We start from the raw sequence: 72,089 nt of genomic DNA, 5'->3' as shown, positions 1-72,089 counted from the left end.
TTCGGGTGGCTGGAACGGAAGTCCAGGAACTGGCTCTTTAAACCTGGGCAAGTACTTCCAGCAATCATGATCAGGCTCAAAATATAAGTCCAAAGACTGAGAAATAAAGTTCCTTTCCTCCTCCTCCTCCTTCGAAAACTGAATACTTGATTTTCATGGTCATCGATGTTTGAGCACTCCGTGGAAGTACTCAGATTCGCGTGCTGAGGCAGAAGCTACCTCGCCTCCCCCCCCGCCCTTCTTGTGTAGCCACATTCATTCATTTTAGCAAAGCTTGTACATGCTTAGAGGCCGTGGTATCACAGACTATGTTTTTGTTGTTGTTTCTGTTCGTATTGTTCGTGTTGTCTTTACTATTGCATTCGTTCATTCACCCACAATTTTATATACTTTTTGTCAACATTAGATAGAGAGAGAGAGAGAGATAAATTATTTGAAGGAAGGCAGAGAGGTCTGCCTGAGCTAACGCGTGCTCTGGCCTGCTGCTCTGCACAGGGGGAAAGACAACGGGGACGTAAAAGCTCAGTCAGGAATTATGATGATATAGAAGACGGATGCATGCACAACGATGAAGGCAAGTTCAACATTGTGGTGGTTATCAATGAAGTCCTAAAAGGTCATTCAGAAATGTCATCCGCCATCCAGAGCTTTTGTCAACATTAAGTTTACGTACGCGTATATTGTAATAGGCCTAATGTGTTGTGTCTTGATCAGGTCATCAACTATTCTATCGCTGTTGCACATCGACGCCATGCACACCAGATGAACTACAGGAGCTACCTTGAAGGTATTCAAAACAGCACAGGATGTCACTTACGTGTCCGCAGGGTATAATGATATAATATAAATAGAGAATGTTAACTGTGGAATAAACCCTATCCAAAATATAGAACAATTTCTAGGCATTCACATTATTTGCAGCATTCACATTATTCGAAGTGAATTTCCTTCGAGCGACTAAATGAGAGCTTAGCAGACATGAAAAAAATAATAAGGGATGACGTGTGTTTCATGCACTACGTATGTCTCACCCCTTTTCTTTTTTATTTTCCTTGTCCACGTTTGTGAAGCGCATTTACACGCTCGCAATGCTCAAACAACTCGCCCAACTAGCTGTGTTGACCAATTGAATTTGTTCTGTACCCGTCAGAGGCTGGAGGGCGATGGTTGCGTGCACTTAGTACGCTTTGACCGCAGAAGCCTAATCGTCCACATGATTGCTAGAAAAGCATTTAGCGAGGCGAAGATGTGCTGAATGCCATCATACGATCCAAGAATGTCCTTAAAGTAGCCTGCACGATAAAAAACAGATATAACAGAGGTAAGTTAGTGCACTGAATAAAGCTAACATAATAATAAAAAAGACCAGTAACCTGTCTACCCTGTATAACGAATCAACTATAGTAAGTAGAAGCGAAAACAACACATCAGAAGCGCCGCGTTGCCTCCCTTGTTATCGTTATTCATCTTGCAGCACTATCTTGTACTTCAGAACCATGCAAAGCCAACTAGCCTAATGTCGAACAATGTTGCAGGTCACTCTCTTAGTTTATGTCGTGCTAGTTGCACTCCTCGTTCAAACTGCCGAACGCGCACCTTGATCATTAGTTCATGCAGTCAGCCAGAAGTGCATCCAGGGGAGAAGAGGGGAGGCTCGCCGCGCATGTCGCTCCCCCCCCCCCCAAAAAAAAAGAAAAAGAAATGTCTGGCAGCGCCGTTGGTAGTCAGCGTCAGAAACAAGCACTCGGATATTCGTATTAATAGTGCGGTGCCTCCGAGAGGGTAGCGCACAAGGACACTGAACTTGACCGTAACTCTGTAAACAAAACAAACTGACATTTGCTTCGCTCTTACCTACGAGTGGCGGTCTGGCGAGTAGTGCGACTCCCATCACCGTGTGACATCCGCCGATCACGAGCGAAAGGCTCTCGCTGCCGAAGTCCCGGATGAGAACGGGACACGTCATCGGAGCCATCACGCCACAGCTCAGGCCCTGAACGACGGCGCACGCTAAAAGGTGACCGCCAGACAGGGACCACACGAGGCCTTCGCTGGCTGCCGCGTTGCCAGAGAGACCCAGTATCACCGTGGCGTTCAAAGACAACAGGCGTCGATCTACCACCATGCCAATGACCAGGCATCCCAGCACGACGCTAACATTGAATGCGAGGAGAAGGTACCCCGCGAAGCTTGCGTCTATGCCGCAGTCCATCGTCACGTCCAAGGAAAAAAGAACAAAATTCGCCAGGGAGTAGTTCTGAATTGAAAAGGCCAAAGTGTCGAAGAGGAACAGCGGTGTCGCAATCACCTTCCAGTTTATTTTAACGAAAAACCTGACCAAATTCCTCAAGAACGCGATGATTTTGCACCATGGCGCTGGGGATTTTGAGGTGCTGATCGCCGGGCGTCCCTCAACAATGTGCTGCACCATTACACACGAGATGGAGACGTTACGCGGGTCTTCGACCAGTAGACCCTGTCCTTGAGAGTTCTCAAGGTCATCGAGAGTGCGGCAAGTCCCACTCGCTTGTTGATGTTCCGGAATATCCCGCTCCCGCAGTAAGGATTCGGTAGTACTCGCAACATCAACTGTCACTGAGTTGTCTATTCCTGCCGGTGTGACGTCCGCCCTGTCACCTTGAACGCTTCTTAAGGAGTCTTCGTTGGCCTCCCCAGCGTTGGAGCTCGTGGGCACAACGTCTTTTCGCCTGAGTTGCCACGGCGGCATCCTCACGAGGAGAGCAGCCACGAATCCGTTGAGTGACAGGGCACCCAGCAGCAGAAATATCTCGGGCGTGCCGTAGTACATGCGGATGTGGTTGGCCACAAATGGAGTAAAAAAGTGAGAGCTCTTGGCTGCAGAGGACATGGCGTACGCTGTGGCTCGCCACCGAACGAAGTACTCGCCCACCACCACGGATGTGACTATGAACACGCCGTTGACTGCCAGCCCTGCAGATATGAATGAAGCTTGATTAAAAGGCTTGAAAGAGTAGCCGGTGGACACTTGACCTCAATCTCTCAATAGCAAGCTATGTACAACAGCACAGAACATTCACTGACTCGTGTATAGTCACAGAAGCACGTGTTCGGCCAGACGATGAGCAATAGCAGGAGAAACGCGCATCCTTTTTTCAATAGTATACTTTTTTATGGATCTTTTCTGTGAAAAGTTTATTCGTTGTCATCGTTCCTTCACTTCACCTGATCTTTCTACCTATCCTTTTTTTTTGTGCTTCTGGGCACTTGATCCGCAGTACCGCGTATGAAAATGGCATCACGTTTCGCAATATTCGTGTTTTTAATGCACTCAAATCTAAGTTACTGCAATCGTTTCTCCAGATTGTGTGCACACTATCTAATAGGTGTTTTGCTGTAAAAGCGACCTAGAACACAATGTGTTGCGCTGCTCCGCAAGCAAGGCTAATGGGAGCTGTCGGTGTCACACGATGCCCCAAACAGACCACCCCCACAGGCAATCACTCTGGCAAGATCCAGCAAATAAATAACTGGTTGTATACGAGGATCAGCAAAGAAATTTCACTGAAAGGCGCCTCACCATGTACTGCCCCGAAGAAGAACGAAATGAAGGACACGGTGACGCCGAAGTAGCACACCATGAGGGCCAGAGACGAGACCAACGAGCAGCCCAGAGTCATGTGCCGTAGAGAAACCACCTCACACAGGAAGCCGGTGAAAATTCCTAGAGAAACAAAGACCGATTCCCTAAATCAGGTATTTGCCGGTACCTACCATTCAGTGCCGCGAAAGAAACATCGAGATACACAAGACAATTTATGAATCCGACAGCTTTAATGTTAAGCTGGTCGAAGGACCAATCTGAGCTCGAAGGAGAGCGAGAACCCCGTTCGCTGAGCTCCCTACGGGTGTTCTTTATTCCTCGCCTCCCATTTCTCTAGAACAGATTTTGCAGGAGAGACAAAGGTACTTAGTTTGTCAGTATACTATACGTCACGTTGGCGCTCTTGTGTGAAAGCGCCATCTACTTGCGACTGCCACGTTTCTGCGCTTTTCGGCTACACCCCGTTGCCGCCGCACTCACAGCGCAGACGTGCTACGCAAAAAAAAAAAGCGCAGATCACTCGCACTGTGGCAATCAATGTTACGCGAAGCACTTTGCAGATATCTGGCTATCCAGCATTCTTTAGCGTTCTGCAAAGCATTACCAGGTAAACCAACGTGTTTGCGTAAATCAAGTAGTTGTGTGTGTGACGTGAGCGTAGGTGAGAGTGAGTGCATAACGACAGCAGTAAGGTTTCGACGATGGAGACGACGATCGTATGACGGTCAGCTACACTATTCCTACTACATCTGTGCGCAGAAATATTTACGATGTGCCAATTGTTGGGTTCTGCATAGGTAGTGAACTGGCACAAGCAAGAGATGCAGTTATTGTGACATGATCTGCGACTAAGTGTTATACCATCATACGTGTACCTATGTCTATGTCAGGTGGTCTATGTTAAAACGACGATGGCGTTTGTATTCCGGCGAATAAATGTTAAAACGTGATCAACGTGAGCCAATCGTGAAAGTGGCACAACGTCGCAGTTTCTGCGTAGCGTTAGCTGCTATGAGGAATGTCCTGGGGAGCGTGGGCTCATCTCGTATGCAGGCAGTCTAACAGGCGGCGTCTTAAAGCCCGAGTTCTACTGGGAAACTACCAAGTGACGCACTCACCAAACATCTCAAAGAGCTAGTCTGATTTGACAAGAGAGAAATATGTGTGCGATCATGGCCTAATGGCCCAGTATCCTAACAGTATGTGCACTGAGACGCTAATGTTACTTGAGCTTCGTGCAGTTTGGAGAGACGGTTTGGAATTGAAAGGATCACAGGTCAGCAAAATAAGTGGAAATTACTCACGCACTAAATATATTTTTTGTGTCTTCCGTTTTCATAAGAACGCGGCCGCAACGGTCAGGAATCAAATCCACGACCTCATGCTAAGCAGCAGAACGCGACAGCCAATGAGTCATTGCGGGCAGATAGGACGAAAGTGCCAAACTCCCCGAGATAGTGCAGAAGGAGCAGACAAACCGAAGATACCCGCTGTCAGCGGGCATAAGAACGTACCTCCGAGTAGACAGAGTGAAGACTGCAGTGATGGCGGGAATGAGGCCTCGCTGTGGCTGGCACCGAAGTGTTCCCGTATTCCGACGTACAGGGCGCCCTGTGAACGGTTTCCTATAGTCGCAGTGTGAAGCATGATCATGCACATTGCCAGCGTGAACCAGCTGCTGCGGCTGTCTTGCAGGCGAAGGCGTAGAGACTTGCTGGTCCTGGCATCCATAGCGACCGCTTCGGATACTACCAAGGTTACTTGGTGGCACGTCCCTGTGCGCTTGTCAGGTGAATAGACTGCAAGAGAAATGGGTGATTGTGCTCAGACGATGATGACCAGAGATATCAATATGAAACGGGGACAGCAAAAACGCGATATCTCTGAGATGGTTCAGACGAATCGGAGCGGAAAATTGTTAAATGTAGGACGGTATTTGTTTCTTTTTTGCAATTCATGAAATATTACCATACGCCATCTTTCTAAACAACACAAGCGCGAACTTTGCTATCTTTGATGCAGATCGCCTCTATTTCTTTATTTCTTTTTTTCTCTCTCTATTTCTTTCTTTCTTGTACATCAAATGTCCCTGTATTGCGGTATTACATAAGGAGTGGGCTTTTCCAAACAGCGGATGATTTCTTCGATGTATACCTTGAAGTGATCAAGTCTGAAGTGGTGCACAGCATTTATGGGCAGGTTGCTCTAGTCGGTTGCTGTTCTGATGAATAACGAGTTTGCTTGTGCAGCTGCGCACGCAGGTGGGGAATAGATGTCTTTGGTGTGGCTTGCACGTAGCGCAATCGATGAGCAGGACTAATTACGGAGCAAGCAAGAGGTGAGTCGTAAAACTTGCTCGAGAGACACAGACGCGAAATTTGTCTGCGCACTTGAAGATTAAGAAGATTAGCTTTGGCTTTAGAAAATGAGACACTGGAATGCAATCAATAATTTCAATACATAAAGCTGGCTGTAGGATTCTGAATATATTCCAGGGTTTCTTATCAAAATATTTGTGATCGGGGTCCCGGACTACAGACGCATATACTAATTTAGGTCGTACGAATGTTTCATAGGTGTCACGTATAGTAGTGACAGGTTTTCATAAAAAAGCGCTAAAAATGAAGACAAAGTCGAAGGAACACATACGACAGGACTGGAGCTACTTCCAACTGGCGTTTATTACGAACGGTCATCTATTTATGCTCTGTGCATCAACGTACATCACGCACTCATTATCATACACGCAAAGATTGAAATGAGTCATATCATACATACGATTGTATGGTCAAACAGTGCAAGTCTCTAGATATCTCCACAGAAACGTCACTTCTTTATCTTGCAAATTCAAAGATATACAGCTGACGCACTTGTCGCCTGCTTTCCTTATAAAATATGCCTCAACTATTTCTCTTTCTGTTTTTGTGTTTCCTTTCCTCATGAAAGTTGTGCCATCAAACATGGGTGTGCATGCGCACTTTTTGCAGTGCTCAGCCAAGTGACTACCGTATCCTTTTCTGACATCCTTGTGGTGCTGTCTAGCCCTGTCATTGAAGCACTGGCCGCTTTGTTTGTCTGAAATAAACGCGTCCACAATCTAGGGATAAACGCTTGCGGACGCGTTTACCCCGAGATTGTGCCCTCGGTAGGAGTGCCTTCAGCGAAACGGCGATGTGGTGATGCGGTGAAGCAGTGATGCGAGGTTATTTTAACATTTAATGACATTATCCATCTTTGTAAGCAAATATTTACGGTTTGCAAGTCCGTATTCAGGTTATGCAATTACCATTAAGGCTAAGAATAGGACAAAACAATCGTCAGAACACAATCGTCAGCGAAATGTTTAATACCTGAAGAAATGTTGGTACCTGAAATACCTGAAGAAATCAATATAACGTATAGATTAAGAAATATAGGGGCCCGAGGACTGTTCCTTGTGGAACGCCGAAAACAACGGGTGTTGACGAGGAGCAATGGCCGTTAACGTACGAAAACTGCTGCCTGTTGGTAAAAAGTTGCGCGACCAATCGAAAACAAAGGTATTAATATTCACACGGGAGACTTTGAGAATGAGCCGATTATGTGGAACTTTATCGAAAGCTTTCTCAAAATCTAAAAGAAGCGTCTACTGGGGTGTTGAGGTCAACACGGTAACTATTGTCATCAATAAATAGAGCTATCTGGTTTTCGCAGGAGCGGCCCTTTAGGAAGCCATGCCCCCGTGGGTAAAAAAATTAATGCATACTATAGTAATATAGTAATATTACAGTAATAGTAATGTTATAATAAATTATATATGCCATTAATTTTGATCATGCACTGCTCAATGAAATGGAATGGTGGTAAGAGGGCGATGACGAACCTTTCTTCACCTTTTATTGAGTTCTGCCACAATGTGTTCTACATACGGTGATATATACCGTCTTGCAGCGAGGTTTTCATAACAGAGAAAGAAAGACAGAGATTACATTACCCGCGGAAAGTACCCTGGCAGACACAAGATAAGCAAATTCAGCAAGGGTTACGAGGTGAAGTCGCACATTCTTGTAGATACACGTAGTATTGCACTTGCGCACTAACGGGCTGATATGCTCCAGCTGTTTGTTTTTTCTGAGGGAATAACCTTGCATTAAAGGCGGACGAAAATGCCACCAAAGGCTAAACTTAAAGTAATACTGAAAGGTCACTCTTCTAAAATATTTGTCTCAGTTACGGGTGGCCATTGTCGGTCAATCGCAGACCTCATCCCTAACGGGAACTCAAACAGGCAGTGACCTCAATGGACAACGTCAGATATTTAGAGATGTGGTTGCGCCCGGTTAGCTCCCCTACCTCAATGCATTCATATTTGCTAGCGTTTGTTACGAAAGCGCTTACTTGCATAAAGACTAATTTCTTGAAATAGTTCAAGTGCTTGAAGGTAATAACGATATAGGGTGCGACCAAGACTCGAAGGCAAAACAATGGAAGCTGAATTGTCCATCTACATGGGTCGATTTCACGCGAACTGATGTAAATTCTCCAGCCATATGTGTCCAACCAAGAGTGCATTTATTTGACCTAGCATTTCGGAGACAACCCCTTTCCTTCATCAAAGGCTGGCGGCGGATCAGAAGCAGCGCAGGTTTAACCTTAAATGAAAGTGAACAGCGTATTGGGAACAAAGTACTTACCTCGAGAAACTAGGCTCCTTTCTGGTCTCCAACTCGCCTGCTAGATAGCTCCGGTCAAGTTCCACAGACAACATATGATCACACCCACCTATTCGCCCAGCACCTATCAATAATAACGGAATATACAGCCCGGCGTTTGCAATAAGTCGGGCATGGATCGCAGCACAGGCAACACATTTCGCTGTTTCCATCCGGGGGCGAGGGCGCGTTATGCTCCGTATCAGGGTTTCCTGCTTCAACAGCTGTTCTATAGAAGCAGCTGCCTTAAATTGTGTATGTGACCCTCCAACCATGAAAATATGCGCTTGCAGGCCGGCTTGGGGGAAGAGTATCCAATAATAGCCAAAAGAGTAACCGAAATTACCGTATTAGTGTAGGCCCTTGGGTGAACTTGTAATGACGTGGTGACACAGTCGACGTCTTACACAGGAAAATCAGCATCTTGTGTAAAAGTGTGGCAGCAGCATCTCATTATCTTTTTTGTGCATGAGTTACCAGGCAATTTATCGCGTGAAACAGAAAAGACACAGTTTCCCCCAAAAAGGGAAGCATCGATTGCGATAGCAAATTAGTAGGCAGCTATAAGAAGTAAGGATTGTATTTCTAAAGGCCGTATAAACCTGTACACCATACGCGTTTACTAACTAAATTAACGAGCGTGGTGTCACGCGCGCACACGCAAATATGAACGCATCTCACTCGATGACCGCGTCCACTCGCTCTGAAAACACTGGTCAGGTCAGGTCAGGTCAGTTTATTTCCTTACAGGCCCCTTTATCAGGGGTATTACATAAGGGGCGAGGTACATCTTGCAACAACAATTCAACGTGATAACAAACGAAACATTTGAAAAGTGGTAGATACCCTGTATAAACAAATACATACTCGTGACGAATTGTCAATTAGAAGAAAAAAAAAGAACCAGTTATTCTGGCCGAAGAGAAGAAACAGCGGCAATGGACAATTCACTTCAGTAACTAGTGGACCATTTTAAAAAAGGTAGATACATTGCATACAATCGAAAACACACGTTAGATTATAAATTTGCACTAGAAAAGATATCGAAGACCTGTATTATTCCTTGCCGCATGACGGGTTGCTAAATTCCGTAAATGAGTGCATTAAAGAACAAGTGCAAGAGTCGGCTTTTATTGACAGATGCGGTGTTTCCACGGGAGCTTTTCTAGAAATTCTTTCAATGTACTTGAAGTCGACGCTGATTGGGTGGAGAGATGGCGTTTTTCTGCAGAAATCATGAATTTGTATTGGCTCAAAGGTTGCCCCTATTCTTAACAATATTTACCTGAGTAAGGTTGACAACTGCTTAGAGAAAGCCTTAGGTGATAGTGTTATCAAGATATTTCGTTACGTTGATGATTACCTGATTTTCTGTAATAATGGAGAATTCGATTCCGCTGCTACCTCTGTAAGTGAGCAATTGAAACTTTATGGGGGAGGATTAAAGTTTACAAAGGAATTTCCTCAGCGACGCCTAATTCAGTTTCTTGACATTTCCTTGATCTTCGAACAAAATCATGTTTGTTGGCAGTACTCCCCAAGATCTTCGAAGCCGTTGCTAAACTTTCAATCCAAGCATTCTAAATTAGTAAAAAACGGAATTGCCATGTCGTGCCTTAAGTCTTCCCTCACCAGATCCTCCATGCACAAAATGAGCGCCAGTTTTAATGCGCAGGTCCGGCGCCTATTAGAAGCAGGGTATCCTAGTGTAGCGGTGGCCACTGTGGTTGAGCGCCTAAAGAAGTCGGTTTCGAGAGGGACGGACGTGATTACAGAAAGCAGTAATAGCAAAAAAAGAGTAGTGGCTATTCCGTATATTCATTCAGTGTCGCACAGGCTTAAAAAAGTTGCTAGTAGATATGATGTTAATGTTGCTTTCACTGCTCCCAATAAGCTAGGTAAGATATGCGCTGCCGTACAGAATAAAAAGGAGCGGGTAAAAGGCAAAAAACGAGCAGATATTTGTCCAGTGAAGCACAATAAGAACAACTGTTTTACTGACTGTCGTATGGGTGTGGTTTATAAAATTCCCCTTAGCTGTGGCCAGTTCTACGTAGGGCAAACGGGACGGTGTATCAATCAGAGGCTAATGGAACATAAAAGGTCGTTAACCGGTGGATCGCCTTCTAATCTTGCGCTTCATTGCCGAGATTGTAACTGCACGCCAGAGTTAGATGAATGCGCGATATTGTACAGGCATAAGAATGAAGATACGCGTCTTATGGTAGAGGCATGGCATATCTATAATGGTGGAAGTGCGTGCGTGAGTCAGCCTTCGATTACTTTACATAAGGAAGAGATTAAGTACCTTAACAGTTATCTCTCACGTAGGCCGGCACGTGTACCCGATTGACACGTGGTGTTACCATTCCTGAGCATGCGCAGATGAGTTTTGTGCCTTCTTTCTTTTTTCGCCTCAGCGCCCCCTTCAGTTGATAGCCGGTGTTCGTGTTGTCCACTTCTCGACTCTTGTGTCCTGTCTGCACGCCTCACTTCTATTTTGCATAATGAATCCTTACCAACTAGCTCAGCTTTCTGTCGTTCTAAGAAAAGGTAATTAATTTGACAAAATTCAAGGAACCTCAGCAATGAACACATGGTGATTATCTGTATATACGACAAGGTGGGAAAGGGCATTCCAATCAGTTGCAGTTCGAGAAAAAATAAAGAAGCAGAGAAGGTAGTTGTATGTTAGCGTGGTTTTAAAACTTGGAGCGGATGACGAGCGCGTTGTGATATTCTTGCGGGTGGAATGATGTATGGCACAGGATTAAGTGAATTGTAGAAACACTTATGAAAAAGACTAACGCTGGCTATCTTACGGTGGTGCGAGAGCGACTCTAACTCAGATTTCTCTTTTGAGGATGATATGCTGACGTCATATGAGTAGGATGAATGAATGTATCTTACCGCACGACTTCAGAAGCACTCAAGTGCGTTAACGAGATATTTTTGACATGGGCTCCAAATTGGTGAGGCATATTCGACTTTAGGCTTGATAAGTGATTTGTACACCACAAGACTGACATCCTGAGGCGCATGACGCAAGTGGCGCCTCATAAAGCCGAGTGTTTTGTTCGTCGATGATACTATGCTGTGTTGCGTACTCCAGGGTAGCGTATCGTACTGCTGCCGAGTTGTAGCGACGCCTGCCTATCGAAGCTCAACCGACGTTACTATGGGGTAGCGTGGCGTTGTCGGCGGGCTGCAGGCATCCGGTAGACCATAGCGACCAGGCAAGGACGAGATGATTTCTAGTGCGAAACTTGCGCGGTTTATTCAAAGGTTGATGAAAGATGATGAGAAGAGAATGAAGTGTTCTAAAAAAAGTACATTTCGGGGCCCCATAAATAGGCTCTCTACAATCGTTTAAGGGATCTTGCATCCGTCGACGTCACGTGACCGGCACAGTCTGATTCGCGGAAAGAGGACCCCTCCTTCTCCGGTCATACCGAGCCTGCTGCAAGGAGGAGGGCGTCCCGCCTCCGGTTATACCAAGCCTCTGGTCCGGGAATCGCAGACGCTTGACCTTCTCTTTTGGGCGTTGCTGGTTCACACACACACACACACACACACACACACACACACACACACACACACACACACACACACACACACACACACACACACACACACACACACACACACACACACACACACACACACACACACACACACACACACACACACACACTCCTTCTCCGGTCATACCGAGCCTGCTGCAAGGAGGAGGCCGTCCCGCCTCCGGTTATACCAAGCCTCTGGTCCGGGAATCGCAGACGCTTGACCTTCTCTTTTGGGCGTTGCTGGTTCACACACACACACACACACACACACACACACACACACACACACACACACACACACACACACACACACACACAAACACACACACACACACACACGCACACGCACACGCACACGCGCACACGCGCACACACACACGCGCACACACACGCGCACGCACACACACACACACACACACGCACACGCACACGCACACACACGCACACACACACGCACACGCACACGCACACGCACGCGCACACGCACACGCACGCACTGTTTTAATCGCACCGCTGGCGCGAGTCGTTGGGAACTCGGCGCTGACGCCCGTTGTTGCACCTGGGTCGCAAGCCCCAAGGGTAGCGTTGGCCTGGCGGCCTGGGGTACAACTGGAAGCATCCGAAGGTCCCGGCAAAGCATGAGTCGACTGGTAACAACAAAACAACTTGTTTATTCTAACATCGCAAAGAGTTGGCGGTCAGGTTGACCGAAGTAGAGAGACGGGAGTGCACGTTACTCAACAGAAGAAATCGGAGCCTTCTTTGGTGTCCGGGGGCAGCTGCTTTTATACTCTCGCAGTTGAGGGCAAGAAGGAACCCCTCTATAGACGAGCACGTGACTGTGCCGCTCGGGCACAATGGGATAAGGTGGCGCAGCGTCGTGTCGGCGCCACTCGGGCACAATGGGAAGAGAAGGTGGAGCAGCCGTCGTGTCGGCGCCTGTCAGACCCCCTCGCTTCACAGTTGTTGGGAGCTCCTATCCCCGGCTGCCGCGCTTCGACAAGCGTGGGCACCAATATGCACATACACTCACACACGCACATGAAGACACGTGGCATTGGAACATGCCTGGACGCGCTTGGCAGGGAGGCGTAGCGGCGGCGCCGAACGGGCCAAAATGTCTGCCGCTTTGAACGAAGCCCCGGCGTCCGTTGCATCCGCGCCGGCTTTACCGCGCGTCGTAGGCGAAACGTAACAGACCGCCCCGCCGGGGGAAGGAGATCCCGATGGTCAGGGGACTGCATCCGCTGTCCGGAGGGATGTCGCTCGATGATGCTCATAACCGAAGTCGGGCGTCCCTCGACGTTTCTTGAGCGCAGCGCACAGAGAAGGCCTCGTTCTCTCGTTCAGGTTCGCACGGGACACTGCAAAGTGACTTCGGGAGAGTTCACATTTTTGTGCTCGTTCCCGGCAAGCGTTAGAACTACGCTGAAACTCAACCGCTTAGTCAGCAAGCATGGCACAACCCTCACTAAGCCCTGCCAGGCTCTTTCCCCTTCTATACCACTGTCTAGTTCCTTACAGTAGTCTAGCAGCACTCAGAACGCGTCCACAAATTGGAAAATTGCACTAGAAAGCATGTCATCACTTTGAAACACTAAACAAAAGCAATATGTTAAAAATCCTGCCTCAGGAAGAAAAACATCAGTAACAAACAATTTTGAGGCTGATTCCTACGTTAGGGGCTTCGACTTAAGCCATCGGCGTTACCGTTGAGACTCCCCTTTTTGTAACGCACCTCAAAGGAATATTGTTGCAAAGCGAGGCTCCAGCGCAGGAGGCGGCCATTTTTGGGAGAGATGGTCTGCAGCCATTGGAGAGGGCAGTGATCCGTCTCAATGATAAACCTCGAGCCGGCTAGATAGCATGACAATTTCTGAACGGCCCACACGAGACACGCACACTCTTTCTCGGTGGCGCTATACGCCTGCTCACGACTGGTCAGCTTACGACTAGCATACAGGACGGGGTGTTCTACTTCTCCATTTTCCCGTTGGCACAGTACAACGCCCATGCCTCGCTCACTAGCATCGCACTGAACAACGAACCCTTTTGTATAGTCTGGCGATCGTAGCACAGGCTGGCTTGTTAGGGCACTCTTTAGGGCGCTAAAAGCTCTTTCCTTTGTCTCATCCCATACGACTGTTTGGGGCTCTGTCTTTCTTAGAGCATCCGTCAGGGGAGCCGCGATATCAGAGTACCTGGGGATGTACCTCTGATAGTAGCCGGCGACACCTAAGAACGACCGAATATCGGTCTTCGTGCGCGGTTGCGGGAAGTCTCGCACAGCGGCCACCTTTATTTCAGAGGGGCGGCGACGACCCTGACCAATCACGTGACCGAGGTAGACAACCTCGGCCTGTGCTAACTGGCACTTAGGAGCCTTGACTGTCAAGCCCGCTTCGCGCAGGCGGGTTAGCACTGCCCGCAAGTGTGCCATATGCTCAGACCAGGATGCGGAGAATATCGCTACGTCGTCTAGATACGGTAAAGCGAATTCTTGCTGTCCCCGCAACACTTTATCCATGAGGCTTGAAAAGCAGTATGGCGCGTTCTTCAAACCAAAACTCAACACTTTAGGACGGAATGTTCCCATTGGTGAAATGAACGCCGCATACCTACTAGCCTCTTCTGTAAGTGGAACCTGCCAATAACCCCTGACAAGATCTAGGGTGGAAATAAACTGAGCGCTACTAACTTTCTGAAGGCGCTCCTCGATGTTAGGGATCGGATAAATTTGATCCTTAGTGATGGAATTAAGCCTGCGGTAGTCGACGCAAGGACGAGGTTCCTTGCCCGGTACCTCAACTAAAATCAAAGGGGAGGTATAATCACTCTCACCTGCCTCAATAACACCGAGCTGTAGCATTTTCTTTACCTCAGCCTCCATAATATCGCTCTGGCGGGGTGACACCCGATACGCCTTGGATCGTACTGGCTCTGGGGAGGTAAGTTCTATATCATGAGTAAGGACAGAAGTCCTACCAGGCCTCTCAGAGAACAGACCTTGAAACTCTTGTAAGAGCTGGTATAGTTCGGTTTTCTGCTCAGGCGACAGCGGTGCTTTACTGATAAGGTCACTAATGACTTGACCGGTGTCTTCCCTGTTCGTCACTGAGCCTAGTCCCGGAAGCTCGACCGGAAGCTCTTCAGGAACGTTTACCATCATGCACACCACTGCTTCCCTTTGTCTATAAGGTTTGAGCAGATTACAGTGGTAAACTTGCTGTGCTTTCCGCTTTCCTGGCAGACTCACCACGTAGTTAACGTCCGACAGTTTCTGAACAATTCGTGCTGGGCCCTCCCACTGCACGTCTAGTTTGTTGTTTAGCGATGTGCGCAATATCATGACCTCATCGCCCACCTCAAAACGACGGGCCCTGGCGGTCCGATCATAATAAACCTTGGCCCTCTGCTGGGCCTTTGCCATTGCTTCACCTGACAACTCTTGTGCCCTTCTTAAGCGTTCGAGGAGCTTAAGCACGTACTCCACCACGACTGGGTCGTCGCCCCTTCCTTCCCACGATTCTCGTAGCATGCGAAGCGGAGACCGAAGCGAGCGACCGTACACCAGCTCAGCTGGCGAAAACCCCGTAGCCGCATGCGGCGCGGTCCGTAATGCAAACATCACCCCAGGCAGACACAGCTCCCAGTCAGTTTCATGTTCAAAACACAAGGCTCTCAACACGCGCTTCATGACGGAGTGGAGCTTCTCAACGGAATTCGACTGTGGGTGGTACACTGAGCTGTGTAACAGCTTTACCCCACACCTTTCGAGAAAAGTTGTCGTCAAAGCGCTAGTAAACACTGTGCCCTGATCTGATTGGATTTCCGCAGGAAAACCAACTCGCGCAAATATGGACAGTAGTGCATTGACTATCTCAACTGAGCTGAGTTCTTTAAGCGGCACTGCTTCAGGGAACTTTGTCGCTGGGCAGATCACAGTCAAAATGTGTCTGTACCCCGTGGCTGTTACCGGCAGAGGTCCCACTGTATCAATAACGAGCCGTCTAAAAGGCTCCGTAATGATAGGTACCAATCTCAACGGCGCCCTTGATTTGACCCCTGGTTTGCCCACCCGCTGACAGGTGTCACATGTCCTCACGAAATGGTCTGCGTCCCGAAAACACCCTGGCCAATAGTACTCTTGCAAGAGACGGTCCTTAGTTTTCTTAACTCCTAGGTGTCCGGACCACGAACCCCCGTGCGACAAGCGCAACAGATCCTGACGATAGCATTGAGGCACGATCAGCTGATCGAACTCCACTCCTCTGCGGTCTAGATACTTCCGGTACAGGACTCCACCTCTTTCCACAAAACGCGCATTTTTCCTGGCGATACCTTCCTTGACATTGCAGCGCACGTTTTCTAGGCTGCCATCCTTCTTTTGCTCGGCTATCAAAGCCGACCGGCTGACTTTTAGCAACCTATCAAGTCCGTCTGACGTAGGCGCGATGAGCAAATCTGCAGATAGCTCTTCTAACTTTCCCGCATCGGTAATTTCCTCTCCAGTATCTGGTGCCTTTAACGTTACAGACTCAATTTTATTCAGTTCGGGCGTGCTCTGAATATCAGCTTGCTGCGCCTCTGACCCTTTTTCATTGTTTGATAACGTCGGCCCCGCAACTACCGCCTTTGCAGCGAGCTCCCGAACCTTCGATCTGGTTAAGGCCTGAACGCTAGCCTCACCAAACAAAAGCCCCTTCTCGCGCAGGAGGTGATCGGACCTGTTCGAAAATAGGTACGGGTACTGGGGGGGCTCATAGATGACACTGCCGCCTCCGTCTCAAGCGCTCCGAATGGTCCTTCAATAAGCACTTTTGCTACGGGCAGACACACGCTATGAGCTTCCACGGCTTGCTTGATCCATGCGCACTCGCCCGTGAACATATGGGGTTCTATGTAAGACGGGTGAACTACATCCATCGTAGCTGCGGAATCGCGAAGCACTCGGCACTCTTTCCCGTTCACGAGGAGGTCTCGCATGTAAGGCGCGAGAAGCTTCATGTTCTCGTCAGTGCTGCATATTGACAAAAACACAACTTTTGGTTTTGTTTCCGGACACTGCGCCGAAAAGTGACCCGGCTTCTGGCACGTATAACACACGCGCGCTTGCCTCATTTCGAACCACTTTCTGTCCGGACACTGCGCCGAAAAGTGACCCGGCTTCTGGCACGTGTAACACACGCGCGCTTGCCTCATCTCGAACCGCTTTCTGCGTTCGGCTTCGGCTGCCGCCGTCTCCTTAGGTTCGGTCGCACTGTTTTCACTCGTATCCGCACTACGTGTGTTCCCCTTTGCTCTCATGGGTGTGAACTTTGGCCTCTCAAACTTCGAGCCAAATTCACCCTTTTGACCGTCCTTAGCTCCGCGAGCCCGACGCGTCACAAACTCCTCGGCTAGCTCGGCGGCTTTAGCCACTGTACTAACGTCTGGCCTATCCAAGACCCAGTACCGCACGTTCTCAGGTAACCGACTATAAAACTGTTCTAGCCCGAAACACTGCAGAACTTTCTCGTGGTCACCAAACGCTTTCTCTTCTTTGAGCCACTCCTGCATGTTTGACATAAGCCTGTACGCAAACTCTGTGTATGACTCACTTCTGTCTTTCTCATTTTCCCGAAACTTCCGACGGAACGCCTCCGCTGACAGCCTGTACTTTTTTAGCAGACTCGATTTCACTTTGTCGAAATCCTCTGCCTCCTCTCTATTCAAGCGAGCGACTACGTCGGCCACCTCGCCGGGTAACAAAGTGAGCAAGCGCTGTGGCCACGTTTCCCGAGAGAACCCCTGCTTCTCGCACGTTCGCTCAAAGTTAACCAGGAACAAACCAATGTCCTCTCCAAGCTTAAACGGCCGCATCAGGTCAGTCATTTTGAACAATACGCGTTCTCCTGCACCGTGTGCCTGACTTCCATTACGAGCGCGTTCCATCTCTACCTCAAGACGCTTCATTTCCAAAGCGTGTTGACGGTCGCGCTCTTGTTGCTCTCGCTCTTTCTGTTCGTTACGTTCACGCTCTTCTTTTTCTTTCTGTTCTTTTCGTTCACGCTCATCTTTCTCTTTCTGTTCTTTAATTTCGCGCTCCTGTCTTTCTGACCTCTCCTCAATAGTCTCAAGGCATTCCGACAGCTCGTCATCCTCAGCCTCTAACTCAAGAATAGCCTTTAGCAGTTCTGGTTTTCTGAGTTTGTCTGAGACATCCAGACCCAACTCTCTTGCAAGCTCCAGCAATTTCGGTTTGCGCAACGACTTCAAATCCATGGCTGCTCTGAATGCTGCTTTCTCTACTGCCTATTATTTTCTTGCCGCAAACTAACCCGGCAGCAACGACAACCACAATTACCAGCTCTGTTTCTGACACTAACAAAAGCCTGGCAAAGCTCAGAAGAAGAAAGTCCCGCACTCACCAAACCTCGCAGCCAAGAATCCAGCGCAGTCGTTCCGCTGCAGGCAACCAGTCATCACACAGGGCTCGTTGCACTGCTCCCGGATGGTCGTTGAGCTGCTCAGCATACAGTCAACTGCATCTCTTCGCTGCTGGCCTCCGTTGTCGCGATCTCACCGCTGGCAGACAGTTGTTGTAATCCCACCGCTGCCACCAGTTGTTGTAATCGCACCGCTGGCTCGAGTCGTTGAGAACTCGGCGCTGACGCCCGTTGTTGCACCTGGGTCGCAAGCCCCAAGGGTAGCGTTGGCCTGGCGGCCTGGGGTACAACTGGAAGCATCCGAAGGTCCCGGCAAAGCATGAGTCGACTGGTAACAACAAAACAACTTGTTTATTCTAACATCGCAAAGAGTTGGCGGTCAGGTTGACCGAAGTAGAGAGACGGGAGTGCACGTTACTCAACAGAAGAAATCGGAGCCTTCTTTGGTGTCCGGGGGCAGCTGCTTTTATACTCTCGCAGTTGAGGGCAAGAAGGAACCCCTCTATAGACGAGCACGTGACTGTGCCGCTCGGGCACAATGGGATAAGGTGGCGCAGCGTCGCGTCGGCGCCACTCGGGCACAATGGGAAGAGAAGGTGGAGCAGCCGTCGTGTCGGCGCCTGTCAGACCCCCTCGCTTCACAGTTGTTGGGAGCTCCTCTCCCCGGCTGCCGCGCTTCGACAAGCGTGGGCACCAATATGCACATACACTCTCACACGCACATGAAGACACGTGGCATTGGAACATGCCTGGACGCGCTTGGCAGGGAGGCGTAGCGGCGGCGCCGAACGGGCCAAAATGTCTGCCGCTTTGAACGAAGCCCCGGCGTCCGTTGCATCCGCGCCGGCTTTACCGCGCGTCGTAGGCGAAACGTAACAGCACGCACGCACGCACGCACGCACGCGCACGCACACGCACACGCACACGCACACGCACACGCACACACACACACAAAAGAGGCCTGAAAATACTGCAGGGCTTCCGCCAGACCTGCAGACACTCGAGATGACTATGGCGAATTAGGAAGTCACGCTTCATTTCGAGGAGGCATGGTGGGTGAAAGTCCTTTCTGCACGAGGTGCCAAGCGCAACAGGAGAAGTCACGCTTCATTTTGACGAGGCATGGTGGGTGAAAGTCCTCTTTGGACGAGGTGCTAGACGCCAGCCGTAACAGCTGTTGATATGCGTGAGCCAGTTAAGATCACAGGAAATTAAGAGGCCTAAGTACTTGAATGATTTTACTTTTTCAATCTGATTGTTGGCTATTGTGTAAGAAGGCACGAGGGGTGTACGACTACGAGTAAAGGACATATGTTAACATTTTCTTTATTAAGAGTCATTAGCCAATGGACATACCAAGACTGCACATGGTTGAGATTTTGTTGCAAGTGTCATTGTTAATGGTATGATAAATCACGCAGTCATCAGCGAACACCCGAATTTTGCAAATTACATGAAGGGGTAAGTCATTGATATAAATTAAAAAGAGAAGTGGACTAAGAACAGACCCCCGAGGGAAACCTGAAGATAGCGGAAGGTTGACGGAATACTGGTCGTTGGTAGTAACGAATTGCTCGCATTTAGTGAGGAACGTTTCTAGCCATTTTAATACATCCATGTTTAAATTCAAGAAAGAAAGTATATGTAATAACTGACGTTGAGGGACTTTGTCAAAAGCGTTTTCATAGTCGAGGAAGATAGCATCAGTTTGTTGATTACAGTCAAGATTCGCATGAAGGTCGTGAAGGAAACGAGCTAGCTGGGTTTCGCAAGAAAAGCGCTTAAGAAATCCATGCTGTGGAGGATGAAAAAAATGGTTGGCGTCTAAATGGTCCGTGATGATTGAGTAAATTACATGCTCCATTGTCTTCCATGGAAGACTCGTTAAGGAGATTGGGCGATAATTTAGTGGGTTATTCCTGTTGCGTCCCTTGTAGATAGGAATGACCTTTCCTACTTTCCAGTCATAAGGAATGCAGCCTGCTGAAAGTGACTGAGAAAATAAGAGACACAGAAATGCAGTTGAGACATACTTAGTATTTTTAACAGTTTCGAGTTGATACCATCGATACCGATGGATGAAGAGAGCTTCAGGTTATCAATTACATTGGAGATACCATCTACGGAGAACGTGATTGCTGGTGTTACAGATACTACGTTACTAGACATTACTAGTAGGGGAGAACTAGTATATTTAGTAAAAACTGAGGCGAAGGCATTGTTGAACGAAATGGCACAAACGGTATCAGTCATTATATCTCCAGAATCGTCAGCAAGAGTTATGGTGCAAGCTTGAGGGGGGTTTATTACTTCCCAGAATTTTTGGGGGTTCTCTCCGAATATTTTCAGTAAGCCGATGTTAAAAAAGTATGCTTGGCGCTGTGAACGGCAGATAAGTTCATTTTTTTTTCGGCAGAATAATACTTTTCCCATGTGTTAGCATTCGTACTTTGCTTGGCAGATCGAAAAAGTACTTTTTTTCTTATTTTCTAGTCTCTTTACATGGTTAGTGAACTATGGGTTCCGACGGTTTGGACGGTAAGTAATTTTCGGTACATGTTTGTCTGCTAAGTCAATAAATTTACTTTTAAGCAGCGTCCAATTAGTGTGAGTGGTTCGCTCGTAAAATCTAGATTGAAAGTTTGGTAGAAAGGCAGTCAGTTCGTCATTAATGGCTTCGAAGTTTCCTTTATCGTATAGGCTGATAGTTTTGCGATATGTTGCACGTGGTGGTGCGGAAAAGACGAGGAACCGCGGGAGCAGCAGTGGGCGAATTGACCTTCGTGCTGCTTCTCGCTTTAACGCGAACTAAGCGGAGAAAGCATGGCGCACATGAAGCTATCAGCACTCGGCGCGCTCTCTCCTCATCGCAGATCGCTTTCAAGATAGCGCCATACGCAGCAGCCGCCGGAGTAGGACGCCCCCCTCGCTCCCTTTGGTGTGTTGTACGCTATGGAAGTCGGCGCGTTTCCTACCCGGATTCCTTTCTTGCGCGCGCGAGATTGAGCCGACATCGTAGACTCGCCTTTCCACGCTTTCACTCGCACATACAGCATACGGCGCGCGGCGACGACGTTATCACCCTTGAACTTTATACGGAACCTCGCAGCGACGGTGCTTGACGGCAGAAATGCACCTCCAGTGTCCGTACATTTGCCATCGCCATAAAAAGTCTCAGTTTTGCCCGGAAGGCGAAGCATTGATTGCGATAGGAGAGAGAGAGAGAGAGAGAGAAAGACAGAAAAGGAAAGAAGGAAAGGCAGGGAGGTTAACCAGACTGAGTCCAGTTTGCTACCCTACACGTGGGGAGGGGGATAGCAAGTTATTAGACAGCTATAACGAGGTAAACTTCGTAATCAGACTGTGGTTATGGCATGTAAAACACTAGCATCTTTAAATGCGAAGCATTTCTTGGCGATCATTTGCGACTTTGACAGTTCTATCTAGCCGCCTACGCCTTGGTGCTCTCATGGTCGTTTCGTTAATTTGGCATGTACCACACATGACACAGCATGACAAGAGTGTGTAACGAACGTAAATGATAGGTCATGACATGCATACTGTGTTACTCCTTGTCTGTGTTTAGGTTTTCTTTTCCTTTTTTTATCCTTCTTTCTTTCTCACCTATTGCATCCCCTTGTCCCTCCCCCAGTACAGGGTATCCAACCGGAGATAATCTCTGGTTAGCCTCCCTGTCTTTCCTTTGCCGTTCTCTATCTCTCTCTCTCTACTCCTTGTCACAGGCCAACTGAAAAGAGTGTTTATGAAAGCGATATTTATTGCACGCGTTGACTTCTTTGGCATCCACCACTTTGCAGACCGCGGATAGACGACGCGGCCGCAGATATGGTCTTCGCACGTGACGGTCAGGCAGGCACGTGCAGTGGAGGGGCGCTCCTTTCACCACACCCTGCATGTCTTCGCGAAGTTCATCTTGCTCTCTGGCGGGCACTTGAAAGCGGCTGCAAACTGCGGCGTGTTTCCCAAGGCCACGTTGACCCTGCGAGAGCGTGCGTCTGCTTTCGCTCTGCGTGCAACACCATCACGGACAGTCGGCCGCATCGCCACGTCAACAATAAACGCGAGGAACGTAGACACAAAACCGGAGCACTTGTAGTTTTTTATGTCGTGCACCCGTGCATAGAGGTCTCTTCATTCTAATTAGATATCAGCCTGAGGTAGAAGTCACCTAGCCTGCTGCTCAGGACAAAGAAGGAAAAAGAAAAGCATGCAGGTGCATTCAAAGAGATGCGATGATTGCAAATTCGTGCCCAAATAGCCCGTTCAATTCTGTGGATCTAAGCCTCTCCTACTCAAGTTTTAAGGTGCAAGCCAACAACAACAACAACAAAAAAAGATATGACTCGCATACCCCGCACTAACTTATGTGCGCGCACAAGGTTGGTCTGAATAATAATAATAATAATAATAATAATAATAATAATAATAATAATAATAATAATAATAATAATAATAATGTGAAATACTCCCACAAACGCGAACGTTCGACAAGGTGAACCTGTCTAAACTTTTCCTATATATATCACCACGCAGGCCTGACATTTCAACGACCCTGTTGTAGGATGCTCACTATACTCGCGGACAACTTTCTGCGGCTATGAACAGAAAACTACAAAGGCAAAGCGCGCACAAGTGAGAGCGCTTCTCAAAAGAGTCCCGCGTTTTAATGCGCGTCAGTTTAGGCTGGGCAAGTCAAAACATAAACACCTTAATGAGAGCAGCATTCCGGGCAAGTTGGTAATACATTACTAAAATGATTTTTGCGCGACAAAAAACGAAACGGACGTGATAGAGGTGGTGCGCCGTCTTCTCTCACCTCCGTGTCGTTTTTTGGCGCACAAAAATCACTTGAGTAATAAGCACCTTATTAGCGGCAGTTAAATAAGACAGAACACACCACTGAGTGTCAAGGTTTACTTATTTTGCGGCTTTTCCCTTCCGCGTCTTGGGAAACGCGAAATCGTTGCACGTGGACGGTGCGTCGATTCAGCGTCTGTTCCGAGCAGCCAAAAGCACTGTCAAACACTGCCGGACTACTTGGCGCTGTAACACATGCGTCGCAGTCACGCACTCGTAGCTTTCCATTCATAGCCGCAGAAAATTGTCCGTGAGTATAAATTGAACCACATCCGCCGCAGCTGCAGTTCTAGAGGCAATACTAAACATGTTATTCAACTCAACTCGGCGAGCTGTTGCAACCGAGTGTATAGATATAGGATTGCAATAGGTTTACGAATAGCGTGCTGTTTATTGGGAAGGCAACAGCAGTCCAGTAATCCCGTATAGTTCGCGCATCCTAGCTGCATGTATGTGGTTGTCAGTATTGCCGCTATCTTAGATCCAGCGGAGACAGAAAGCTGGAAAGGAAAAAAAAGGCAGAAATCCAACCAGACTTGTGTCTGATTGGCTATGCAGCCCGTAGGTAAGGCGACAGCGAAAGAGCAAGGGAGAGCGCAAAAGTAAAGGTTTTGTTGCGGCGTGTGTCGCTAAATCATCCGCATAACCGGAAAGCTTAAACCTATTTCAGTTACCAGCGAGTCATCGCCGCAGGGAATGGCTATTTTCTACGCACCTTTGGGCAAGGGGATGACATCCTCACCGGAAAAAGCGGTAACTTGGCCCAGAGAAACGGCCAATCCAAAAGCGGCTGCGGATGCCACGTGACGGGCGGCCAATTAGAGGGAAGACCACTCCCCGTTTCGCCAAGACCCTCACACGTACGAGGTCACGCGACTACAGCTATTCTTACGTCTGGGCTACTTAAGGAGCCCGCCATGTATCTCTGTACTCTCTCTCCTCATCTCAATGATTCAGCATTATCAGCAAGAGCAGTAGCAGCAGCCTATCTTTATGTCCACTGCCAGGACGAAGGCCTATTCGTGCGATCTCCAATTACCCCTGTCTTGCGCTAGCTGATACCAATTTCTACCTGCGAATTTCCTCATTTAATCGCACCACCAAGTTTTCTGCCATCCCCGACTGCGCTTCCCTCCTTCTTACCCTTCACCACGTTTTAAATAAATTGTTCAAGTTTTTACAGCGCAGCGTCGTCACCTAGATCTGCCCAGTCTCCTGGTGTCCTGATGCCCATGGCACGCCTAGCTCGGATCGGTGCCATTCACTGCAATTAACGTCGGACGGCAAGCCGCGAGGATCGAGAATCCGGCGTCGGAACACCTCTCTCATTCCTTACCGTACATGCTAGCGCTGTACGTGTTTGTATACTGACACGTTACAATAATCGACGCTTCTTGTATATATTCCATAACAATGCAGGATTTGGGTAACGTACAGAGATACACACTTTTGTTCTCTAACGAAATGTTTCCAAGAGACTGCGCACACGGACGAACATTAAATGCGTGTTGTGATATGGACGCGAATCACGGCGAAATACAAAAGAAAAAAAAAAGAAACAGAACGTGCACCAGTAGATGGCTTTTGTTTGTTCGTTCGTTTGTTTGTTTGTTTGTTTGTTCGTTTGTTTGTTTGTTTGTTTGTTTGTTTGTTTGTTTGTTTCATTAGGAAGACTTGCCGCATGGCTATAATGAAAATTCAGACCAGTTGTTCCACGGATTGTCGCATGTACTTGAGCAAATCCCTATGCAGCGCAGAAAAGAAAAGAAGTCAGGCACATTAGCGGCTCGAGCGATTCTGTAACAATTGTTTTCGATCAAAATTATATGATGAGGTAATATTTACTGAACGACAAAACCAAAAAATTATCGATATGAGAGCTGTGCGGCCGCCGTAAAATGACCCTCCATTCTAGCACAGCAACGAAGCGCCGCGCTGTTAGTCCGAAACTTAGGCCGAATTCGTGAAGCTTTTCTTTTTTTTCGTAAGAGGTGTCTGTCATTAGCCGACAACCTTCCCTGGTGATATGGTCGCTGTCACTAATGACTGGCGCTTGCTTTCACGAGCGGACCTAGATTAACGAATGCTTATTGAATACGGATTTATTTTCCACGAGCACCTCTTTCCTCACTCGCCTTCGTAATAACCCACCAAGCTCTTTCTAAAACGGATTTCGCCCCTGAATGAAACAGCCTACCTCTGCTCAGAGACGGAGTGAACGTCCTCTTCAATTACGAATTTCTTCTTAGCCAGGTCATACTTCTTGCACCACGGCTGTGAATAAAGATTAGAATGGCACGTTAATGGCGTTTAAGAGTATGCGTTTCTTAGCAAAGTGGGACATTGTTATTCTTGACAAGCGTGCCCACAAAAGTTTTCGAAATGCGGAAAAGTTCCAGATAATAAAACGTTATTATTGCGTGCCACGCGTGTAGTAGAGCGATAAAGGGGTCATCCTTTTTCGGCGATGCGTTTTTATCATCAATAGACACCAGAATTTGTGCGACAAGGACTGATAAATTCCCTACTTAATTAAATTATGCTAAGCAAGTTAGCATTTATATGGAGCGAGTGCATCTTTGCGATCGTGGAATTGAAGCTGGTAAATCTACATAGATGTTTGTTTCCACACATTTCGAGATATTCATTCCCAAGATCTGCTACGAAGATATGCTACGCCCTCTCAAGGACAAAACTAAAAGATCTTTGAGTTGTACTTATCAACAACTCGAAGGAAGTTGTTGATGATTTCGACTTCGCCCTGCCGTCTGCTAGCCGCCTGGTTAGACCAGATGGTAGAGTGGCGCTGCCCCGGAAAGGCGATGGTCCCGGGATCGAGTCCTGGACCAGGACGAATTTTTCTTCAACTGCAGCCTTTCTATAGAGGAACCCGTATGGGTTTCGTTTGTATCAATTGCTACGATTGGGTGGATGTCTCATTTTCCCTTTATTAATTACTTCTCTCCACCTTGCGAGTTTCCGCCGTCCTATTACTTCAAATTCCTACATTTGGTCATGAACTTCTGTAAACGCACCTGCGCACCACCGATGAAGTGGAGTTGCTCGAATGTGTAGGACTCAAGACCGGGAAGCAGTTGCATTGAATCCTTTTCCTGCTGCATCAGCGCTTGGAACGCCTGCGTGGAAAAGCGACAGTGCAGATTTATAGCCATTATTGCAGAGCTGGGGCGGCATTTCTTTGTTTTCGTCCTTCCATTGTTTCCGAACTTCGTCTTTGACACTTACGAAGGCGGTCCACCGCTATTGTCTGAACGGGCCATCAAAAGTTACGTATCATATGAAATGAATAGAATTCGAGGAAAAGAATCCTTACAAACCACAGCCCCTGCTCTCGTATCTGCAGGCTTTGGCACCAGCTCACAGACAAACTATAGTTGGCTTTTCACCATATGAAATTAGAGACAAAAACGAAAAGATGAAACACTCTGTATTCTGCAGGCGAAACAGCTAACGACAAAAAAAAATTAGAGAGAGAGCACAATGTACGGGATTGCATCCTTGCATCATCAGGATACCGGAACAAGATAGGCACAGAACCTGAACTTCACTTGGGCAGAAATTCGGGCTAGTTTGTTATCCATGACCACGCATAAAACGAGCCCCAAATGTAGAAGAGGCATAGAAGAACTGTGTATATCTGTTCTATGTTTGTCCCTGGCTTTACGAGCTGTTAATGTATGTATGAGCTCAGAACTTAATTTTCGCAGTTTACTGTGGGAAGAGCAAGTTTGCGTTCAGTCAGTACACATTTCAACGCGCAAGAACTGTGCTCGAAATCTCGCTCTGCCTTACTAAACCTTCGTGATGAAGACAATTTCGGCTTCCTAGACATGATAATGACGCTTGTCTGACGATTTTTGATACTGACGATTTTTTTCGAACACGGTAGACACAGCTAATATGATGCTTTAGCGAAAAGACTTTTCCATCTGTTCAATGTGGTTGTTTTCGTCCAATGTAATTCGTCGAAAGGGGATAGGCTGATGATCGGTGCAAAAAAAAAAAAAACGGAAGGGGCAGTAAGAACAAACGGTGCCCTTTAAAGAAGAAAAAGAAAAGAAGCGCTGATAGTCATAACTTTAGCTATTCGCCATGTAACCTGCCCCCACATGATTCGCTGATCAAGCGCTCTCTTGGGCGCTACGATATCTACATGAACTTCCAGGCTTCCGTTTTAACACCCTACTATAGTTGGGAACAAGTTAAGAAGGCGGGAGAGGCCCCGCCCAAATGACCGAAGTGCAGCAGCCGATTGACTCGGCGACTAAAGAAATAGTCTCACTGGCGCGACTTGGCGCAGTTCGAAGCGCGGGCTGCCGTGTTCCCCGTCTGTGGGCTCACCGGCCGTCCGGCTCATGACGTTAGTCTAGAGTGCGCGCTCATTGGTGGAGGCTTTTGTGCCTTTGAGGGGCAGGTGTCGCCGCCTTCTAAAGTTGTACCCGACTATAGAGGGCTTCAGGGCAGGCTGTCTAAGGGAAAAAAAAAAGAATCTTGCTGCGAGCGCACGGCATGCATTCAAGCAGACCTGTAAAATAAACTTACCAAATAACTTTGACGAGCGGACGCGTTGTCGGAGATGTCTTCGCCCAGCGTGTGTGAAGATGGCAGCTAAAAGGAAAATTTCTTGAATATAGAGGTATTACCTCGGGCCCGTATTTGCAGCAGTTACACGTGCAGAACAAAAATTGCAGAGGGGAAATTTTCTAGACGAATGAAATCCCCCGAACGGTCTTAAAGGAACACGAGACAGAGTGAAGCGGACAAGATATTTGGCAGCGTTATGACCCACCGCCACATGACAAGAAGTGCGCATGATGCTCGCCGTTTCACGTCGTTCCGTTTTCTCCTACTGCGTAATGCATACAATGAAGAAGAATGGCCTTCGACAACTACGCCGACCATCCTGCGGGATAGCCCGCTTCGAAAGCAGTTGGTCCAGATAATCGCATGAACTTCTCGTTCACTTCTACGCCTTCTGTTCCATGCAGTCGAGAGAGACCGGACGAAACTGCACTTTTCTTGGAAGCTTGACTTTCACTAGAAGAGATTCTGCTGCGTCGTTCAGTCAGAGCAGCAAACGAGGATCCCAAGAGAGACTGCATATGCAACACTGTGCTATGGTACTACGAGTAGGACAGTGAAGATATCGCGATATTGATATTGGGCAGAGTATGGACAAGATATGAAATAACGCAGGCCGTCGTTCAACAACAACGGTGATACGACATGAACTAGCACGATAAGAAAAATAGGGAGTTGCGTGCATCTGTCTGAAATTATCAAGGACAGAGAGTGCAGCCCGTCGTCAACATTATCGAGCTTAAATTCCTGCTCGGCGTATGACGCCTCCGTTAGAAAGTTTGGCGAGAAAGAAATTATTTCCAATTACAGACACATCTTCTTTATACCTGCCTGTTATAATGTACTAGAACGCATCATTCACAAGCATATAATTTAGTACCTGTCTTTCAACAACTTACTATCGACAAATGAACATGGTTTTCGACCACGGTTTTCTGCTGCGACACAACTTATTGAATTTAGTCATGAAATTGCCTCATAATTGAAGCTGCGTAGTCAAATCAATGCTGTTTTTATCGACTATACGAAAGCATTTCGTGGGATTTGTCACATCAAGCTGATTACCAAACTGGGAGTATTTATTTTACTGGTAATCATGGTACTATTATTATTCAAGTGGATAACAGAGTACTTACGATAAGGGTATCTGTGTGTTAAATTTGATCGCTCTCTGTCGTCATTCGTTCACGTGATGTGTGTGCCCAAGGCTCAGTGTTGGGGCCCCTTTCATTCGTTATTTATATAAATGCCTTCGTTCAGCTAGGTCGTATACAACACGCCAGCCAATGCGCCTAAACACAGATTATTGCGTTCTGTACTCGAGTGTCACTAATTCACATAACCAAGAAGTGGCGTTTCTTTCTTTATTCTGTAAATGAAAGCAGCACATTCCAAATTAAGTTACATTTTAAGAAAACTGTTACTGTAATCTTCACTAAGAAGAAACACCAACTGCATCTTCCGTTTGTTCACAGCGGGAATAACCTAAATCATGTGAGTGAATTTCGTTGTGGGACGGTATTTCTCTGACGTGAAGTGGCATAAACATGTCCATTTCATTTGTTTGACGGCATTCAGAAAACTCATCATGAGAAAGAAATTTGTAGAAGAATAAAAATTGTTTGGAGGGAATACGGCAGGAATTTGCAAATCATGACTCGAAGCTTACGACTGTCGCTGAAATGACAAGTATGCTATCATCGCATTCTACCGGTGCATGTTAACATATGGAGAAGAAACTTGGAGGTTAACAAAGAAGCTCGAGAATAAGTAAAGGACCGCGCAAATAGCGATGGAACGAAAAACGTTAGGCGTTACGTTAACAGACAGGAAGAGAGTGGGATGCATCAGAGAGCAGACACGATATTCTAGTTGACAGCAAGAGAAAAAAAATGAAACCGAGCGGGCCATGTAATGCGTAGGACAAATAACCGGTGGACCACTAGAGTTACATAATGGGCGTTATGGGAAGGGAAGCGCAGTCGAGGGCGACAGAAACATAGGTGGGGGGAAGAAATTAGCAAGTTCGAAGGCTGCTGCTGCTGCTGATGAAGATGATTCAGAAAACTAGGTTATCTCAAGGTAACGTTAAGGGCGACTACAAAGCAGTGCAAGCTTACAGCCTACAGATCGTTAGTCTGGCTTATGTTGGAATATGCTTCAGTGGTCTGGTCACCGAGTAAAAAACAATGGTGAAATATTTCCGATAATCAGTTCACAGACGATCACATAACAAGAGTACTTGGGGGCGGCAGAGGTTTCATAATACTTCCAATGATCTCACATGCAACTGTCTTTTTTTTAATTATTGCTGTGAGATATTTCACCGTGAACATGTGAGACAGAGGAAGCATTCTTCACCAAACGCAGAGCAGGCATTTGCATTAACGATACGTTGGTGTCCCTCACTGTACGCGAAGAAAGTGCAGTATGTCGGCTGTGTGCGCGGAACAATTCTAGCAAACAATATCGATTGGATGGTCCGCATAGTGCGCTTAAGTAAGCGCCTGCACCGCTTATATGTGTCTAGTATTTATGGGCGCCTGTTTCGCACTGAAATCATTTACTGTCACGCACCAACTAGCTTAAGAACATGTTTATCTCGGAGAATTACGCTTCCACCTCTGAAACTGACCTGGCCTGCGACTGATCCTGTTCGCGGCGAAAGATCCTCTCACCTTCATCTGAGTGTCGGCGTCTGTGATGTTCCCGTACTGGTTCACGAAGCACTGGGCTTTGTCGCGAAATACTTGCGCTGTCTTCGCGCTCCACCAATCCTGTCTTCTGCCGTTCTCGTCGTACAGGCTTCCTGTACGAAGCACGAATGCCAGCCGGGAAATGAGCGGCTGGTTGCAGACAATATAGCTGTATTCGAGCAGGAAAATGTTTGAATCTAACTGGATAATAATGCACGAAAAAGTGGGTGGGGAGGAACTGTCTGTGGTTATAGAATACAAAGTCGTATCTTCCACCATGTAAAATAGACGTTATATAGTGGTGGGCTTCGTAGTGATGTGGACATCCTGGGGCTCATTAACGTTTTCACTTGAACGGTATAGTTGTTTTTTGCATGGCACTCCTATCCGAATGCGGGTAAGAATTGTGGGGTCTCACGCATGCTCTTGGGACAAAAGCACGCCAACACATAGGTGAAAGCAATCAAAGGGCATCTTTTGCACCTTTCATACACTAATGCCTGCTAGCCGACTCACAACACAATCTATCTTACTATCTATCTACCTTACTATAATCTTACTACTACCTAGTCGCGCGAACTCAGAGCTAGTTAGCGCGACTAAACCAGAAGGTTCTGGCTGCAGATTTTATCTCCTGGACAAAAAATAGTTTTGCTTCAAATGCGAAGCTTTCTTTCTTTTAGAAACCCGTGTGAATTTCCCGTATAGCTTCGTGATATACATTTCGGTGTATGATAATGTTTTCCTCGCATTTTCGTATACAAATGGAGGATTTGACCATTCGAACTCTACTGTTGACTGCATGTACAGCAGCAGAACCCGTAGCTACTCAGACACATCGTTAGAACTTCCCTCTGAGCAGTCGTATCTATAAAGCACAAACACACTTACGTGCTCGAAGATTACTCATTTTCTCATAAATGTCTCTTTTAAGAAAAAAGAAAGTCCACTGTACCCTCATTGAATAGCCAGTGATCGCAACTCTTACCATGGCTGTCGAATCCATGTGTAATTTCATGAAAAACTATGTACCCGAGGATGGCATAATTTATGTACCTGTAATAAACAGTGCGGCTGTCAGTACGAAATGTACGCTGTAAGTACGATTGTTACTAATTTTACAGCTGTAAAATTAGTAAAAGCATGCAGTCCCGCACCTGTAGAAGGTGGGGGACTCCGTGCAACTTTTAACCATCTGGAGTTCTTTAACGTGCACCTAAATCTAACAACACGAGCGTTTTTTTTTTTTTCATTTCGTCCCCATGGAAATGCAGCCACCGCAGCCGGGATCAAACCGACCACACTTATTAGCGAGGTCATATCAACATCTCTGCCATTTTATGAATCTGTGCATTGAAAAGTGCGACTATGTAAACTTGAAAAAAATGCATGTGTTCCTAATATGCGCTCTTTGAAGTTCAAGACGAATATTTAAACCACGCTTAATAAATTTCAATGCCTTTGGCGCCAAAGGAAAGTGGAAGAATGGAGAGGCGGAAAGAAAAAAGCACCTAATTTGCTTTCGTCTGCTTTCTTTCGCGCCAAAAACATTGGCAGGTCTGTGCATGCCAACCAGAGCCTAACGTTCGATTCACTCTGGTATGCTTATAATAAGACTTCTGCACGCCTGCCCCTCAGTACTTCTTTGGCAAATCATTCCTTAATTATTACTTTACGGCTTCGAATTTTACGATTACTATTGGCTGTCATTGTTAAAAGCTTTGAAGGGTTTAAATTTGAACCTCGGTTCAAAAGTTTGTACTTTTGCATGCGTGAAGCGCGCCTTGGCCGAGCAAAATCTACGTATATATCGTTGGCTGAATTCAAGTTTGAGTTTGTTTGGCTATACTAAAAAACGGGTTTCACCGCTTGCTTTCTGCTCGCGGATTCTGGAAACATTGGCTGTTCCTGTCCAGGATATTTACTAATGAGATATCTTGTTTAATTCTGCAATAATAATTTAAGCCACACGTAGAATACATCAAGCTTGAATAATTCCCGCCCCTTAATATGGAGTCGAGAGAATGTGGTAAGGTTGCGACAAAAGCATTTAAAAGTATTTTTGAACACTCTTTGCTAGAACGCTATAATAAAGACAGAGAAGAAATGTTTAAATTAGCAACGCATGGCTTACTTGGGCAGCCCAGCATCAAAGAAAGGCTGTTGCATAATGCCTGCCGGGATATCTGTCACAGAGAATCGAAGGAGCACAATGCAGAATCAATATAGCGTCGTTTTAGTACTTTTGAGGGTGCTAAATGGGTGTTTTTTTATTTGGATCCTCAACTGCACCAATTTAGCACACTTGTACTATACTCAAGACACCCCATAATAAACGGTGTGTGCGAGAATATCCCCAGTACATGCACCCACGCAAACACACGCAATCTTTTTTTCGCAGTAAAGAAAAAAGAGACAGGGTACTCAATTGTCAACGAGCTAAATGTACTGCATATGCAATAAGAGGACAATGAGGATGAAAGCAAGATAATATAGCCAGCCCACATGCAATGCCTTTTAAGCGCCTTCAATAGTGTGAGACTTCAATCGCGCAATGTTTGTTTCCTGCAGTTAACATAAGCAGTAAGATTACTTCATTCCGGTTGCCTAAAATAATAAAGTTTGCGCTCTGCGACCCTTCTCTGCTGAACATTCATTCGTTAATTCATGCATAGCGAGGCTTTCGCCAGAGACTATGCGTGGAGGAGCGACGCAGTGAGCGCAGTTTTCCCGCATCCCTGCATGAGATGGAAAAAAGTACCAAAATATGCGCTCGCGCACCGTCGTGAGCGAATGTGCTAAATTGTGGCTCACAGATTTTGTTTTCCGTCCACTTGCAGTAGGCGTTCACCATGGCAGCGTTGAATGCCTCGCTGAAATTGAAACACGTGCAATCAAATCAAGCCTACGCAAAAGCAGATCAATCGCATGTCATGCCCAATTAACTTTACCATATAGGCTACTCCGACCGAAAGCACAAGCTTCTTTTGCTAGAATGTTAACTGACCAATCTTTGGGCTATGCCATCTTCAGCGTTGTAATATGGTATCTTTAACTGTGCTACCAAAGTTCACGTTCGTTCTGAAAATCTGAGTGATAGATAATTGTTCGTTTACCTGAACAAATAATTATTTACCTATAGAAATAGAACAACTAATTATGGACTGCTGCCAGAGTGTATATATATAACGGCATGTTTGTAAGCAAACAGACATAGTATTGACAATATCATCAATCTACGTTACTTCACCGTTCACCGCTTTGAACAAATATTTATTAAATGACTAATGAAAGCTCGTTCACGTGCATTATTCTTACCTTCAGAGAAAATGCGGGCATATAATGATCCGAAAACTTTTATTTTTTTATTTTTTGCCCTTACGGAAGTGTCAAAGCAGTCCCGCCTCATCTTCTTGATTTCACGCTCTACAGCTTGTCTGTATTGCACTGTCGCTCACAAAACCAACAGGCCTCCCACCATTTCTTAAACCGCAATTCGGCATAAGTCCAAATAACATATTCAAGCAGAAATAGCCTCATCTGTGCTAGATGAAGCAAAAATACTTAGGTCACAACTGGAAGAGTGGTTCATTACATTTGCACACGAGTTTCCGTACAAGGAAACATTACAAAAATAAATTGAACGCAGCAGAAAACTGGCAGAAACGTTTCCTGTCGAAAAGGATGGTGTATATGATTTCATTTCAACGCGTAACTGTGGCAAAACAACGTAAAGCTGTCTCGGTGTCGGAAACAGCTGCTGCGCTAATAATAAACTCCTTTCTTTCTCAGGTTAAGGAGAGATAACAGAAATAAGAAAAGGCTGAGAGCTCAACCGGAGGAAATCTGGTCGGCTGTATACCGCTTAAGAGGAGTACAGTATATGTAAAAACTAAAAGATGAGAAAAAATTAGTCATGAAAAAAAAAAGGAAGAACGTCGATAACGCAGGCACCCACATGAAGCGGCACCTATTTCAATTGCAGTCTCTCAGACTTGTGCTTAAGAACATGTCGCTGTGGCTCGTTGGTGCATGAGAATAAATTAGTAGATTTCAGCGAAAAGCAGACGACCGCGGCAAATAAATAAATAAATAAATAAATAAATAAATAAATAAATAAATAAATGGGATAAGCCATGCCCGTTTATGATCGAGCATATTCCCTTGAGGTCGTTTGTTATTGCGATGAAGTCTCGTTGTCTTGAAAGGCCGCAGCAATACCGCCGAAAGGCAGCGTTGTAAATATTAGTTGCAAGCTGGCTTCTAAAGCTCAAAATCTCGGCAACGACGGAGTTTCCCACAAAAATCACTAAAAGAAAATCTGCTGCTATAGTGTGTACGGTAGCCGCAACAATGACGCTTGCGCCAACTTGGAAATAATGGGCAGCACACGAATTTGCCTAAACTTAGTCTTTCTGGCTTCAAGCGGGCCTGCGGTTTTGGAAATTGGTCGTTTTTCCTGCAGACGGCGTCATAAATACAACAATTCGCAACGATTATGCATGCGCGCGGAGGCTTACTGAAATTTGTCGTGTTTAGAAAATTATGATTGCTTAGAAACTTGTAAACACAAGGCGTGAAAAATAAAGTCACTAATACGTATGAAGCCACAAGTACGAAAATTAGACAAATCTGTGCGGAACATACAAATAATTCCCACTATAGTTGAGCGATCGCAGCGCCAGAGTTGTCTCTAGTTATTTTTTTTGGGGGGGGGGGGGGGGAGGGTGTGAAATTACGCCGACGACCAATTATTCACAATGTGGCGGAAGGCCCTACTCACCGCTCTGCCGGGTCCTGCTCCTTACGCAAGGAGCGCAGCTTGTTGACCTTGATTCTCCGCGCAAATGCAACGTAGTAGCACACGAACCGCTCTCCATCGACGTCATCGGGCTGCAGCGTTGAAAGCACGAATAAGTTGCGCTATCGCATCACACTTATGGAAGGACATTTCTTTCTCCATCAAAGTATAAGTCACTTCGATGGTGCTGATAGCGCACCATATGGAAATAAAGCACAGGCAGGTTACGAAAGACAGCTGGTCTCTCTCTCTCTCTCTCTGCTTGGTGATTGTTTCTTTAGATAAATGAGCGCTGTGAAGACCAGGGTTGCCAGATCGCTCCAACCACTGGTAGCCAAATTGGCCTCCGCAGTAGCCCAAATGTAGCCAAAAGCGAAACTTTTGGGTAGCCCAAAGGTAGCCAAAAAGCTTTGCCTTTTTGGGAAGTCATTTCTTAAGCGTATTGAATTAATTTTCGGCCAGAATACCTACATATTAGTTTTTTCTTGCATGATCACGCATGACCTCCGCGTTCATCGTCACGGAGGTCATGTGGCACGGAAAACAGATGCCGCACAAGCGAGAGAAGTGCAGAAACGCAGGCATGCAGGCAAATCCATGATAAGTCAAATGCGGTCTTCATTGCAAATGCTCTGTTTTATTTTCCGCAGAGTATTAAAAGATTACGTAAGCAACAACTGACAAAGGAACTGACACGCTTAGCAATGTCATGCATTCAGGCGTTCCGTATTATTACTCACAGCTCACGATAATTTTGCTTAACACCACACAATGAACTAAACGAAAAACTACACAAATTTACAAGACAAAGTCTAACACAATAGATGACAGTCGGTACAAAAGCTAGTACGATATTTAGACATGAAAAAAGTATGCTATCATTAAGCATCACGAGCTTATTGCGAAGTGGAACTAACTGCTTGGTCCGTACAAAATGTCGGAGCTGAAACGGGACAAATTTTTTTGGTTCGGTTTAAAATCCTTGCAGCAGCCTCCCTTCCTGGCCAGGGCAAACTACACGTGGAGGAGCGCTACCAATGTTTCTTTTGACATTCTATTTCGAAGGTCGGTTTTAATGAGCGAGACCTGGCTGAACACTCGTTCAACGGCGCCATTTGATACGGGTAGTGATAGCAAAGACAGGATGGGCGTTTGGAGTTGTGCAGGGAACGGATGGTTGGAGTGGCTGTGGGGAAGAGATACGTTATAAGTTGGCGTTGGAGCAGGGGCAATTTGGGCAGGAAAGGTCCGAGCGAATCGCCACTTAGGCGCCATGCAGCAGGCGGAAAATTCGGCTGCTTTCGGTTAGGTTCAGCTCGGTGTTCTGGCGCCGAGGTCACCCGCGGCGCACCGTCAACGGGAGCTAAAAGAGTCTCCTGCTCAAAACGCAGGACGCCGAAAGCTCACACGTGGAGGTCGCTGACGCGTCCGGGTAGCGTAAGGGCGCGGATTCCTGAGGCCAGCTTACTTATATTAAGATTATCAAAAGGCCGCGATACTTGACCTTTTGACACGCATATGTGTTCTCTAACATATAGTTTGCCAATTTTGATCTTGTAGGAGACGCGCTCAATTTCTTTAACCTGCTGTCGTCTGCATTTTGATTCCAGCGTGCTTTTCATTTGTGCTTAACTATTTTTACTTTTTTTTCCACAAGGAAAAGATGTAGCCCAAAAATTACCACATAGTCAAAGGGAAAATTTTGACGCAAACTCGGACAAAAGGTAGCCCAATCTGGCAACCCTGGTGAAGACCATCAAACTCAATCGTTAACAGCCGCACTTGCATAATATATATATATATATATATATATATATATATATATATACATATTCAAGCATATAGATCAGAGTGATCTATATGCTTGAATGTTCCTTCTGTAAGAAACCATATATCGGTGAAACAGGACAATCAATGAACGTCAGATTAAACGGACATCGCGCGGGCACAGCTAAAAAGCTTCCCAAAGCCGTCGCCGAGCATTTCAACTAACCAGGTCATAACTTCGATGATCTTAAATTCTACATCTTACAGGCAAATTTCCGTTCTGAACGAGAAAGAAAATAGAGAATCATACCTTATCCATAAGTTCAAAACATTGCAACCAATAGGCATAAACGTTTCAAAGGGAGCTTTAGAATCTATTCGCTATGCTAAACTTCAAGCTATAGGCAACAACACTTAGTTTGATTTCTTGGCGTATTCCCCCCCCCCCGCTTTTTTTCCTTTCCTTTCCTTTTCCTATTTTTTCTTTTTTTGTCAGCCGGCGTGTCAGACGTCCTTGACACGCCGGCTAACGCGCGTGCGTTGACAGACCGGGGTGGGTGGGGGGCTGACTTTGACGTTGTACACAGTGTTCCTTTACACTCAATTTGACACGCTAACACATTTTCCCTCGTTTCCCCATCCTCCCGCCTCACACCCTCTCCCCTTTAGAAGAACCCCACCTATATATACTGTGGCGAGAAAAGCATACGTCGCCTTGAAGAAGACAAGTCCACTTGTCGAAACGTTGGCTCCAACATTCAGCCTTGTTCACGTTTTGCTATTCAAGACGATGAGAGAGTAAAAAAAAAGATGTTTTACTTTCTCATCGTCTTGAATTTCCATCTCCCGCATTCCCCGTCTTCTCTCTGAATATGCTGTAAAGTGATTAGTTAAAAATTACTTTGTAAAAACAAATTAGTCAACCATTCATTTTAATTTATTGTGCCAGTAATATCCGCCTCTTCGAGCAATCTGACTCAAAGCTTAGAATGTTGGTATCAAACACAATATATATTTTTTTAATTCTATATTTTTATATGAGACGATGAGCAAAACGAGAACAAGGCAAAAGCGAGAGTCAACGTTTCGACAAGTGGACTTCCCTTTTTCAAGACGACATATTCAAGACAAATCATATATTTGAGGCGACATAAATGCAAGACAAGTCCACTTGTCGAAACGCTGGCTCCCGCTATTGCCTTTTTCTCGTTTAGCTCATCGCCTTGAAATTTCATCCCCCACCTTTACCACATTTTTATATGGTAGTGTGAAAATACGTCCTATAAAATGAGCAAGATAATTACAACTATGACGGAAGTGGTTTTGACTTACGTTTGGTGCCTCCAAAGCAAGCTCCGTTTCGTTCATGATCCACTGGGGATAGCCAACCACAGCGGACATCTTGGCAAGCTGTGAAACGGCCAAGGAGCGAGCACGCACCCTCGATAACCATGTAGTTCCAAAGTTTAGTTATGATGCGCAAACTAATAAATTAGGCGATATCGTAATAAGTTCTGATGGTGTTTTAAACCTAATATTGAATCTATACACTACAAAGTGCACCGGTTCAGATGGTACCCCGAACCCTTTCCTTGTAGGACACTCCCTATGGACCCAGCTCAGTACCTTACTGTAATCTTCCAGAAACCCTTAGACTCTGGCGAAGTACCAACTAAATGGAAAACCGCCAAAGTCCTGCCTTTGTATAGATCAGGTGATAAACAACTTCTCTCTATCTACAGACCGATATCTCTCACACCCCAGTCATGCAAAATGTTAGAGCACGTTATTCACAAAACATATAATCGAACTCCTTAACTCTAATGACGTTGTAACATCTGCCCAACATGGTTTCCATCGTGGTTATAGCACTGTAACGCAATTAGTTGATTTTGTTTATAATATCGCTTCTAACCTAGACATAGATAATCAAGTGGAGGCAATCTTTATTGACTAAAGCCTTTGGCTCTGTCATTTATTCTAATATACTGGTAAAATAACGCCATATTGAATAATCCCTGTCTTGTTTCTTGGAGAGCCATGTTTTCTTGGTTATCGATCACAATTTGTTTCTTTTAATTCCGTGGACTCAACTCCTGTCGACGTTACGTCAGGCGTTCCTCAGGGATCCATGTAAGTCCCTTTAATATTTCTAATATATGTTAATGGTTTACCTCGTAGCCCCTCAACTAAAATCAGACTTTATGCAGATGACTGCGTAGTATACGAATCAATTAATTCCATTGATGACCACGACTGTCTTGCCCAATCCCTTATGTCTTTTTGCGTTTGGTGCAAAACGTGGCAAATGAACATCGACTGTAGTAAAACAATCGTGATGTCATTTCCCAATAGACGGAGGCCCCTCTCGCTCGATTATTCTCCGGATAGCATCCAACTTGAAATATTGTCTCAATATATATACTTAGGTGTCATTCTAACCGAACATCTTTCATGGTCTAAACATACTGAATATGTAAATGGCAAAGCCCTAAAAAGATTAGGTTATTTGCGCCGCACTTTAACTAAGACCCCCGCGATACTAAGCTGTCATTACGTAAAATGTAAGTTCGCCCTGCTCTAGAATATGCATCGGTCGTTCGGTTCCCCTACAAACAATACGAAATAAGCTCGCTCAATAACGTTCAACGAAAATCTATCCATTTCATTTGCCAAAATTATAGCCGCAGTTTCTCACCAACACAGGCTCAACAATCTTTGAACGTTGAGCCATTACTTTCATGTTATCGCATTGAAGCCTTAAAACATTTATATGCAATTAATAACTCCACCTCTGGTCTTTCTGACTGCAACTATGTGACACTTACTAACGCAAGTTCTAACCGTAGCTCCCCGCGCCTCGACCATAACACCTTTTTATGCCCGTACTAACACATTTAAGTACAGTTTTTTTCCACGTGCAATAGAGCTTTAGAATTCTCTACCCGGTAACGTTCGTTCACTATCACTAAAAGATTTCATGGCTGTCACTGGTAAGCACTTCGCTAGAATGTAAAGCGCTTCTTTTTGCTCGTTCATATTTTGGTGTTTGTGTGTTTTTAATGTGTAATGTATAGTAATGTATATTGTTCTCACTCCTGATATAGTCCTATATTGGGTGGCAGTATATGCAGATCAAATAAAAACATAATATAAATAAGTTCCATGGGGCTTTCCTTTTTTCATTTTCCTTTGAGGTTTCGTTCGGGAGAAATAAATATGTGCACCCTTAAAAGATGTTCCTGTAGCATATGCACAGCCTCATAGATTTTACGCCACCGTAAGCCTTCCAGCTGAAGAGTAAATTTACTCTTCGGCTTTGCACTTACGGCGCGTGGCAAAAATCTAAAGTAGCTCGGAGAAAGCACTCAGTCATAGCTTCGAATGATAGCTCATCAGTATTCGTGATACACAGTAAGACTTTGAGTACGTAGTATGATCGCATTAAGCATATTTCGCTGCTCCGGAGCACTAAATAAAATTAGAAGTTATGCTAGAGGGGTATATTACGTTCGCCGCTTACCATAAACCGGACTTTTATTGAAAGCGGGGGCTTGCTATATCATGAAACCATGTCATCATTGTGCGTTTACATTGTTTGCATGATAATTTTTTCCCCTTTTAAGAAAACTCCACCTTGCGGGTTTCCAGAAACTTATTTGTTTATTCAGTGTCATATACGTAAAGCTTACAAATGTTCTCAACGTGTAAAAAAATAATTGAAAAAACAAACTCCAGTTTGTATTTTGTTTGTGTTGCTATTCATATACGTCTATTCTCACGAAACAACTATATAACTTGCATGGTAGATATCCTCACCGCGACTATAATGCCATGGAACAACATACCTCGTATTGTATTCAAACCTCCATTACCGCATTGACGACTCCCAAAGATTTAGGTTTGATTGGCTAAAGCATCGAAACTGGAGGAGCCGGTTCAATTGTAGCGCTAACCGTACAACAACGGATCGCGTGAATGCCAGTGGCATATTTTATGGCCTCTGAGATTGTTTGCAGTAAAAAAATCTCGAACACCTTACTGTATCTTCACTCCTCTCCAAACTACTATGCACTGTACCTTTCTCCTTACCTGTGTCTTCTCCCTACGCTGCCACGTCTTTCACTTCGTACATATCACTACAAAACTATAACTTCGCACCACCCCTTTCCACAAACGAGAGAGGGAGCACGCTGCTGCTCATTATGACGTCCGTAAGGCGTAATTTTGACCAATTTTTCAAGTAGACTTCTGAGACGTGCCGGCCGCATAATATTTATAGTTTTAAGGCGTCGTAAAAAACGCTTCGTGTGCCTTAGATCTGTTTTTGTGTCGTTCTCATAAAAATTTTCAATTAAGCGCGATTACCCAACCCGCGCGCAGGTAGCACAGGAGAAAGTTATCCGAATGGTAGTTCAACAAGCACCTTTGACTTACTTTCGACAAAGCTGCCTCTTTCGTTTCGTTGTCCATCCAGTCGATGCTTTGCAGTTCTTTGCGAAATATGCTCTGCTGAAACTTTACCATTTCCTTTACCTGAAAATAACGTCAGGACAAACCCATGGCAGCTCAATTAAAGAATAGGCCTACTACGATAAGGACGTAACTCAGTAACATCTTTCAAATTCCATAGACACCATCTATTGTAGACATGCGTGTGTGCATGTTGTTCATTCATAATAAGAAGCGTTCTTAAGGCTCGGTACCTGAATGAATTCTTAAACTTGTGGGCTATAGCCCTTAACGAGTCTCCGTTTACGTTAAAACAGTGTTTATCATTCGCCATTCTTGTTGAGTACTGCGCCTACAACCGATTTAGGTTAACCCTGTGTGCCATTCTCTTTCGGTTACAAAAGACGAACGTTTTCCAGTGATATCGTCAACTGAATTGATTAATAGCAGCAAGGAATGCACAGGTCTGGCGAGTGCATCATTTGCACGCAACTATTAAGAAAATTCGCGCAGCCAAGCGTTTCAAAGCTGACATCGCTCATGCGCGATAACAAAGATAGATATGGTATGAAGGCTGTCTTTCGCCCAATTAAGAACACCGCATTTACGCAAAACAAATGTGAAATTAATTTATTAACTTCTAGGGTTTTAGATGCCAAAACCACGATATGATTCTGAGGCACACCGTAGTGCGCGACTCCGGATTAATTTTGACCACCTGGAATTCTTTAACGTGCACCCAATGAACGGTAAATCAAATATGCGATCTACGCAGATGAGATCACCATCTGGATCAACACGGTTTCGCCAGGGCACATCCAAGAAACTCTCCAACGGGCTGTGAGCAGGGTGCATGAGGCTGCTCAAACTATTGGCCTTAGATGTGCGTCGGAAAAATCTGAGTTGCTACTGGTCCATCAAAAAAGATGGCGATCGCCCACCATGCAAATTGCAAAGGAAGGCATGCCGATTTCCCAACCAAAATGTATTAAGATACTCGGTGTCCATATCCAGAAAGATGGAGGTCCCGCTGCGACGGTGCAGCACCTGCTCAGGCAAGGAGAACAGGAGTTGCACATGATGCTAGGGTCCCTAACCAAGCCAATGGAGTGAAGGAGGCTGATATGCTTCAACTACGGAAAGCACTAATTATGTCGCGCCTCTGCTACAACCTGCCCTATACCAATCTCCGTCAACAAGATATCACTATAGCCTTGATGCGCTCATACGGAAGGCGACAGAGCTGGCCATCGGCATTCCGTTTAGTGCCAGCACTAAGCTCCTCCTTGACATCGATTGCCATAACACGGTGGCGGAACTATAGTCAGTATTCATCGCCATCACCAAGAACTGCGTTTGCAGAGCACGTGTCCAGGCATGCACATCCTCTATAGCATCGGTCATCATCCAGAAGCTGCGCATCTTGTGGGCACGCGCCCACTACCCCCGAAACAACGCGAACTCCTAACCATAGCTCCACTGCCACGCCACATGAATCCAGAACGAGGCAAGGAGAGGCGACGCAAGCAAGTTTTCTACTTCAAGAGGTACACTGCAAGGCAACCTGACGCCATATGCTTCTAAGCTGATTCTAGCGTTGGTGCATGGGGCTCCGCTATAGCAGTGGTGAATAACAACCTCCAAACTGTACATACAGAGGTACTCCCAGAGACAGATCCGACCTTAGCGGAGCTGACAGCCATCGCAAGCGCGATCAAACACATGCGCCTTAGTAACTCAGCCTACCGAAGAATCATATTTACCGACTCCATGGCGGCATGGAGGAAATTATTACACAACGATCTCCAGGCCCACACTTCGACGCTTATTCAAGAGCACCTTCAAGATCCTTTAGAAATCATCTGGATACGGGATCATGACAGGCTGCCAGGAAATGAAAGAACTGAACAGCTCGCCTGCGAGACGTTGAACCAGGCTCCCTACATTCCGCGACTAGCCCAGACGAAAAAGTGGGCTCCTCTGCTTCTGCGGCCTTATCAACAGGCAAGGCGCAAGTTCCTGAAGTTCAGCAGAGTGCTCACCTGTGAAGAGGGTGTAATGATTCGTCAGGCCCAGACTGAAACACTCCCTATACCAGCGCGAATGCACCTCCTGCGCGGCCTCTTACCTGAAGATCCCCCACCCTGCCGATACTGTGGCGAACGCCCGAAAACATCTCATATCATCTGCTCCTGTGGACCAACCCCATCTCCCCTTCCTGCCCCTACAAATCTTTCCCTTAAACCTCATGCCGGGTGGCTGACAGAAGCAACCAGCGCCGACGACCAACGGTACCTTGCGGCGTTTATCAGTGTTGCACTGAAGAGTGGCGCAAGCGAGGTTCTGGACTGGTCTTTCCACAACACCACCCAACATGAAAACAAAGTTTTTTCTCTTTCTCTCTCGAGGTTAGCAACGCAACGCCAAAGCCACTAAGCCACCACGGCGGGTGGCTTTGGCGTTTAAGACATTCAAGCTGTTATAGCGCCTCCTGACCAGCGCTGCTTGACCGTGTAGCAGCGCCAGTCTGAGATATATTTTCGGAGATTGGTGTGCCAATTGAAGTACAAAAAAAAAAGAAAGAAAGACAGCGCGTCCTGCCAAAGGCATGTTTGCAAACAGCATGCAGCTAGAAGGACTATATATGTACAAGACGCAAGTGGCAAAGTGGCTACAGGACAGCTAACTACTAAATAATGATGCCTTTCTCATAATTTGAGAAGTATTGTTAAAGTAGAAACGCACCTCTGACAAGTCATGCAGATACAAAAAAGTCGGAGTTTTTCCCGAAAGGCGAAACACTGGTAGTGATAGCAAAATATTAGACAACTACACAAAAAAGGGATCGTAGATTTATTGGCTGTATAAATTGCAGCACACATTTCCTGACGAATAAAATTAAGAAGCATGATATCGCGCACGCACAAGACAACATGAAGATATCTCACTCGATGACCGCGATGTACTCGCTGTCCTTGCGTAATGAAGAGCGCAAGCAGAGGCGAGCGACCGCTTCTGATGCCTCTCGCTTCAACGCATCTCCGAAACTTGAGTTTCCGCGACCTCAAGCACTAGGCAGGCAAAAATACAGCGCGCATGAAGCCGCCAGCCATCTTGGCTCGAACAATCTCAGCGTCCACCGGAGATTGCCTCCCTTATGAGGCGCGGGCGGTGTACGCGCTCAGCCGCGCGGACAGCCAAGCGCAGCCACGGCCACGCTAGCGGAGGAGACGCAGCTCCACCTGCCCCTCCGCCCCACCTCCACTCCATTTCGCAGGCACTTTATCACGTAACCTCTAACATTGGGTAAGCATCAAGCCACCTACCTTCTGGGATCACCCTCGCAACCACAACGTATACGGCGCGTACGCGCGATTGTATCTTATCGTACTTCGACTTTATGCAGAATCTCACAGTGACCTCCCTCGACTGCAAGATTTCGCCTTTTGTATCCATATAATTGCTATTGCGATGAAAAAGCCTCTTACGATGGGCGCGCTCGTCTTGTCAAAGAACTTGTCGACGTAGAAGCGGCTGTACGCTGCCGGCGCCACTTTGGCCAGGGCGGCGTTGCAGTGCAGGGTCTGCGGCAGGCTGGTCTGCGTCACGTTCCGAACTTTGCTCTTGAAGGCGGTGTTCAGCTCGCGGACGCTGGGTATCACTTCGACTCCCACCGTTTGCAATGCGTGCCAGACGAGGACATTAGAGACGATGTGCCTGAGGTAGAATTCACACGGTGAAATGCAACCTGAACATAGTCGAATCTCAACAATGAGCAGCTGTCTTCGCGTTCCTTACCATTTATAGGTAGTAAAAATGTTCGCACCCTAAGGGTTTGTCCCATGGCTTGCCCATGGGGCTGGTAAAAAGGTAAAGTTATTGTGCACAACAGCGAGGTGAACTACACGCGCCATGGGAAAACCGTAGTTCAAAGCTGTATTCTGACTACCTGGTGCACACTAGAACATCTGACACGAGAGCTTGACAGTCATGACTGTTAAAGTTTATTTCATTTATTTTTCGTGTCGTATGTCGAAACTATCATCATGTTCACTTGCAACAAAAACTCGCTAAATGAGACTGCTTTATTTGTCCCCATGAATGATTTGAACCCACCTATGGATGCAAGGATTCTAGCTATCGGACAGCCCAGTACTTTAAGGGTGAAACATATTTTTCTGTGATACAGGAGCCCCACTATGGCAATTTCGATTTCTTTCTTTTCTTTTCTTTTTGCTTTCAATAACTATCCAAGCCCCAAGAACCCTAAAGAATTATGCGGGAAAAAGTCAAAATGCCTTAAACATTTGCTTGTGCGAACGAGTCTCTTGATTATTATTATTATTATTATTATTATTATTATTATTATTATTATTATTATTATTATTATTATTATTATTATTATTATTATTATTATTATTATTATTATGACGACGACGACGACGACGATGTTTACTTACATTTCCTTTGAAACGGTGCGGCGGTAATTAGTCAACTAGCTTGCTTGAGCTAAACCGATATTATGTAAATCAGTTTTAGTCTAGCATTTTGCCTATCTCTTCATCGTTTATTCCCTCCTTAAAACCTCTGCTTCGATAGCGAACAATTATCTATGTGTACCAACTCCGGTTCAATCAATCTGTTTCCTGTATATTTTTTTCTACCAATGCAACGTCTTTTACTTACCTCGGCTACTGACCATCCTCTTTGAATCCCAGCGCTTGTGCAAGGCGAATGTTCCCTACGGATCTCTCTGGGTAAATAGCCTGGCATTCCATTACGAGTTGAGTTCCACTGAGTTCGCCCTAGCTACGCTTCTCAGTAATTGCTGCGGAGTGCCTCTGCAGCGCAGTGGCCACTTATGTCGAGGCACGGCACTGCTATCAATGTTCCTGAGTCGAGGTATAGTGCAGCATGGAGGAACGTTCTAGAGTACGGCGGTCAGTGTCGGTACCCTCTAGAATTGCATGCGTCATAACGTAATTACACACTATGGCTTACTCCGTTCTAGTAGTGACTGCACCTGCCCAACACGGGCGCAGCCGGAATAATCGCACGCAGCACTCTTCTTTATTTTTCTCGTAGCAACATCATTGCTACACAACGTCAGCAAATTTTGTTCTCTCTCATGACGTCACGATAACTTGATGCCAGGTCCGGCAGTTAGAGCTTCAGTAGTTAAATCAGCATATCTGTTAAGCGTTCCTAAACACTTTAATACTTGCAAGACACGTGTGATAGAGCTTCTAAAGCTTCTAAAATATGTTAGTAAGCGCCCTTAACGACGTAGGGCTATGCTGTTTGTTTATTTCTTTCTTTTCGTATTTTTTTTAACAATGCACCATCTGGTAACTTTTGCAGTTTTTTTTACTGCGCCGAAAGCGCTCAGGGACCCAAGAAATATAGAATGTGAAATGTCACGAGACGTGACTAGAGCAACGGCGTGAGCTTTATGTCAGCCCTCCTGCCGTGAAGCGGAAACCGTGCAGGAAGCGCTCGATCGTGACCAACTTGCTAGTAATTGTGACGAGGAACTGGAAGCCACGTAACGATATCAACTATGTTTTGCGCAGTACACGCTTTAAGAAAAGGTCGTTGTAGTTGCTTCCTAGTTGTCACAGCATCCGCTACTTCGATAGAACTGCAGTTGGTAATTAATGATAGAGCTAGCAACATTACTGATTAAATAAAATAGTCACTCTTATTAATGAGCCCCAGCATCACCGGACACAAAGTTTTAAGCCTATTATGATGTTTATATGAGACCTGCCCTATGGTATATCAGAGCGGCTCCAATATATGCGTTATAGGTGCGATACATGCCTTAGCATTGCATCCGTTTGAAGTTTGGTAGCTGAGACCCATTAGAAGCCGCGGCTACATTGTTTAGTCAGTAACGTTACTAATTTTACCATCAATTACCAGTAGCAGTTATACCAAGGTAGTGAATCCTGCGACAACTAAATAGTAACTGCAACGACCTTTCTTATAGAGTGTATTCTTTAAGTGTACCATCCACGGCTATATTTCGACATCTAGTCCTTTTTGGAATGCGCTTCAAAAACAGAAATGATCTGATTTGGTAGCCGCTATATTGACGTGTATTAAATTTGTGACGTTTAAGAGAAAAGGTCAGTGTACTGTTGCTAATCAACTTCTGAGTTAAGCATTTAAATTTTTTTTACTGTCGGACTCCACCTCTACATTAGGTGAAAGATGCTAAGCAGTACAGAAAACTCACGAATTCCACCATATTTATTATCGAGATCATTTTTTCTATATGTCTGAATGCTGGTTGAACGGCATCACAAAAGTGTTCGAACCTCGGTCAGGCTACATTCTTTTTTCTTCGCTTACGACCTGTTCTTGATTTGACTAGGGAAAAAAACTGTGAAATTGAAAAAAAAAAATTAAAGGTAGACAGCAGGCAGTGGCTTACTTTTCCCATTCTCCGCAGGCCTTGAGAAGTAGTCGTACCTTGCGTGGTTCGGACAAGAACACCGCATCGTTGCGGTGCACGACAACGTTGGCCGCGCTGAATGTGTTATTCAATATCTGGTAGATGTTAACCATAGATCGTCTCTATAAAACAAAAGACGGAAGCATAAAGACTAGTGTCTGACGAATACCTGCCTGATCGGGGAAGATCGTAGTAAATACTGCGCGCAGCTCCGACTAAGGTAAAAGGTTCTGAATGGAACGTTTCGAAGTACGACCAGAGCGGCCTGAATAATCAAAGATTGTGAGTGCGAACCTAGGATTTGTTTTCGCTCACTGGCGATGACGCAGGCGTCATCCCAGTTGATCACGTGCCTAGTAGACAAAACATGCTCTGCGACGTCATTAGACGTCATGCTGCGTCTACGGAGTCAGTGGTGACTCTATACCGGTTGTTGCCAATGAAAGAAAAGAGCACGTGATAACACGTACATAAATTAGTGTACTTAGCCTTTTGGTTGTCATCGTGAACGAGGCTGAAATGTCTTTTAGCTGAATGCATTTCACCTTGGCCGGTGCTGTGCGCATATTTACTAAATAGAAGGAAGGATTGCACCTTCGCGCCTCTATGATCGTCTTTTATAACTTCGGAGCAGCAAACACTTTTAACAGCAGTAAGAAATGTCATGTACCGAACGTCCCAACAGAGGCACTTGTCCCCGCCTGGGTGCTGCTCCCCTTGTCGAAACGTTGGCTCTAGGTGCATTCCTTGTTCTACCACTGTTAATAATTTCAAACCTCCATTTTCCTGAGAAACTTTCTCTTATCTGGATTCCAGAGGCAATAAATGCCACTTACAGCACTGAGAAAATGCACCATGTAACGGCATCGCGTTCTCTTTGAATGGACACGCTAAATATTCCGAGGCCACTCCTAGACTGCGGCGCGTCTCGAGCCCTCGTGGTTCAAGAAGGATTTCGCGAATATATTTCAGCGATATACGCAGCACCCTATAGGCCACTACATTCTTCTCCCTCAGCTGATACAATTAAAGCAGCACCGCAGAGACAGTTTTGTTCGCAATGTTCGACAGCAAAATCATGAAATACTTGGAATTATGTTACGTATGTATGCAGCAACCAGAAATTTACTATGCGTAAAAATTTTACACGGTGTAGGCTTCTCAAGAAAAGCTCACTATTCGCCCAGTGTTGTCATGCAACTTGTCAATATATAGACCAATGTGCCGCTAGCACATTTCACCACTCGCCAAACTTCATAATTCAACAAGGTTGCCCACTTGCCAAGCGCAACTTCCCTGTATACTTTCTCTTGGAAGAGCTCTGGAAGTCGCAGATAAGAACAAAACTTGCCCGTAAGGTTCTTTATGTCATAAATAACCATACGGATTTATTTTCCAGCCTCATTATAAATTTGTGTTTTCATCGCTTCGAACATTAAGATAAAGAAAGGCTTCCTCACCAAATCGGCGTCACCCTCGAGCTCACCAACGCTGGCAATGCTTGAATCAGATTCGTTGCTCTCTTTGGAAAATATCTACGCGCGACAAAGGGAAAAGGTGTGCATTAAATTCCGCGACATTAGACAAAGCTCTAGGCAATATACGCATCAATCAAAGAATGAAGGAGCGCACATGAAATGAAAGCATGTCAGTATAAATGAAGGCAACGACACTACTCACGAGTTATATTGTCAAGCGTCCATCATCATTAGCTTCGGACCAAGCCTCTTGTTCGCATGAAAAATTTATTACTGGTGTATTACGTGTCAAAATAACGATATGATTATGAGGCGCGCCGTAGTGGGGCTCCGGGTTAATTTTGATCCCCGGGTGTATTTCTATATGCACCCAATGCACAGTACACAGGCGTTCTTGCATTTCGCCCCCGTCATAAATGCGGCCGCCGTGACCGGGATTTATTTCGCGCTTTCAGTTATAGCAAACGCAACGCCACAGCCGCTAACTACACCACCACGGCGGGATCTTCGCTTGAAAACTTGGAAGCCTGGTTAGTGCTTCGTGAGTAGCCGCTCGCTTTCCAGCACTTCCATGTTAACAAAGCCAAAATGTGGCGCACTGCTAGCTCGTGCATGACAAACGTGAACAACAAGGGATGAAAGCGAAACAATCCTATTGTCGCTAGTACTGTTACCGCCGTAACAAATGAGAGCAGACGAGACAGGCTGCGTCGTCTGCTGCCTTTCCGTCTTATCTCACATGCACTGCCCGCTATTTAATGATGGTGGTATCAGTAATCGTACGTATACAGTTTCTATACTACTAAATCTACACGAAAGGGATGACAGACGCAGCGTAGGGTGGGCCACCTGCAGAGGAGAAACCACGCACAGCGGAGTGTCGCTCACCTCGGCCAACGTCATTTCAAAGTTCACCATCTGGTCAACAGTGGAAACGAGCTGCGCGGCGTTTAAGGAGGTCGTGTTGATCCGTTTTACGACCTCGTGTATGTATTCCTTGTAGTGAGTCGTGCGCAGGTATTCTCGTTTCACAGGCAGCGAGCCCGGCCGCACCTGCGAGGAAAATTTGACAACAAAGCGCTGAGATGCATGTTGCGCTCGCGCATTCCAGGTGAGGAATATCACATTCACGAGGTGTCGTTCGAGTAACAATTTGTTTCAACAACTAATTTTTATTGATACCAAAGAGTACAATGATGTCGAAAGCACTATTGATTCACACCTGTACTATTTATAAAATTTCTCTTAAATTCTCTCTCTTTTTGTTTTCCGCCCGGGGCGTACCAACAGTAAAGACCCGCAGCATACACCTCTTCTTTATTGACGGGGGCACTTCGGGCACATTTACACAGATTTCGCTCATCGTGAAGATCGTACAATTTACGTGTCTTATTTTTTTATTATTACTTTAAAAACCGGAAGCACTCCTACGGCATTATACTTATATATAGACTGCTAAAGGACACTAAATTAACAATCCCGGGTTGCTGACCAACTTGGGCGAGTGTATAGTACCATTTTAAAGCGACGCTTTCTTTGCCTTGTTGAAAACGTCTTGTTGAAGTAGAGTGCAGAGACGAAGGCTATAATAACAATAATCAATCAATCAATCAATCAATCAATCAATCAATCAATCAATCAATCAATCAATCAATCAATCAATCAATCAATCAATCAATTATTTATTTATTTATTTATTTATTTATTTATTTACCGTGCCCAGGAAGAACTGTGAGGTCTGAGTGCTGGCGCACGCATGCAGTAACAAAAAAAGTACACTGCAAGGGAATATAAGTAAAAAAAATACAACGAATAAAAAGAACAACCTCGAAAAGAAGCGTGTACATACAGCAAGGCACAAGGTGAATACAGAAGAAAAAAAAAGGAGATAAGGGCACTTGAACAATTTGTGAGACTATGACACAACAACGCAGTCTCGAAAAAAACAATGACAGCGAGCTATGAAAAATATCAAGATTATAAAAATAAGCGTTGTAAAAACTCTGTATTTTGTGGACGGTTGAGTGTTGGTGATGAGAAGCAGGAACATGGAAAGGTCTGTTTTCTCTGGTGATCTTGCGCTCTATAAGAAACACGATAAAGTGATGTGCTCGGGACAGGTGAGGACACGTGAAGGAGTTTAAAAAAGGAACAGATGGTCAACGGGATTACGTCGGCAGCGAAGTAAGGGCACTGACAATAATCCAGCAGTGCTAGAACAAGGTCTATTGTCCGTCTCAGCAAAGTGGTGATGATATGTGTTAGAAACGTTTTCTGGACCCGATCTGTAATGTCACTGTTGCATCTGGAAATGTCATTTCAAGCGAACCGACGTGTATTCGAGTGGAGGAACAAATATTGTAGTTTACAACTTGCGGAACGGTGTAGGAGAATTGAGCTATGTCGGTACTCTGCAAACGAGGCCAAGAGAGCGCACTGCAACGCGTCTAGTGTGCGCTGAACAGCGCCCTTAGTAAAACCGCGCCAGCGAGCGCAAGGTACCAGACGAAAAAGAACGACAGGTGCACAGGGCGCCCTGTCTATACGTGTCGTTCTTCTTCGTCTGGTACCTTGCGCTCTCTGGCGCTGCTTTACTACGGGCATGTACCAACTAGCCCAAAAATACGTCTTGACCTGAAAAGTGTAAGGTTGTATCAAGACTGCACAGAGATCGTTGACCTCACAGACCTTACACAATGGTACAGAATCTACAGAAAAGGAAAAAGAAATGCTTGCTGTTTTGCATGTGAAGGTGATGACTTTGCTCTTGCCAGCATTCAAGGTGAGGTTATTATGTTTGCACCATTTAGAAAAAAACGAAAGCAGGTCACACTACAGGATAAGACAGCCATTATTATTATTATTATTATTATTATTATTATTATTATTATTATTATTATTATTATTATTATTATTATTATTATTATTATTATTATTATTATTATTATTATTATTGCCAAAAATATACAAAACAACACAAGCAGGCCGGTCTAAGCCTTAGGTGGCTTGTAGGACCGTGCCAATAAATATGATAGACAAGGCAAAAAGATATACATAAATTGATGAGACATGAAGGAAAAAAAATAAAACGAATGGCAAAAAATTCAAAAGAACAAGATAACATTTTGTTATCTACATATAACAAAAGTTGAAGAGGTAAATATTGCGATGCAAAGAAAAATGTACAAGAGGTTAATTTTACTGTAGCTGCTTTAAGAAGTGTTTGAGCATGCTTTTTGATGTCGCGTTAAAAATTTCTTCTGGTAATTTGTTAAATATGTCAGGCACATAAGCACAGCGTCTGGCCGCGCCATACCTTGTGGATGAACGCGGAACTACATAACGGACATGTTTTCTAAGCTCCTTTGCGGCGGCACTTTTTGGTTTGAAAGCGGAATTCCAGAAATGTTTAACGACAACTGTTTCTTTAAGTAATGAATGGAAGTTCGGTAGACCAAGTTCACGGAAGATATTTGCAGATGTTACTATTGGGGGAATTGTATGCAACATTTTTAAGAATGTTTTTTTATAATCCGGTCTACCCTGCATCTCCAACGATCAGAACAAAAGCCAAAGACTGTAATGCCGTGCCTCAACACACTGTAACCTAGTGCATGGGCTATAATCTTTTTTACAGAGAAGGGTGTAATACTTTTGATATTAAACAACAGCCACGCTACTGACCTCAGTTTAGAACAAATAAGTGATAAGTGATGTTGCCACGATAAATTACTATCGAAATAGATTCCGAGATATTTCACACAATCCACGTATGGAATAGGCGCACATTTACAATGAACACAGTCTGACTCATGCAAGTAGAGAGGCATGTTAATAACAGTAGTCTTAAGTGGGGAGCGAAAACAAACAAGTTTTGTTTTTTGGGCATTTACAACAATTCCATTATTGGAGAACCAAAGCATTGCCTTGTAAACATCATTTTGCAACATTTCAGTGGACGTTCTATAAGAAAGGTGCTTTGCTAATAATACAGTGTCGTCAGCATACTGGAATACTGAACATTTCGAAATTGCCAAAGGGAAGTCGTTAACGAAGATATTAAACAGCAATGGCGACAAAATGGACCCCTGAGGAACTCCAGCTTTTACCGACAGCTTAGAACTAAATACGCCCTTATCATCGGTAGAGACCACCTGAAATCTGTTACTCAAGTAATTTTCGAGAACTTTGTAAAAAGGCCCACGAAATCCCCAAAAATGCAGTTTACTTAACAAGATTTGAAGATTCAGGGTGTCAAACGCTTTCGTTACATCTAAAAATAGCGCACATGTGAAAAGATTCTGATCGAATGCCGAGAACAGTTCATCTGAAAATTCCTCAAGCAGTGCCACAGTACCACGCCCTGAAATAAAGCCGAACTGTCGATTGGTAAGGATAGAAAATTTGTTCACAAAAGAAGACATAGTGTGGAAAAGAAATTTTTCCAAGACCTGAGCAATGATCGGCAATATTGAAATTGGCCGATAGTTTTCAATACTATCTTTCTTCCTTGACTTGTGTAGTGGTACAACAACTGCAGTTTTTAAGCATTCTGGAATTTCGTCGCCTTCCAAAAAACCATTCAGAATATGCAGGATAATACCTGACAGCGCATTGAAATTCCTTCTGATGGTGTGTAAAGAAATTCCATCATATCCAGTGGGCTTGTTAGGACGGAAACTGAAAATAATTTCTTCCAGATCACCCTTCAAAATTCTCGGAAGAAAAGCCGACGCAGATACGGAATGCCCTAACGGCGGTGTGCTTGTATATGGAGAGACGGCCCTTTGGGACGCTTTAACAAAGTGCCTGTTGAAAGCATCAGCCACTTCTGTCGGAGGTTGTTGAAAAGCACCGAAAATAGACCGGTTATTGGAACTCACTCCTCTGAGATGATTTACCAAAGACCAAGTTTTGCTTACATTATTTGAAGATTGTTGGAATTTATAAAAGAAGTAACACGGCGTTTGGCGGCACGCAGAAGAGCAACAACTCTATTTCTTGCCGACTTGTATTCTAATCGCAGTCTTTGGTTTCTGGGATTTCTTTTGCAGCGTTTCCACAGGCTGTCTCGATACGAAACGGAAGCAAGAATTTCCGTGTTCATCCAGCAGTGACTCTTTCTTATCGGCTTAGCTATCAGCCGTGTGCAACGCAATTCAAAATGTTTCATTTGCATACAGAACCTTTCATATACTTTGCCCGAAGAATCTTCATTGGTTAAGAATGCCCAGTCAAACGAAACGATAAGGTTATCTAGCTTGGATTGATTAACAGTAGGGACAAGGCATTTACGCTGTCCAGAGCCTGTTTCCACCGATGACGTTCCAGACGCGTCTGGTAAAACAAGACGGCATGCTACAAAATAATGGTCCGCCATCCGTTGTAGAATAGTACATGACCTAAATGAACAGCTGAAAGCTCTGACCGCTATGTGATCTAAACAAGATTGCACTAGGCTATGATTAACTAATTCCGCTCTAGTAGGAGCTGCAATCGTGCATTCCAGACCATAAGCGGACAACGTAGATAAATAATCGCAAACAGTCACTTTTTCAGGGCATAAAATATTGATATTCAAGTCTCCGATCAAGCAAAATTGGTCCGCTGAGCTCCACTGCCGCAGAGCTTCTTCAAGCTCAACAAAAAACCGTGAAAGGCTGCATGAGGGTGGTCGATAAATCGATAAGATATGGACAGAAAATGACCTCTTACAAGCTTTGACCATCATAGATCCAGCATGTACAAAAGAAGCATCAACAGAAGAAACTTCACAGTTGTCGTTTACATAGAGAGCAATGCCTCCGCCACGACGCCCGCTTCGTGTGACAAAATGTGCGGAAAAGCCCTGCAAGGTAAACGTATCAAGGCAAGCCTGGGAAACATTGATTTCTGTAATCACAAATAAATCTACAAAGTTAACTGCCGATTCAGCCAGAAATTTAAATTCGTCCCAGTATTTACGCAGACTTCGAATATTAACGCTCACAATGGTAAAATCTTCATCAGAACTGCACGGAAATTCTTGTTTAAGTGAACTGAAGTCCGGCAGTTCACTGAATAAGAAAGGCATGTTGGCTAAGCAATGTTTTCCAGGTCTGCTTGTTTACCAATTCGAACAAGAGACGCTGTTCCATTCTTTTTCACGAAGATCTTGCCTCCTTTCGTCGAACAAAACCAATAACCCTCCTCCTTTGCCTTCGTTCTCGCTTTCCAAAAGAGATCACGGTTAACTTTGGTTAATTTATCATTGAAGTAGATCGGATAATAATAATAATAATAATAATAATAATAATAATAATAATAATAATAATAATAATAATAATAATAATAATAATAATAATAATAATAACAACAACAACAACAACAACAACAACAACAACAACAACATCGGAGGGTGTCGAGTTTTCGGCTGATGCGTTTGCCGTGAAATGAACCGTTTAGCTCACCGGATTCCGTTAACGGTGCGCAATCTTTCTCTGAGATCCGCAAGGCTCTATGTTATAACGGTGTAGCGACATCGAAGAGGCTGAAGAATTACGAGGAAGAATGAATGAAGAATACTTTTATTCGACTAACTGGTACACAGAAAGCAAAACAAGATTGCAGTAAGAACTATACAGGAGCGCGCGCACGACCCGCGGTCGTCGAATCGAAATCCCTTTCCGGCCCTTATGCATACATCCGTCATCGTACATTACAGAACACTAGGTGGCGCTCGTGTCGGTCCAACAATGTGCTACAGCGTTCGAGACGTAGCGCATAATATCTAATAATGATGGGCCCATCTCGTCGTCATGTTACGATATCATGTCACGACAGAGTATCCTCCAGAGCGCCATAACTTAACAGCGACAAATCGGCGAAAGCGGTCAGCTGCAAAAAGAAAAGCAACGCACATATATAAAATCATCGTCCTTTGATTGATTGAGTTTAAGTTGGATTTACACAAAGGACGGGCTGTCTCATTCCAAGCTCGAGCATGACACAGCTGAACGCCACCGAGTCACACCGCATACACAAAGAAGCCGCAGACGAGTCGACGCGATTTGTGGTACAGCAGAACCACACAACAGGATCGGTTGCGGACTGATTCAACAATTCGTCCCGTCGTGTGAATCCAGCACTAAAGTTCCATGGGCAGCGCAGCTGTTTAGAGTGACGCCGTAACTGTGGACGGACTGATCTTGACCTCCGCAGTGTTATTTAACGTGCACCGATTTCCCGGTACACTTTTGTTTCTGCACTCCGCCTCCAAGTGACCAAAGTAGGTTAAGTAAACTGTATCTGCTTGCGTGTATGATGCCTTTGCTTGTGTCGTGGTTCCGCTTCACGTCAACGTAGACGGTGCGCCTGTGGTGAAGGTGACGAAACATGCCAGGGGCTACACCAAATACCAGCAGCGACTAGTGTGCGATGGTGAATCGAATGGACGTCCTCATGCTGGGAAGCAGAACGCAACAGCCACTGAACGACCGTGGCGAGTCTCCGATCTTGGCGCGTTGAGATATTTTACACCTACAAGAGCAGCCTAACGATGATGAAAAAACTTTGATGCGTTTAATTCTTTAATAGAGATGATTGAAATTTATGTTTTTATTTGCCAAATAAAAGGGAAGCGGAGATCCGAAGAAAAAGCCACTTATTCCTTTCATGCGCGTTCCTCCACCTTGCGGGCTTCCCCAGAAGTGAATTGTAATATTCAGTGTCAACGACGTTCCCGTTTTAGATCAATTCGGCGTCACTTTGGCGATATGCTGGCCTCGTGGTTAGCTAAGATAGTAAGTCGATCACCGCGGAAAGGCGTTAGTCGCGGGTTCGATCCCCAAACCAGGATGAATTTTTCCTTCAGACTGCGATGCTTTCTTTCTGAGAAACCCGTATTTGATTTCCTTTGCAGCTTCGTGTCACAGTCCCGTGGATGTCCCCTTCAAGACCCAGTGCGATGTTGTGCGTGCTATTATGAACAATACATAACGAGATGAACAAGAGCCTTAGGCTGCATCCGAAGTAGGTTAGATAATTTGCATTGCTTACGTGTATTATGCTCTTGTTCATGTCCTGGTTCCGGCTCACATCGACGTATACAATGGGCTTGTGGTTGAAGGTCACCATCAGGTCGCCGAGGAGCTGATTCCACAGCGGGATGATTACGTCTCCCGGACCGTCGGGCCATTCTTCGACGCCGTGGGTGTGCATGATCTCGTTCCAAGCCTCCTCGTCGTCCCTGTCAACCTCGTCACCTAGATGTGACAAAGGAGTGAAGAGGTCACCCTATTACAGATAACATGCATGATTCGTTAAACTCAACGACTAATCGAAAATAGGCCATTAATTATTTAATTCAATTCATTCATTCATTTAATAATTGAACGGAGACCCTCAAGATTTACCCACGGTGTTGTGGACCGTGCTTGTCGCATATATATATATATATATATATATATATATATATATATATATATATATATATATATATATATATATATATATATATATATATATGTCATCATCAGCCTATTTACGCCCACTGCAGGGCAAAGGCCACTCCCATACTTCTCCAACTACCCCGGTAATGTACTAATTCTGGCCATGTTGTCCCTGCAAACGTCTTAATGTCATCCGCCCACCTAACTTTCTGCCTCCCCCTGCTACGCTTCCCTTCCCTTGGAATCCAGTCCGTAACCCTTAATGACCATCGGTTATCTTCCCTCCTCATTACATGTCCGGACCATGCCCATTTCTTTTTCTTGATTTCAACTAAGATGTCATTAACTCGCGTTTGTTCCCTCACCCAATCTGCTCTTTTCTTATTCCTTAACGTTACACCCATCATTCTTCTTTCCATAGCTCGTTGCGTCGTCCTCAATTTCAGCAGAACCCTTTTCGTAAGCCTCCAGGTTTCTGCCTCATATGTGAATACTGGTAACACACAGCTGTTATACACTTTCCTTTTGAGGGATAGTGGCAACCTGCTGTTCATGATTTGAGAATGCCTGCCAAACGCACCCCAGCCCATTCTTATTCTTCTGGTTATTTCAGTCTCATGATCCGGATCCGTGGTCACTACCTGCCCTAAGTAGACGTATTCCCTTGCCACTTCCAGTGCCTCGCTACCTATCGTAAACTGCTGTTCTCTTCCGAGACTGTTAAACATTACTTTAGTTTTCTGCAGATTAATTTTCAGACCCACCCTTCTGCTTTGCCTCTCCAGGTCAGTGAGCATGCATTGCAATTGGTCTCCTGAGTTACCAAGCAAGGCAATATCATCAGCGAATCTCAAGTTGCTAAGGTATTCTCCATCAACTTTTATCCCCAATTCTTCCCACTCCAGGTCTCTGAATACCTCCTGTAAACATGCTGTGAATAGCATTGGAGAGATCGTATCTCCCTGTCTGACGCCTTTCTTTATTGGGATTTTGTTGTTTTCTTTGTGGAGGACTACGGTGGCTGTGGAGCCGCTATAGATATCTTCCAGTATATTTACATATGGCTCATCTACACTCTGATTCCGTAATGCGTCCATGACTGCTGAGGTTTCGACTGAATCAAACGCTTTCTCGTAATCAATGAAAGCTATATATAAGTGTTGGTTATATTCTGCACATTTCTCTATCACTTGATTGATAGTGTGAATATGGTCTATTGTTGAGTAGCCTTTACGGAATCCTGCCTGGTCCTTTGGTTGACAGAAGTCTAAGGTGTTCCTGATTCTATTTGCGATTACCTTAGTAAATACTTTGTAGGCAACGGACAGTAAGCTGATCGGTCTATAATTTTTCAAGTCTTTGGCGTCCCCTTTCTTATGGATTAGGATTATGTTAGCGTTCTTCCAAGATTCCGGTACGCTCGAGGTTATGAGGCATTGCGTATACAGGGTGGCCAGTTTCTCTAGAACAATCTGACCACCATCCTTCAACAAATCTGCTGTTACCTGATCCTCCCCAGCTGCCTTCCCCCTTTGCATTGCTCCTAAGGCTTTCTTTACTTCTTCTGGCGTTAGCTGTGGGATTTCGAATTCCTCTACGCTATTCTCTCTTCCACTATCGTCGTGGGTGCCACTGGTACTCTATCAATCTCTATAGAACTCCTCAGCAACTTGAACTATCTCATCCATATTAGTAACGATATTGCCGGCTTTGTCTCTTAACGCACACATCTGATTCTTGCCTATTCCTAGTTTCTTCTTCACTGCTTTTAGGCTTCCTCCGTTCCTGAGAGCCTGTTCAATTCTATCCATATTATAGTTCCTTATGTGCGCTGTCTTACGCTTGTTGATTAATTTAGAAAGTTCTGCCAGTTCTATTCTAGCTGTAGGGTTAGAGGTTTTCATACATTGGCGTTTCTTGATCAGATCTTTCGTCTCCTGCGATAGCTTACTGGTTTTCTGTCTAACGGCGTTACCACCGACTTCTATTGCGCACCCCTTAATGATGCCCATGAGATTGTCGTGCATTGCTGCAACACTAAGGTCCTCTTCCTGAGTTAAAGCCGAGTACCTGTTCTGTGGCTTGATCCGGAATTCCTCTAGTTTCCCTCTTACCGCTAACTCATTGATTGGCTTCTTGTGTACCAGTTTCTTCCGTTCCCTCCTCAAGTCAAGGCTAATTCGAGTTCTTACCATCCTATGGTCACTGCAGCGCACCTTGCCGAGCACGTCTACATATTGTATGATGCCAGGGTTCGCGCAGAGTATGAAGTCGATTTCATTTCTAGTCTCACCATTCGCGCTCCTCCACGTCCACTTTCGGCTAACCCGCTTGCGGAAATAGGTATTCATTATCCGCATATTATTATGTTCTGCAAACTCTACTAATAACTCTCCCCTTCTATTCCTAGTGCCTATGCCATATTCCCCCACTGCCTTGTCTCCAGCCTGCTTCTTGCCTACCCTGGCATTGAAGTCGCCCATCAGTATAGTGTATTTTGTTTTGACTTTAGCCATCGCTGATTCCACGTCTTCATAAAAGCTTTCGACTTCCTGGTCATCATGACTGCATGTAGGGGCATAGACTTGTACTACCTTCAATTTGTACCTCTTATGAAGTTTCACAACAAGACCTGCCACCCTCTCGTTAATGCTATAGAATTCCTGTATGTTACCAGCTATTTCCTTATTAATCAGGAATCCGACTCCTAGTTCTCGTCTCTCCGCTAAGCCCCGGTAGCACAGTACGTGCCCGCTTTTTAGCACTGTATATGCTTCTTTTGTCCTCCTAACCTCACTGAGCCCTATTATATCCCATTTACTACCCTCTAATTCCTCCAATAACACTGATATACTCGCCTCACTAGATAACGTTCTAACGTTAAACGTTGCCAGGTTCAGATTCCGATGGCGGCCTGTCCGGAGCCAGGTATTCTTAGCATCCTCTGCTGCGTCACAGATCTGACCGCCGCCGTGGTCAGTTGCTTCGCGGCTGCTGGGGACTGAGGGCCGGGGTTTGATTGTTGTATTCATATAGGAGGTTGTGGCCAAGTACTGCACCAGGGTGGCCAATCCTGCTCTGGTGAGAGAGTGCGTTACCGGTTCTGGTCAGCGGGCTTGTTTGTGCAATTTTCTCAACACACGGTTTTTTTTGGTATTTTCCGGTGGAGAATTGCGCGGCACCGGGATTTGAACCACGGTCCTCTTGCACGGAAGGCGGATACTCTACCGTCCCCGCAGAAGTTAAATTAAAAAATTAAATTATGGGGTTTTACGTAACAAAACCACTGTCTGATTATGAGGCACGCCGTAGTGGAGGACTCCGGAAATTTCGACCACCTGGGGTTCTTTAACGTGCACCTAAATCTAAGTACACGGGTGTTTTCGCATTTCGCCACCAAAGAAATGCAGCCGCCGTGGCCGGGATCCGATCCCGCGATCTCGTGTTCAGCAGACTAACACCATAGCCACTGAGCAACCATGGCGGGTCCCGCAGGAGTTGTACGCCTCATTTAACCTACAGTGGTGCCTTATTTGATGAGTCAAGGTGGACCAATCTGAGCTCGGTTATACCGCACGGATGGCACTCGGCTAGAGAACCTGGTATTTATGACTTTAACAAGTGTGGCCATACATAATTTAGGATATATATAATTTTTTTGGGGGGTTCCCGTACAGTGATAAAATAAAAGACATTAAAAAAAGAAAAAAAGAAAGGGGAAAAAAGGAAGAGAACAGGTGATTTGAACTCGTGACCCTTGGACGTTGCCCGGAAAGACAGCTCAGTCGGTTGGTTCGTCAGGCCCCAGGTTACATTGAAGTGCCACACCTCCTGCTCCGAGCCTCATACTTACGTGGAAAGGGACTGATGTTGTCCGCGATAGTCGATTTTTGCGTGTAGTAGTTAAGAGAGCCAGTTTAAGGGAGGAGAAGAAGGAAGGAAAGGAAAGTCTCTGAAGCAAAATTGCAGCGCCGTGGTTTTAAAGCGCACCCGTGGTAGAGAAACGGAAGGCGATATAAGCGTACGTGGCCATGATACGCATACGACAAACTGCCTTAGAATATTTAGACTTGAGGGAAATCTTCGTTAACAAACGATAACACGGCAATCAGCACTCGAATACGACGAGAGAAATTATTGAGACGTGGAAAATTCCCTTGAAATAAGTATGGTTTGCGAGACAAATGCTTGTAAGTATTGAACCTTTTAAAAGATGAGGGGAAATATGCGCTCACCGAGTGGGCAGTGTCCGCACGAGACCACCACCAGGCACCTTACTGAGACGTGGAGGGCTCTGCGGCCGGAACAAAGCCTCCCTTCTCCGTCGGCCAAGAGCAGAAAACGTGTTTTCCGATCGCTCAAGGTGGCGCGTACATAGTATAACTCTAGCTTCTAGGAAAAGCTTAACAGATGCGAGGGCGGCTCGTATAGCGTGGGAATCTAGCCGCCAGAGTAACCATCTCAAGGACTGCTGCTGACGATGGCGAAATACCTTCGTGTAACTATAATAACCCTAATAGGACTACTTTCGAAAAAAAAAACAGAAACGGCCCAGAGGGCTATACTACGAGAGCTATGACTGATAATTTTATATATATATATATATATATATATATATATATATATATATATATATCATCTATGGGATCGAATGCGCGCGCTGTTGCTTTGTCTCTGCGTGTAGTAGATAAGAGAGCCAGTTTAAGGGAGGAGAAGAAGGAAGGAAAGGAAAGTCTCTGAAGCAAAATTGCAGCGCCGTGGTTTTAAAGCGCACCCGTGGTAGAGAAACGGAAGGCGATATAAGCGTACGTGGCCATGATACGCACACGACAAACTGCCTTAGAATATTTAGACTTGAGGGAAAGCTTCGTTAACAAACGATAACACAGCAATCAGCACTCGAATACGACGAGAGAAATTATTGAGACGTGGAAAATTCCCTTGAATAAGTATGGTTTGCGAGACAAATGCTTGTAAGTATTGAACCTTTTAAAAGATGAGGGGAAATATGCGCTCACCGAGAGGGCAGCGTCCGCACAAGACCACCACCAGGCACCTTACTGATACGTGCATGGATGGCTTTGCGGCCGGAACAAAGCCTCCCTTCTCCGTCGGCCAAGAGCAGAAAACATATATATATATATATATATATATATATATATATATATATATATATATATATATATATATATATATATATATATATATATATATATATATATATGGTCATAAGCCTAAAACCAAGAAGTGAGAACGGATTTCAGGCTTCTTGTTTAGTTTCTTCGCATAAGGGAGTTGGTTCCGCAATTTGTGCGCAGCATGTGCCCCAAGAAACCACCGGCTAAGGGCTGCAATAAAGCCTATACTCGTGCGGTCGATATACCAGACAGTGATGTAATAAGCAGTATTTTATGAAATAAAGTTGTAGGAGTGTCGTAGAGAACGAATGAGGTATATTACTCACCACCTAGCATGCAGGAGGAGTGAGCTTTGTATAAGAAATTTTCGATCCGGCTGGCGTTCTCGTAGGATTGTAACAGAGCACCTGCAGAAGTGGGTATGCTTGAGTTAGCAATGGTTCATCTGTTTCAGTTAAAGCTGCATTACAATTAACAGTCAAGAGCAGCTTTAATTGATTTAGCCTCTTTGGTCTACATCTTTCGTCGGCGCTCATGGGATGAGTTAAGGAAACATTGAGACAATTGCTAGCAGCGATGTATAACGGCAGTAACCGAAATTTCGGATGCTGCATGAGCGGTAGTGGGCGATCATTAAAAGCACAGGTACGTACATGAACTATTGTACCTTGTTTTTCTTTCCTTTCTGTCTGAGTTTCTTTCTTTCTTTTGTACGTTTCCTTGTACCTTTCCCTGCATTACTTTGCCCATCCCGAAATATGTCTTTAGCTCTAGCGTTAGTGTCGCACACTCTTTGTACTAATATCTTTTCACTGCTTTTAACTCCACACTGATTTGTGGACGAGCTCTCCTGCTTCTTCTTTGTGAAATAAACGCCCGTAGTAAGGTTATTGTTCTAGCGTCTCGGGATTCTTTCGGCATATCCCGGGATTATTTCGGATAAGCTGGTAGAAAAATAGCGGCTCGCTGTGAAACCCTCCTGCTCTGTGCATGAGAATGCCCGTCACAGTTTGTCACAGTTTCTCTCCATTTCCTTGAATATTTTTCAAGTTATTTATTTATTTATTTATTTATGTTTTATTTATTTATTTATTTATTTATTTATTTATTTATTTATTTATTTATTTATTTATTTTTTCACACCCAGTTCCATTCGCTCTCGATCACACCTTATTCACAGTATACTCTCTCTATCATTATTTGGCCGCAGTATAGATAGTGAGGAAGTTTCGGTTGCCATAGATACGTCTTTCTTTTCTTCCTCTTTCAACGCACCTTATGGGTCTCCCTTTTTTTTTCATCTGCATTTTCAATAGATCAATCAACCAGTCAATTCGAGTACCTCCATGTGTGCCGCACGTCGGCATCGTTTTAAGGACTAGCAGACCACGGAAAATTCTTTGAGCCCTTGAAAGTGAACTATAACTTGCGATTACGCGGAACACCTTGAACGTCGCGAAACTCAATTAGTAAGTCTGCCGTAAAGCCAATTGCAAAGGTTTCAGGAGCACGGTATACAGGGAAGACGTTGTTTTCCTCGACTCTTTGTCAATCAGCAAAGACATCTAGATAATCATGTGGTGGTCTTACAGCGAAGTGCCCAATCCACCTTTTTTCAATTGGCGGCGGTTCTGTTGGCCACTGCGAAATTTCGCCATTTCTTTTCCTCAGATTCCGCACACCTATAGCTTGCGCTGTTGGGGGGTAAGTATCAATTGGAGTGCGTACGTGGATGGCTGCTCTTCGCAAGAGTCTATGAAGGCAAGCGCCTGAGCGACCTTCGTCAGGCTTAAAAAAGCAGTACACGTTGAGTTGCAAATAGCTCAGCGCGACTGGATGCGACAACGTGCGAGTGATTCTGGGCTATCCGAAGGCTGGTGTACAAAGCTCTTCAGAAATACCTGTCCCTTAACCCTTTGTGGGCCGTGTGTCTTTCCGAAGCGCATCAAATTCAATTTTTGTCTAAGTGACACTTCAGCAGTCCTTAAATGAAAAGGATATTTACTAACGATATGTTGCTGAACATATTACAAGTTTTCGAATCTCAAAATTAAAATGAATTAATAATTGCGCTAATAATAACTTAATTAGGTAATTATTGTTCATCAGGCGACACGGCCTATGTCGTTGTCATTGTCCTTTGAATGACACCTCATGATCAACATCGAAGTCCGCTGAATCATATTTCATAAGGTGTTCTTGAATTTCAGCATGGTTCGAGAAACGCGGGGGCACGGCCAGGCGTGTGCATCGGCAACCAGACGATTGTGTTCAGGCACGACACTTGGAGGGCTTGCTTCCGGGGTTTCGGCTACTGCCACAGTGGCTGTCAATCTCAGTGGCCCTCTGTCAGGAGCACCAAGCACGATTGTCAACTAGACAACGGCTACTGCACCAGCCAATCGAGAACCGCGTTTGCGCGCCAAAACCGGGGTGAATGTGGACCCTTGTCCCTGTCTTACTTGACATGTTGTACTTCACCGCTTGGTCCAGCGCTTGAAACTGGCCGTACACTGCGCTGTACTCGGGCACTTCCTGCCTCGACGTCCACCCGCCGCAGGCGAATTGGAAGAAGTTGTCGCACGGGTCGGCGCTGGTGTCCATGTTATCTTTGATTTCAGCTCCTATACAAGGGTTCAGCATTGGGCTGGTTGTTATGAACAGCATTGGGGTGCTGTCTGATTACCCGAGACTCAACGCAAAAGAAAAACATTCACTGTTGCATTAATGATCACGATAAACTTGCTCGCATAATACAATAGGACATCAAAAATAATGAAGAAAGGGAGTGCACGTCTGAGCAACAAATGCGCTGGGGCGTGTCTTCGTTTTATTTTGCTATGTTTTTCAAGAAAAGTAGCAGCGAAGGAATACAGTAGAAGGATCGACATTTGGGCAAGTTGGTAATGGTTGAACATCTCGAAGGGGCGGCGAAAGAAGGCGAAGACAGAAGGCAGGAACACACAGGACAGCACTGTTCCTGCCTTCTGTCTTCGTCGTCTTGCGCCACCCCTTCAAGATGTTCAAGGAATACAGAATCGTCACAAGCAACATATATGACTAGGGTGCGGCATCAAAAGAATAAAAGACATTGACACAATTTGTTGAAGCTCTCGTAAGTGTACGCCCATGTCCATACGAGACGTAAAATCACTAGCATGCATAGACATTTGGCCAGCTGCAAATATTGCTAGTCACTAGACGAAGGCCATGCCACAGCAGAAACGTTCGTAAAGGCGCCCTTTTGTACGCGTGTTATTTCTTTAGTAATTCTGCTACACTAGGAAAACTTATAAACCGGCACGAGGTTAGCAACAGTAACCCAGGCCCGTTAGCCGGGCAGTCGAAACGCAAGGCGCTAAACCCGGAACCTTTTAGCGACATGGAGGAGGAAGAAGAGGGCGACATAACCGAGGTCAACGAGACCCCGTCCGCCGCCTCGGCTTCCCCCGTCAAAAACGAGGGTAAACTGGAAAAGACCGTGAGTAGGATTATGGAAATGCTCTCCGCCATAGAGTCGAGAGTAACGCTATTAGAAAGACCTAGGGCTCAGCCCAAAAGTAGACAAACAACACATACTGAACCGCTCCCGACTGGATCAAATCCCGATGTCAAAGGTTTCTAAAATTTCACAGTAAACAAGATGGCTATCACAAATAACAATACCGTTAAAATTTGGCTGTGGAACTACGCTAGCTTCCAGAGGCGCAATGCTCCGTTAGGTCAGCTCGTCAGATCGGTGACACACAAGCCACAAGTCATTTTACTGCAGGAGACGTTCGCGGAGAAGGAGATTACTCTGTCGGGGTATCACGCAGTAGCGTACAAAGGCGAAACGGAGAGAGGCATCGCCGCCTTAGTTAAAAAGAGCGTCTCCTTTGTGGAGCACACCGTTCCAAAATATCGTAGCGGACTAGAAGCACAAATGATCGAGCTCATGCCCAGTAGATCGAGCAACGCGAATGTCTTTATTCTTAACGTCTACAGTTCGCCTGCAGATAAAAACAGAGACTTTAACGCACTATTCCATTCCGCAATCAGGGCAGCCAGAGACGCGCTCCTCTTAATTGCGGGGGAGATCAACGCTCCGAACACCGAATGGGGATACGGCTTCAACAGCAAGAAGGGAACAAACTTAGCCGGATGTGCAGCCGATTTTAACCTCACGCTTGTTACAGATCCCATGTTTCCCACTAGAAGGGGTAATTCGGTAAGTCGAGACACCAACGCCAGACCTCACATTCTTCCGAAATATCGAGGGCACGTGGGATATCTCCAGGAGGACTTGAGTAGTGACCACTACGTTCTCAATATCGCGGTACAAGTCAAACCCAAACCTCCGGTCAAATACGAATACGTTGATTGGGATCTTTTCCGGAAAATTCGAGCCGAAACGGCCCCCTCAAGCGAATCCTTCAAAGAACTAATTACCGATCTTAAACAGGGCGTAAAAAACGCGACCAAAGAAATTAGCACAGAACTTGAAGTCCTGGAAATGGACTCGCGGTTAGCGCATCTCCTGGAGGCTAAACACGCTCTAGGAGAGAGGTGGAAAATACAGAAATTGAATCGCCGACTGCGAGCAAAACTAACGTCACTAAACATGGAAATAGAGTGCTATTCCAAGCAACTGGCCCTGAAACAGTGGGGCGAAACGTGCAACGAAACAGACGGTCGCATGAGAAGAGGTAGTAAGTGGTATCTGCTTAAAAGCCTCCTAAACGACAAACAGTCCCGGAATGCGCTAAATCTCGCCGTCGATAGGCTCATACATAAGCAGGTCACCTCGGGCCTCACAAACGATGTAATTGTCAACTACCTGGCGCGAACTTACCTACCCATCAAGGAAGGAGATTCGAAAGGCATAAGCGCGAGAGCGGTTTACACGGGGCTAGACAGGCCAGAATTAGACTAACCTTTTACGATTTCAGAAATCATAGACGTACTCTTCCACCTAAATGGACGATCGGCCCCGGGGCCAGAAGGGGTCACGAACAAGCTCCTCCGGAACCTGGACGACAAGGCCATCGAAATCCTAACGGCAGAGATAAACGAGGTGTGGAGCTCGGGGCAGGTCCCGTCGGAATGGCGCACCGCCAAGGTGGTGCTCATCCCCAAACCGGGGAAACCTCCGCACATAAATAACCTGCGTCCGATCTCTCTAACATCGTGCATTTTCCAAGTGGCAGAACATGCAGTACACAATAGAATCGTCGAACACGTAGAAAACCACGAACTATTTAGGCATAATCTAACAGGTTTTAGAAAGGGACTCTCCACACAGGACGGAATTCTCCTCCTGAAAAGATCTATATTCGATAACGAGACGCGGGACGTACGAGTTACCATTGCACTCGACCTCGCTAAGGCCTTTGATAAGGTGGCTCACGAACACATCTTGAACGGAATTTCCCATCTCAACCTAGGGCAGAAATTCTTTAATTTCACGCTCTCGTTCCCATCGGAAAGGAAAGCGTTCCTTCGACTGGGCACGATCTCGGGCGGTCCTTAAAAACTGGGCAACTGCGGAACCCCTAAGGCCTTGGTCCTATACCCGCTACTATTTAATATCGCCATGCATAAACTCTCCGAAAGGCTGGCCGCACTCCCAAAAATAATCCACGCAATCAATGCAGACGATATCACAATCTGGTCACCGGGGGGATATCTGGCCGATCTAGAGCAATATCTCCAGGCGGCCATATATATATGTAACGGAAGAATTTCTTACATGCACGGGTCTCAAGCTGTCACCGACCAAATTCGAATTCCTCCTCTACAGACAGTCGAGGCAGGGCGTTAGGAACCTCGAGCCTCTGGAAACGCTGCCAGTCGAAATTACAACACGAGAAGGGCACCGCATTCCGAGGGTGAACTCCATCAAAATTTTAGAACTTTTAATTAACGCCAAAGGCTGTAATGCAGAAGCTACAAGCTGGGTGCGCAGGCGAAAAATATACTAAGACTCATACCTAGAATCGCAAGCAAAAGGGGGGGACTCAAGGAGGACAACCTACTCAGGGGCTTTCAAGTTTCTTCATCAGTCACATTACTTACACGGCACCATACCTCAAATGGAGCAAAATTGAAAAGAACAAACTCGACACGCTCATCAGGTCCGGCGTCAAAAGAATGCTCGGTATTCCACAATCCGCTAGCACAGTAAAACTACTTGAACTTCGAATTCACAATACCACAGACGAATTAATTGAAGCACAGTTCATTGCACAGATCTCCAGGCTTTCGTCAACTAAGCCGGGAATCAAAATTCTTGATGAAGCTGGTCAACCCCCTATACAGGCACCGCTCGACAGACACCCCCTGTCTAAATTAGCCCGTGAAGGTATAAAGGTTGAGCCCGTACCGAGGAACATCCACCCAATATATAACGAAGGTCGCAGAAGAGGGCGGTCTAGAACCATCTTTCGACGAATCGATCCTTACGGGGCAGACGCATTCTTCGTCGACGCCGCCAACTATGGCAGCGAAAACAGGTTTGCAATCCCGGTCGTTGACGCGCGCGGAACACTTATCAGCGCCGCATCAATTTACGCTAAACACGCGAACGAGGCGGAGGAAACCGCGATAGCCTTGGCTCTTCAAGCCGCAAAAGGCCCGGCGACCGTTTTCTCCGACTCGCGCACGGCGGTCAGGGCTTTCTCGTCCGCTCTAGTTTGTAAACACGCAGCCCACATCATCAACAGATCCTTTCGTATTGCTACGCGAGAAGACACTGGAGGTCATACCATAGCGTGGTTCCCGGCGCACGTGAACGATGTAATTAACCAAGCGGGTTGCAACCCTAACGAGCAGGCCAACTGCCTGGCGCGTGAATTCACGAACCGTGCCCGAGCTAACGGTATGGCTCTCCGGCAGGATTGCCCCTTCAAAGATAACCTTACGACCTTTCACGAAATTACGTCCCATTACAGACACAGCAGGAGGAAATTCCCTCCCCCCAGCCCGAAACGGAACAGGGCTCGGGCTATTACTTTCAGGCTTTTACAGACGAGATACTATCACCCAGAGAGCTCTTAGTTGGATAGACGCGAACTTCCCGCAATCGTGCTCCAAATGCGGTCACGCGTGCTGCTCCTTCGACCACATGCGCTGGCTGTGCCCGTACAACGCGGGCTCCGACTTTCATAACAAGTCCAAGTGGGACGCCTTGCTGAAGAGCTCGGATTTGACAAACCAACTACAGGCCGTCCAGCGGGCCCGCGACCCTGTCCACCCTGTCCCGTCGTGGGCGGAGCCACCAACTTGATCGGGGAGCCTTCAGTTCCCCCCAATCGAGTTCCTCAGGACACTCTAATAAAGTTCTTGTCGCTGTCACTGCTACACTAAAACCGAATAAGGGAAGGTCACGTGCGTAGTGTTCGGAAATAACGGAATTGAAATTCTCTATCTATCTATCTATCTATCTATCTATCTATCTATCTATCTATCTATCTATCTATCTATCTATCTATCTATCTATCTATCTATCTATCTATCTATCTACCTATCTATCTATCTATCTATCTATCTATCTATCTATCTATCTAAATAAGGGCACGTGAGCTGCTCATTTTTATAACGCTTGATTGCACTCCCCCCCGCACCCCATGCGCCTTCACTCACATAACCAACAATAACATTCACAATCGCCATTACCATCTCAACTAGCGGCCGTAATAAGCGGTTCTGAGCATAATAAAGCCTACATTAAAATTGTTCCTACCTTTCCTTGCGCAGGCAGGTGTCCTGCAAACAGTTGGAGCTGACATTCCTGAGAAAGAAAGCAGTAATTAAGGGCCTGCCATTAATCTAAATGGGTCCCCGCCTGTAAAGACGTATATTGTCCAAGAATTGCGAATTGGTCCTCTTGGAATGTGTTCGTGATGATCAACACGCACAAAAAGTAATACAAAGTAAGGAAACACAAGCTGTTAAGAGAGCGCTTGTACTGTGTTCCCTAATTCTGTACTCGTTTTCGGGCGCGCAGATACTCATAAATGCGAACTGATCTCACCTGCGAGCCCAATGCTATCCGAATGCCTTTTTAATGTCATTGTTATCCAGGCTTTGCTTTCCTAATGTAATAAAGATTTAGTTTAGCCACGGTCCACCTTTTTAGGTAAATATCTCTCCGATTTTGGATGTTCGTAATGCATGCTAACACTCTAGCACTGTAAGCAAAAGTTATGTTTCGCAAAGCGAGTACTACAGACTACACCGCAAAACACCTCTTAGGTATTTCTGTCAAGTCATAAATAGGCATGTCGCAGTCACTAATAGTGGAGGTGGATAGGGTGAGTCTTGTTTATAAATGAGCAGCTTGGATGAAAAACAAAAATGAGACACAACGCTGCGCTGTGTGCATCTACACATTGGGTTGTTGTTCACTTCTAAAGATACTCTGACAACCTGCTCGAGCCTTAACGGTTTTTAGCAGTCTTACCGTGGAAAGTAAGAGCTGCAAGGGAATGCAAAATAACAGTAATTTCTCGCTTAGGTAATACATTCACAGATATGTAGAGTTGTACAGCCACAAGGTAGGCATAGTGCCTCAACGATGCGGTTTGCCAACACTTACCGGTGGCAGCATTCATGATGAAAAAGAGAACAATAATTCTCACTTTCATGCTGATTATCTCAGGTCCTCCCTAAGTTATCGAAAATTTGTATAATAAATTTAGTTATAAAATTATAACCTAACTTGAAAGAGCGTTAAAATTAAGGGATTCGCCCGTGAACACAAATAAAAAAGCAAATTTGAAGCGTTCTTCTACCTGCAACTGAGCCAACGAGAAAAATGAACAAGTCTCACTAAGGTCTCAATATAGAAAAAGTCATGTGGTCGGAGAGGGTTAGTACTCGGAAAAGCAGCTGTGCGCATAACAGTCCTAATAATATAAGCTTGAACGAACAGCAAAGGTTTCTCCATGCCCATATTTAAGAGCGTGTTTGCAAGCTCAAATGTGGCCGCTCCCCCTCCCGCCATAACTGCTGCAAGCAAGGCAGCAGCCATGGGCGGAGGGGGAACGGCCACAACAAGAAATTATGCGTCCGTTAGCAAACAATACGGCATCGAGGGGGTCGTGATTTCAGCTGTTTCCTTTTGCAGGACGACCGTAG

The 72,089-nt window shown here is 45.5% G+C and overlaps 2 protein-coding genes across 4 annotated transcripts; both read right to left on the bottom strand.

The window, feature by feature from the left end:
- Window positions 1-1,146: 1,146 nt before the first annotated feature.
- Window positions 1,147-5,373, bottom strand: LOC142574456 (uncharacterized). The gene is made up of 4 exons (XM_075683527.1): window positions 5,098-5,373; window positions 3,560-3,703; window positions 1,855-2,952; window positions 1,147-1,292 (listed from the first exon to the last, which is right to left on the bottom strand). The coding sequence occupies exons 1-4, from the start codon at window positions 5,312-5,314 to the stop codon at window positions 1,147-1,149; spliced, it is 1,605 nt and encodes a 534-aa protein (XP_075539642.1). The 5' UTR covers window positions 5,315-5,373.
- Window positions 5,374-21,917: 16,544 nt separating this feature from the next.
- Window positions 21,918-57,618, bottom strand: LOC142575294 (neprilysin-1-like). Of its 3 annotated transcripts, none has more exons than XM_075684539.1 (16): window positions 57,440-57,618; window positions 50,291-50,455; window positions 49,385-49,459; window positions 47,904-48,046; window positions 44,953-45,181; window positions 41,450-41,548; window positions 38,345-38,422; window positions 35,228-35,337; window positions 33,259-33,317; window positions 32,579-32,630; window positions 31,433-31,500; window positions 30,427-30,557; window positions 27,710-27,775; window positions 26,182-26,283; window positions 25,344-25,420; window positions 21,918-22,268 (listed from the first exon to the last, which is right to left on the bottom strand). In XM_075684539.1, the coding sequence occupies exons 1-16, from the start codon at window positions 57,599-57,601 to the stop codon at window positions 22,169-22,171; spliced, it is 1,716 nt and encodes a 571-aa protein (XP_075540654.1). In that variant the 5' UTR covers window positions 57,602-57,618; the 3' UTR covers window positions 21,918-22,168. The 3 variants fall into 3 exon arrangements, 2 of the variants coding, with proteins under 2 accessions (XP_075540654.1, XP_075540655.1); XM_075684540.1 differs by lacking the exon at window positions 21,918-22,268 and adding an exon at window positions 24,764-24,890; XR_012826621.1 differs by lacking the exon at window positions 31,433-31,500 and having other exon boundaries at window positions 22,209-22,268.
- Window positions 57,619-72,089: the final 14,471 nt, after the last annotated feature.

This window comes from Dermacentor variabilis, chromosome 3, assembly GCF_050947875.1.
Source record: "Dermacentor variabilis isolate Ectoservices chromosome 3, ASM5094787v1, whole genome shotgun sequence".
Taxonomy (NCBI): Eukaryota; Metazoa; Arthropoda; class Arachnida; order Ixodida; family Ixodidae; genus Dermacentor; species Dermacentor variabilis.
The sequence above is the reverse complement of the archived record's forward strand: the minus strand, read 5'-3'. Positions and strand labels throughout refer to the sequence as shown.

Excerpts from the sequence above, each read along its gene's own strand:
- LOC142574456 (XM_075683527.1), bottom strand. The coding sequence starts at position 5,314 with ATGGATGCCAGGACCAGCAAGTCTCTACGCCTTCGCCTGCAAGACAGC. Across the intron at positions 3,704-5,097 it reads TTCACTCTGTCTACTCGGAG|GAATTTTCACCGGCTTCCTG; the intron begins GTACGTTCTTAT and ends TTGTTTCTCTAG. Across the intron at positions 2,953-3,559 it reads CTTCTTCGGGGCAGTACATG|GGCTGGCAGTCAACGGCGTG; the intron begins GTGAGGCGCCTT and ends TCATATCTGCAG.
- LOC142575294 (XM_075684539.1), bottom strand. The coding sequence starts at position 57,601 with ATGCACACCCACGGCGTCGAAGAATGGCCCGACGGTCCGGGAGACGTA. Across the intron at positions 41,549-44,952 it reads ACAAGACGAGCGCGCCCATC|GTAAAGGAAATGGTAAAGTT; the intron begins GTAAGAGGCTTT and ends CGTTATTTTCAG. Across the intron at positions 25,421-26,181 it reads ACTTCATCGGTGGTGCGCAG|CCGTGGTGCAAGAAGTATGA; the intron begins GTGCGTTTACAG and ends CTTTATTCACAG.